Source organism: Diprion similis, chromosome 4, assembly GCF_021155765.1.
Source record: "Diprion similis isolate iyDipSimi1 chromosome 4, iyDipSimi1.1, whole genome shotgun sequence".
Taxonomy (NCBI): domain Eukaryota; kingdom Metazoa; phylum Arthropoda; class Insecta; order Hymenoptera; family Diprionidae; genus Diprion; species Diprion similis.
In genome coordinates, this window is record NC_060108.1 from 22,712,180 (window position 1) to 22,773,127 (window position 60,948).

The 60,948-nt window shown below is 42.9% G+C and overlaps 2 protein-coding genes across 3 annotated transcripts; one reads left to right on the top strand and one right to left on the bottom strand.

The window, feature by feature from the left end:
- Positions 1-39,800: 39,800 nt before the first annotated feature.
- Positions 39,801-41,556, bottom strand: LOC124405938 (transcription factor Sp8-like). Its single transcript, XM_046881208.1, has 4 exons — positions 41,530-41,556; positions 41,380-41,430; positions 40,795-40,806; positions 39,801-40,700 (listed from the first exon to the last, which is right to left on the bottom strand). Exons 1-4 carry the CDS (start codon positions 41,554-41,556, stop codon positions 39,801-39,803), a joined length of 990 nt encoding a protein of 329 aa, XP_046737164.1.
- Positions 41,557-54,322: 12,766 nt separating this feature from the next.
- On the top strand, positions 54,323-59,206 carry LOC124405871 (endoplasmic reticulum resident protein 44). 2 transcript variants are annotated; one of them, XM_046881131.1, is made up of 7 exons: positions 54,323-54,505; positions 55,075-55,147; positions 55,553-55,708; positions 55,967-56,267; positions 56,849-56,896; positions 57,640-57,935; positions 58,023-59,206. In XM_046881131.1, exons 1-7 carry the CDS (start codon positions 54,449-54,451, stop codon positions 58,370-58,372), a joined length of 1,281 nt encoding a protein of 426 aa, XP_046737087.1. In that variant the 5' UTR covers positions 54,323-54,448; the 3' UTR covers positions 58,373-59,206. The 2 variants fall into 2 exon arrangements, with proteins under 2 accessions (XP_046737087.1, XP_046737088.1); XM_046881132.1 differs by lacking the exon at positions 56,849-56,896 and having other exon boundaries at positions 54,346-54,505.
- The last annotated feature ends 1,742 nt before the right edge of the window (positions 59,207-60,948 follow it).

Here is a 60,948-nt window from a genome sequence, read left to right on the forward strand (position 1 = left end):
CTAGAAAAAAAAAAAAAAAAAAAAAAAAAAACAAGCAAAAAGAAAAACCACTTTCCAGTAAAGCAGAACGCGTATTCATTCTACAAAACGATCCGGTGCTTTCAAGGATGGGAATCGGCGGGGGAGGAGAGACGGAGAGCAACACAAATCTCACCTACGACTGGGGCGAGTTGAGTCTATAATTTTGTAGGACGTTCGGCTGTCAAAACGATCGTGGAGCTGGACGCGGTTCGAGACCGAGGGTGTATGGAGCTCACCCGAGCGAAATATACGACGCGGGCACACCCTCGTCACTTGAAAAATCTTTGCCCCGTTGGCGGGGACTAGAAATAGTAAATCTCGCCGGCGAGTATAAATAGGTATACGCGATAATGGCTGACTGGCCCCATAAGACATCAAAGCTAGCAGTGGAATATCCCACTTGAGATTGCAGCCCGGGAGAAAAAGTAAAAGTTTGATCCTTCGTATCTCGATGCGGTTTATTTTGGCACAAAGTTGAAGAGCGCAAAGAAACTTAAGAGACAGAGAGTTAATAGTTAATAGTTTCTCAAAGGTGCACACAAGGTGAACCGATATAAAAGTCCAGCGCCGGATATGGATAAACTGCAGCTGAACTATACTCGACTGCGTGTCTATAGCACACCCAGCCGCGTGTAGTAACAATAAGGAAAAAAGATTACAACAGGGATCATGAAAATGAATGGACTGTGTAACGTTCCCGGGGTCGGTAATTATGACTCCTCTAATTACCGACAATTACAGGAGTAACCGGCCTCCGGCTATCCTCGGCGATCCCGGCTGTCCAGACGCCCGAAGAGGATGCGGAGGCTCTCTGGCAGGATCGAATCAATCACACAACCCAGAGAAACGGATCAACTCTAGGTATAACAATAATTATCAGTAATTAATAACGATTACTACGTAATGGTAGGCCGAAATCAATCATCGTCTTCATGGCCGCGTGCAGTTTAATCGGTCCACCTATAGCCACGGATATCTGCACTTCGTTTATTCGTATCGCATGGCCACATGGTTGTTGCAACTTTAAAATCAAAGCGCGTCGTTCGACTTTGCCGCGTGAAAATTACAATCCTAATTCGTTTTGGTTCCAGGTCATCAAAAATGACGAGGCCTCCAAACTGCAGCCACAAATGCGTGCAGGGTGCGCATTACGCAACCGCATCAGGAACGGTCTACTGCTGAACAACCGTCCACCGACGGACATCCCAACCCGGCAATTAAACCTCTCGAAGACCAATGTGGTATACCATTACATTCGCCTTGTGAGTTATTGTTTCAGGTCAAGGGATCGTCCGTACTTCGGGCAAGTGATGCGCTCCGCCATGGTGTACCCGAAGTATCTGATTCTCGATAATCCATTTCGCCTCATCTGCTTCACTGGTTACCATAGTGATGATGATGTTGCACCGATGGTCGGAAGACAGCTGTGCGTTCCTTTTCCGAACACTTAGTTTGCCGACTTATATATTGGTGAGTTGCCTTTCTTTTCACTTTTTTTTAATCTGGTTTCAGATAATTATGAGATGTGCTGCACATCTACGAACCAACATCATACCGACTCCATTCGAACTCCAGAAGGGACACTGCAATCTTGACCCCGCCAAAGTCCATCGATGATTTATAAGGACTGTAGGAGAACTGCAGGCAGATCGGATGTCGGATTATTTGTAGATTACGTTTCAGGTTGGAGTACTTCTCGAAGTGGATACCGCGAATACCGGACTCCATCGGGCGCCTAGAGCAGGGAATATTACTTCGATGGTCGGACGATAAAGTGACCGTTCACTGGAGGGCGATACATGATTGAGACAACACACGCATGCTACCCGGGACGTGAAAATAGTGAGAAGACAGCTGTTTCGTACGGGAAAAACCTCTTGTCTTGAGATGCTATCGGCACAGCTGCCGTCGTATGTGCGGTACGAGTATGGGATGGATTCCAGGATACCAGTTCAGAGGCTCTGTAGTTCGATGGTTTGGAAATTGTCGAGACGAGAAGAAGCAGCGAGTTGATCGATTCATCGACGGTAACACGGTTGTTGGGTTTGGATTTTTTGCTTCTCTTTTTTTACTCGTGACTGATTATTACGATACTTGCATGGCTGACATCTCACTTCGAGTTTCAAGGCATACTTTTGGATTGGCCTGTTTATCACCAGCTGCTTGGATTTAAAATGCCCGGGGCATTCCTCGCAACCGAGTCTTCTGACGATCGATTACGATTTCCTGAATACCCATAACCCGATAATCGTAGAGACCGGTGATGCTCGTCTTTGAGACCAGAAAAGGCTGTCTCAAACCATCGGGAGACAGAGAGGAGAGCCGGTATGTGGAAGACACGAAATGCCGGCAAAGAAAGGTCCGGAGAAGATCATCAGGGGGGAAGGAACGGAAAATAAATAAGTAAAATGAAAAAGGCGCAAAGAAAGGAGAAGCACATTATCCTCCCACGCTGGGCTGCAGGCCACGGGGCGAACCTAAAAATTCCGCAGATAAAATCGGCTGGACTTGTTGGAACGCCGCGGCTGGACCCCCGAGTGCTGAGCGCAATATATTCATAATGGGTGATCCTTTCTTTTTACACACTTGAATTTTTTTCCCCCTGTAGGTACTTTTCAGTATTTTTATCGCGGGTGTATGAGATGAACTCTGGAGAAACGTCGCAGGCCATTGACGCTGGAGGGAAGGCACACGACTTCGTACCTTCGATTAGAATACCTAATATAATAGCGCAATTTTTGAATAATCAACTTATTTTAAAATGAAAAAATTCACTTTTCTCTGGCTTGAAAATATCGTCGTTTCAGTATAAATTTTTGTATTTTTTGTTTCGGTGATATTTCCGAAATCGTATATATTGTATTAATTTTATATAAGTTACCTGAAAATTTAAATTCTTTCATCACTGATTACAAGAATTGTGAAAAATTTTATTAACTTAAAAGGTTCAAACGAGAGTTGAAAACGATTTTTTTCCCTACAGCAGATGATACGCTAATGTGATAATAATTGGCTGAAAACAAGCATATTCTTTCAATCGTAAAATCTCGTTAGATTCTTTGACGGATTTTAAAATCGCGGAGCGTATCCTGAAAAGAATCAGCAGCACTGTGTTAGCTGTGCTTAATGCGTTCTGGATAGCGGATAATATACAAGGCAAAGTCCAAGGAAGAAAAAGATAGAGAAAGGAACCTTTCGCGCGTGAATTGTGAAAGCGAAAATAGGATCAGATATATAACGCAGGGCGTCGTCATTGAGAATGCAACGATGCATTAATATCAATTAGTCCGTGCGAGTCGATGTATATACCTGTATAATGCATGCACTGCGTATTCCCACATACACAGTTTATGCATACGCATACATGCCTACAAAGTCGTGAAAAAAAGCGAAAGAGAGACGGAGCAAAAAGAAAAAAAGAAACTTGACGTTACCGTGCAATTGCTAATTGCAGTTCTCCGATAAAAGCGTCGGAACGCTTTTCGTTCGATTGCACTCTTCCGCACGTGTATTGCTGCTGCTGCTGCTGCTGCTGCTGCTGCTGCTGCTGCTGCATACGTTACATACCTTATTCGTACGCATTGCACGGATGAAGTATCGCGCCTTGTTTATACGTATATGCATGCGTGTAAAACGCATATGTGTGTTATACATATATAAGCAAAGTGCGGCCGCTGTGCTATGTGGAATTATTATACATACCACCCTGGCAGGTATATACCTAACCGTGATTATATCCAGGTATCAGATATTATCCGTACGCGTATCTCGCCTCGTTCCATCCGCTTGATATTATACCCACCCCACCGACTCGTTCTTCGATTTTTATTTTTTATTCTTCTCCACTATTTACCGCAACCTACTCGTTCTAGCCTCGGCTTCGCGTATACGGTATGATGTAAACCGGTGGTATATTATTCAGAATATCCGACACGAGTACCTACGACTTCCTGGCTGATCCTGTTGCCGCTACTCACCTCAGGGAGACCTGACGCTTCGGCGTTTCTTCGCCCAGGTCGTTTCTTCCTGCCTTTGAACCTCCTGCACGTCTCAAGTCTACCAGGGGTCACGAACAAGCGAACCTGTTCGGAATTAATGAATTGACGAATTTTTCATTCACCGTCTCGTACAGAATTCATGCCGCAAAATATGAGCGCAGGTACGATGATTTGAAACCGGGTTTAAGTTACGGACAGCGAACTAGGATAGCTTTAACGTTAAGTATTGGATGGTAATTTGTCCGGGCAACGCGCAGCGAACTCGAGGAATTATACGGTCCAGATTGTGCTTTTTATTAAAAGTTAATCAAACGAAGCGAGTCGGAGGCATCGCCCAGGCTCGCGTTTAGCATAATCGATGCCAGCGCTTTCAAGGCACCGATTAGATTAGGGTTACGTAGTGGACGCTCAACTCCTCTGGGATCCTTCCTCGCCTCAACGATTAACGATCATCTTAGTCCGATCATTCGGTTACCCACCCGGAACTTTTTTCTCAGCCAATTATACATGTGGCTTTTGAAAAATTGACCCGGCTGCATGTATAGTTACGATGTACGCAGGTGGTAGTGTGTATAGAGACTCGATGTACAGGCACGTTAATTCTACAACCTGAACAACGGGTATTTATAATTATCACCGGTACACAAAAATTCCGTCAGCCTTTTCACGTGTCCTGCAAACGTAGATATATCTGTGTATTATTTATTATCACTCCTATTTTTATTCACCCGGTCTTGTGGCTAGTTTGGAATTAGAAAATAAATTGACTTCCAAAGAAATTGAATGAACATAGCTTTTTACCAGCGAATCATAAGCGTGGACAAGATATGTACGTATTATTATTATACACTTGGTATACCACAAGTGACTGGAAAGCTGACGATAAAATAGTCGACTTAGTTGCGGTATAAATTTGCGGTAAGAAACGCGGTGCAAGGGAAAAAATTAATTACAATTTTCTTTACCTACAGAGTGGATACTTATTATTTTGCACCTCGCTCACTTTGCACGGTATATTTAGTTTTCTTACGTGTATTTACCGGTTACGTATTGAATACCTGGACTTCACTTCCTACACACTGACTGCCGCCATTCGATTCGTTATTTCTATTTTTTCATTTATACACGGCAAAGGAGTTGAAAAAAAAATTTCGGCAAATAATATATGTGATATTCAGTAATTATTTATCCATTACAAAAGCGTTTGGAAAAGAGCAGCTTGTAGACGCAAAAACGGGTGTGAATAATCTGGATGAAATTTTGTAAAGCGCGACAATTTTTATTCAAATATACACCTACATCCGAGCCGGAGGGCTTATTTAGCAGACCGTATCGTAATATCACTCGTCGCAATTGAGTGAATATTCATGAGTGCCGCCGCGCTCGAGGTTTCTGCATAGTTGAACAGCCAGTGCTGTCAGCTACAGCTCTCGACCATATTACTAGCTACGCCCCGTGCAGCAGCGATACAGTGCAATATGTGCAGGTGAGATGTGCAGTCCGTCAATAAAACTCCTCTTTTCCATTTTAAACGTCTTTCCAGACGTAGACTTAACCACCTGCAATATCACCGCACAGAATCCCGTCATTTCGGAGATGAGTACTTACGCAAGCCGTCACCATATCGCCGTTTCATCGCCTACTCGACACGAACCAGTGGAAGCAAAATTGTCAAGTCCCAATATGCCCGTCGACTTACCGGCTGGAAATAAAAAAAAAAAAAAAAAAAAATTGAAAAAAGTTTGATCTTGTCACTGGGTGATTTGTCGATTAAGTATTGCCTTGTATTTGACATTAAAAAGTAAACTCCAGGATCAGGCAGCGCAGAAGGCACGAAACATATCCATTTTCTCACGAGTCCTGGGCACCCTGATATCTGGGTTACATAAGGTGGTTATATCTGCGTAAGACTTTCAAATCATGCTCGAAAATATCCCCAACGCGGAAATCCCGGCACTGAGAGCTTAGAGTTTTCGTTTTTGGAGACCGAGCTTGCGACGCTGAAAATAAAAAAAATATTCGTAATACCTATAACGCAGAGATCTGCTGAGGGGATGAAAAGTTTTTTTTCTTGTTGAAGAAATTCGTCGGCTCGCGGCCAAAATTTTTCCTCGAGAGAGCGAAAGGCACGGACGAGGGAACCGCGACGATTCTAGGCTCCTTCGCGGGAGGAAGACGTGATCGATGCCCGTGGGACGCAGGGCGTTCCTGGTGCGGGAGGCGCTCGAGACAAATGGACGTCGCGCGTCTCTCGACCACGCCTTCGAACCCGGCTAGCTGCTCCCCGAGGATGCCAAGTGCGTGTGCTCCGCGCTCTTACTTCGCGGTCCGCGATAACCGCGCCGAGTCAATAGAGCCCCAGGAGATAAGTGCGGTCTTTGCCGTTCTGGCGTCCAGTCGCCATTTCCGGATCTCTAGAGTACCCACTCAACGGACCCCCGGCTGAGATACTGCGCTTCCCCTTTCACCGTTTCAACACCCTCGAGGTCACGGTCAGGCCCGGTTTCCCTTACGTATACTTTTAGGTATTTCGGTGGGCTAATTAAATTGTACGACGAATTTTACAGGCTGTCGTTTTTTTCCCGAGATCGCAATTCTTTCGTTTAATTGATCGGTTTTTTCATTTAATTTATTCTGTAGTATTGTAATTCTGGATTGTTAAATTCGTCAATTTTCTGACGCCTCGATTCATAGATTGATCTGTATCGACAGATTCTTTGATCAATTGTCTTATTTCATAAGAATTACAAGTTTTTCAAAATGCCATTATTCTTATCTTCAGTTGGATGCGGCTTCGTATCTATGATTCCCCAATTCCTCAGTTAGTATTCTTGTTTTTAATTCACTAATTGTTATGATATAAAATATTTTACACGCCAATCGATTATTCTTCAACTTTTGAATCGGTTAATTTTGAAAATTATCAGTAATTGCTCGATTTTCTTCACCTTATACAGTATTTTCATTGGATAGAAAATCGTGATCAAGTTACCCTTTCTTCCTGCCGTATCGACTTCTTTCACGTGACAAATTCCAGTTTTCATTCACCATGTCAAAGTCCGTTCAACCCAGGAACGGGAACCGAGAATCAATTCTTTCGGCACGTAAAGCCGACCAATTACAACCGATGGGGTAAAAACACGAGGGGGGAAAAAAGAACAAAGAATCAGTAAGTACGAAAAGCCATAAAAACGAAGGTCGACGTCGAGAACTATGCGCTATTACATCCAGCCATGTGCCTTGTAGGCCAACCGGGCTTCAACATCACGTTCATGTATTGTAACTCTATTCACCGCAAGCCCACATACTGGAGCTACTTGGGGAAGTTTAAATGGCCAAACACCATTAATTGCTTTGTTTATGTCCCAAAAGCCACACAGAAACTAAAAGCCTCCGTTAAGCTAAAACAGGAATCGAACTTCGTAAATAGCCTGGGTGAACAGATCGCTGTAAGAAGATCCTGCGTTACAACGGCCCAACTTTCGTGCCGAAGAATTGCGTTATACTTAACGTTCCCTTGTCACGAACAAAGAGTCACCCATAGCTGCAGTGCTGCCTGCATGATCGATCGCTGACACCCGCGAACTACCTTTCAACTTGTCACTTCAATCTAGAACGAAGCAATTAAGTTTATTTTTTGATGCACCCCCTTATACTATGTACTACTTTTGGTCATTTTAGTACCCTACGAACGTGGCCATTGATTGATCCAAAATCTTGAGAACATACTATAATGGTACCAAGCAGTCTCACCACCTTTGATCACTATAAAATTTCATTTCTTAAGCAACTCTAGTGCGGTAAAAAGTTCCGTTAAACGTTCATCTCGATCGTCAAGCGTCTGATTCGTTTATGAGCAAGCTTCATAGAACAATTTTCTGAATACTTATTCACCGGCAAACGAAGCTAGTATCGAGATCGGTATAGTCTATGGATGAGTGCAAGAAACGAAGCAGCACCGACGAGGCGAAAAAGACGCGTATTACAAGAGGGGAGGATGAGTCGCCGCTCGTGCATTATACGTCAAATCACTAGCTGGAGTCGTTAACAATCGCATCTGGCGCTCGGACGTCAGTTAGAAAAGGGAACGAGGCGACGTCCCATAGCGAGACCACCCACCAGGTAGACGCGGCATCACGGCGCCCTGGAGCAGGCATCATTGGACCCTCGAAACTCGGACCGGCAGGTATCACCACGGGGCTAACGATACGATAAGGATGCAGGCATAGGGCTGAGGTGCAGGTGTTTAGCGCGAGCGCCAGTCATCCTTCTGTCATTACTTTTATTACCTATCCTTGTGGATCGCGACCAGGCGTCGCGAGAAGAACGTCACTGAGTCACCTTGTGACTTCGTACACCTATACAGTTTCGCCCCCGCCGACCTTCGCCGCGGGGTGCGACACCCTCGACTTCACCTCGAAGCCTGTAACGTCATTCCGATACTCCATTCACCAATATTATTATACTTTTTCATTCCTCTCAGCGAGATTTGTGTACTTTGGTTCATGGTGAACGGATCTTCTTTTTATTATCGATTACCGTGCGCCAGGGTGATGATCAAAATCAGACCACTGATGAACTCCAATGAAAGTGTTGGAAAAAAGGAAACAGACAATGAATCGCTAGATTTGTTCATTTCTGAACAACTATTCCTAAACAGTTTTTACACGTCGTTAAGTGTTTTCCTTTGCATATGGTTTCGATCGGTTCTTTTTGACATTCGTGTCACAAGTCAACATTTTGACTTCTTTTATGACAATCATTAGTAATGAAACGAAAATTCTGTTTCAAAGCTCGGTGTCGAGGTTCGATTCATGCTTACTTTCAGAGTCGAAATTTTCCATACAAGTCACCGATCTATCGACTATGACTCGAAAGTTTCCATGATCAGTACAACCGATATGTACAAGGATAAATATTTATTAACGAGGAGCCCCATGCCTATATTCACAATACAATAGAAAAGCGAATAGATCACGAAGAAGAAGCAGGATCGATTAAGAATTTGCTGGATCGCGAACACCTGCAATACATTATCAGGCTCAATATGAACGGAGATGCCCAGAGGATCACGCGTATATTGCGTAGTATGTTTGAACCGCGTGACGCGAGGAGACTCGAAGAACCTGAAGAGACCCACGACGAAGACCACGCCTACGTTCGTAAATTTATACGATCCACGAGCGGTACACACTTTATAGATGCATGCATGTACGAGTGCGTGCGTACGTGCGATATATGCAGTATGCGGGGATGTGAGTGTCCGGCTTCGTGGCGATGTGCTCAAACGCAAACCCAGACGACGGTGCTATCTTGATTCGAAAACGCCTACTCGTATGTACCTACACACATCGTGAGTGTGTATACCTGAACATTTGTTTCAGTCACTCGCACATCCTGAGTTCGGTATGCACGAGAAGTAAAATATTGGTCGATAGCTCAGGTAATAAATGTCTTTACCAGGAGTAAATTTGAAACGAGAAAATGAACCTGAACTTGAAATCAAATGGATATGGACAGTGAAAACATCTTCCGGCTGGATGGTTGGGCAGCTATTCTGGTTTTGCTTGCAAGAGACCTGCATCGATGGTTAGCCACTTCCTCGGTTGTTCTGGACGTGCCACGTCTCCAAAAATGTTGTGTTTTGAATAGTGTGAAGTTCGATTTGAATGTGAATCAGATTCACAAGTTTTGGCAAACTCAGAGTGTGTTATCATACGTGACATTAGATTGGAAGTCAAAGAGGTTTGGTAAAGCTCTGCATAAGTTTACGGTTTTAATAGTCTCATTTGAAGTATCTTTTTGAACGCATGTCTCTCAATCATTCCCTGACTCAACTTGACATAATGCACTTCAGGGTGACACCCACATTGTGAGTTCGTTGACTTTGTTGAAACGGAACACCCCCTACGTAGATCCGACAATGAGCGTATGGTGCAGCACGAACACGATAGATTACGCGTTTTTGGTCTATCTGTATCAGTATACACACATTCGTCAATGTGTATCAATGTGGAGCAGGTGAGTTCATACACGTAGTCCAAAGCCGAAGCGATTTATAGAGTTCTGGAGTATTTGTAGTCAGTAATATATGTATACACGAGTGGAGTGCCTGTAGCCACAGGTGTACATGCAGCACCAGACAAATGTGCATATACATGATGTGCAGTACATAGTATGCAGTGGATATGATATTCAGTGAAGGATATAGGTGTTTCATTTTCGCGTTTATGCAGCCTACAATCAGTAGACTAGATCCGAGGATGAAATAATTTACTGCATGTTGGTAAAAAGAATTGCATCCATGTAAAAACAACCACGTGAAGAAATCATAATTCACATCAAACACGTGTTGCTCGATCGGTGAAGACGGTAGTGCAGCAACAGTGGCGTTAATGTGGCGATCATTCGACATGGATACGATCATCCCATGGATGCTTTCGGCTAATGAATATTGCGGTTATCAATATCCCGTATCACGATATTTCATTCAATAAGGGTACGTTGCATAACTCGGACGACGATCTCGTCGGCAATGACGACGCGACGCAACGTGGAGTTGGGCGTTCGTTCAACTTTGTCACGGTGTTTGGAACGCGGAACAAAGTTGGCGCTCTAACGAGCTGCGGTCGTGCTGAACTAGACCCGTGTCATAATTATCTCGCGCAAGTAATTACAAGGATTTCATTGTAGCCATACCAGGCAAAGGCATGCTCGCCTACTCGGCTATTCTTGCACGCTGCAACCCCTACTTTGCAACTGCAGTCTACTCGTTTCCATCCTGCAATCATGCAGAATGTGGCAAATCGTATTTCCGACACAAAACCATCGCGCGAAAATAGATTCAATAGATTTTTCTGCTCTTCTTGCTTCCTGATTCGTTATTCTGTCTTTGATTTCGGTTTCCAATCCATTCTTTTTCACTTATTTTTAATGATACGTCGATACCTGCACACCACTTTCAGTATAATGAATAGCGACTATAAATTAGAAAAAGAAAAAGAAACCGAGTATCAATTTGTTTTTTTTTTTTTGCACGAGCTATCGCGGAACTTCAATTCCTTCCGTTAATCAGCTTCAAAAAACAAAGTTCGCGTGGTAAACAAAAGAGGTGAAGAAACCCTGCAGCTGCAGCTGCAAGTGCAATGCAAGCCTGCGCTCTTTGCCCGAGTCATCGCTCACGAATAACGCCGTCACGTTACCATCGTCAATTTTTCTCCACCTCGTGGTTTCGCTTTCTTCATCTCATTCACTTTCCCTCTTCGTTTTGACGATTATTTTTCACCCGCAATCCGCCTCCTCCTCCTCCTCCTCCTCCTCCTCCGAGGCATATACGAAACAACTCGACTTCAAATACGCTGAGAATTATTAATCGTGTCGCTTGTCGCCGCCCCAGCATCCGTTTCTATTCCACTCGAGGCGTCGCATCGTCACTGCGGACGTGCAACGGAGGCGCACGCGCCGAAAGACCCGCGTCTCGATCCGTTGACGGAGTCCTCGGATAACCCGGGTAGGTATTCGGTCCTCGTCCTCTTCGTCACGCCCATCACGGGGCATCTTCGCTCGTCGCAGCCGCAAGACATGTCGGGTGAGAAATTGGGGGGAAAAAAAAGAAACGATTTGGACGTGCATCTATGACTTGCGACCGACTCGCTACATGCAACCAAAATACACCCGCCAACATCTCAAACGAAAACCACTCAAACCATGCAATTGATGCGAAAACATCTCGATCTTTCATGTATCACGATTACTGGATTTCATCTTCATTCGCATATTATAATTTGTAAAAATTTTGCAACATTTCAATTACCAGCCTGCAGAATTGAAATAACAAAAACTGCTCGAGGATTCTGTGGGTTTATAGAAGTATGAAATGTGAGGACAAAAATGAATCTCAAATAACGATCACAGAGAATTTCCATCACCGATATATATTTATTCTTCATTATTTTCAACACAATATACTCTTTTTTTTTTAAACTGATGGGGGTCAGTTTGGAACTTAAAAAGCTCTGTGCAGATGGTAGATTCTGGTTTCTTCGAGAAGAGGCCGCGACGACTGCCGGTCCAGGTAATTACCGCTGGGCATTCTGGTCCTCTGGCTCTAATTCCGACCGAGTGTTTTGGTTTCTCTGAATCGTCTGCAGCCCTGAATCGGTCAATGCAGGTATTTCGCGCGAGCTTTGATCGTACGACTGTTATTATTCGGTGTACAGTGCGGGCACGAACACCAGGAGGCATGGATGAAGGTCGAAGAAAGAGTCCGCGGATCATGCCTCGCCGCACCAGATATAATTCTCGCAGCATCTTTAGCTGCAGCAGCATCGTCGCTCGGCGCAACGGATCAGAAGCCATTCTGACGCGAAGATTACTGGAATTAACTCTCTGCTCCACTCTCGCCAATCCGCGGGATAAGAACAACCCTTCCGATCGCCTAAACTCTTCGAGATCGTTATATTCGCACTCTGATTACTCTCCATGTGTCTCGAGAAATGCCGTCACGCTTGTTGAATGGTGTTTTTTTTTTTATCATTATTATTATTTTGTTTCTGCCAAATTGTTTCTATCTCTGTAATGAAATATAATGTTCAGTGAAAAAAATGCTGGTCGATTTGAGCGATAGATTTCACTTAAATGAAAAAATAGTGAAAATTTAACTTTTTACTGATTTTCGAAAATACTAAAATTTTTGCTTTATAAGAAATGAAAAGAAAGAATTGACGGATATGCATTGTATAAGTTGTCTTTCGCTTAAATCTTTTATTTTGTTCCAACATTTTTATAAATAATGAAAAAATACCGAACAAGAGGTAGATTTGAAATTATTTTTATGGGGTATCGCGACGTGAAATGGACTTCTCGAGTCCAGAATACGATTTCCGTTAAAAGCATGGATTGTCCGGAGTGTCAGATCAAACTGACAGATCGTTCTAGCCTCGGAACGAGATAATCGCTGCAGCCTCTTGGACGTCTGCCCTGGAGGCTCCGGATGACGCTCGACAATTTAATTGTTTAATTGAGCAGACGATTAGCGAGGTGGAACAGCGTTGTGGCTTGGAAAAACTAAGCCGAGCCGGAGCAATCAATGGCAGTTGATCTCCGTAAACCCGCTAATCACTCGTAAAAGAAATCCGCGCGATGAATTATTATGGACAGGAATTGCAAAGTTCAGCTGCGCTTAATCATCCGGCACAATTTAAGCTTGGCAATAGTCGAGCTGAATATCGTTTACGAGTTGGTAATATTATATATTTCGAGATAAGAAGATCCGCCGAAGGACGAGCAAACGAGAAATACAGAGAGAGAGAGAGGGAAATTTTTTTATCCATTTCGTCCGAGGTGCCGTAATTTGGGGCAATTATATCCAAAAAGATACAAATCCGGTTTCGTCGACTTCTTTCCGCCGAAGAAACGTTAAACTGCAAATGAAAGCCGTGGATCTCCACCCGCGTCAACTCGGATTATACACGAAGGCCGCAAAGCAGCAATTATCCGAACCGTTCCTCTGACTTTCCAATTTTTAAATTCGGTCCAGCTGCGTTCAAGCATAGCAGTTATACGGAGGCATGATGAATCCTTACGAAGGATTTGCGATTCAGCGTTGAAAATAGAACGCGAATATTGAAAATGCCGGGATTCTTTACCATCCCTCAATGACGACGAGCTTACGTCTGACGAAGCGACTTCCCGAGATATATTAGTTATCTAGATTTACTAGTGGCGAATAATTGGGTGCTCCTGCGGGTTCCGGCACCTTCGACAATCGACTAACTAGGCACTGCTGCTCTATTATAGTGATTATATTGGCCCGTTGAGTTATTTCGCGTACAAAAGATTCCGCTCCTCATTATATAGCTTCTTGACAGCAAAACTACCCGGCCCTGATAATTCAGAAAGTGTTTAGTCATCTCTGCCTTTACGAGTACTTAACATAACCGCGAGTCCTGTGCATTGATCTTATTGTTAGATAATAAAACGAATTCCCGATATTATGGTTGAGGTTTGTAAGAATTTCCCTTACATTGATAGTTATTTCTGCTGGTTTGGTGGTTAGAACTGAATAAAACCGAATTTCCTAATTTCCTAGAATCCTAAGTGTCAGTGCTTCTGATGATCCAATCGACGTTCACCGTTTCATTATAATTACTATTTTCTAATTCCCCTCTCTTTCGAAACCGCAACCGCAATCTTAAAAAATTTCGAGCCGTTAATTTATCCTCTTGGAAGATCCTTGTGACGAAAAAGTGTTCATAAGTTTACCTTGAAGGTCTCACGTCGCACAGGAGCCATATGATAAATACGAAACGTGTAATCATGCAGCGTGCTATCTTTAGTAGCCGATGGACAGGGTGGGATATCGCCAGTTGCGTACATTCGTGCGACCCCCTGCAAATCATAGGTTTTGTAATATTCGGTTTGGGGTTATGCCGTAGCCGGGCTGAAGGCAAAGTCAAACTTTTCCACGTACAAAAATGGGCCAGAAAAAAAAAGAGAAGGAAAAAACGAACGAAGACTCGAAGAGTAAAAGGTTACGCGAGGTAACGGGCGAGGCGAGAAACCAAACCGGGAAAAGATAACTAAACGTTAAACGCGTTCGAATTGCCCCTTCGCGGGGGGGATGAAAGCGCAACGAGGCGAATTCCCGGGGGACATTACGCAGCCCTTGGGAATGGCGAACAGCCCTCGAACAGCGGTGAAACCGAGCGAGGATCCCGAAGACCCTTAATCACCGCTGGAGTCAATATCGCCCGCCTCGAAGCCTCGGCGCAAATAGCGAGGCCATAAATAACTGGTGCCCACCATCCTGCAGCCAGCCCCACGTGTTTTGATTATATTACCTACTCGAGAGCTTGCGCTCGCGGAGATCGCGGTGAGAGCTATACACACAGACGCACATACACAGGCGCGTGCACACCAGATTAAATCAGTCCCGGTTAACCTTTGATTAAAGTTGGGATTGAGACCGTCCGTTAAGTTCCACTCTGTTCCGAATAGCGTCCCCCGTTTCGCCCCGCATTGACGACGTCCTGATGTCGGCCCATCCGGCGGCGCCTGATGAGCTTTTGCCGTCATCCTCCGTTTCTTGTTTAAATTTTTATCTCTCATCTCGCTCTTTTCCTCTTTTATACTCACTCTGTCTTCCCTACTGATCGCCGTGATACTGATGCAACTGTAAAAGTTTACAAGAAGGTTGTAAAAATGTGACAGGGCCGAGAGGATGTTCGCCTTTTTCACCCTCCGGGGGGAAGGGGGTGATAATAATAATAAAAAATAAACAGGGAATAGGGAAAAAGAAATGAAAAAAATTAAGGTGTGAGAGTAATGGACGGAGCTTTACGGCAACGAATTAAACTTTTTCCAAACGATTGTAATCCTACCACGACGTCCATTTTCAATCCCTAGGCCACCACGATGATCCCTGATCATCCGTGTTCTTCGTTTTTCGCGTTCATACAACACGCTTAGAAATCAGTTATTCGGTGTATTTTAGGTGCTAATTAAGATTTCAGGTACAGTTTTTTTTTATCGAGCTTCTCTTAAAAAATTAAGCACCAAAATTTTTTCATTAGGCTTTCTAATTACCGCCTAATTAAGGAGCATGCTAGAACTCGTAGCTGGATTTTTTGGAATGGCTTTATGCCAATAAATTATCCATGTCCTTTCACGTATCTTCAACCTTTAAAGGCACCGCATACGAGGGTTGCAAATCAAATCGGTATTACATCCATATAACCGTCTTTCAAAGAGGAAAGAAACGAGTGTAGCAACAAATCACGGAAAACGTCAGCATCCATACATCGCAGGTGGTAACAAACGATTAAAAAAGCTGCTTAAAGTGAAATAGTTTTCATGGTGAAGCTTTTACACACGTAATATAATATGAAGTTACCGATTGAGACGCTTGACTGCAGCGTTTCCGGATCGTGCCTTCGAGACGATCATGATTCTGATTTTCAGAAACGAATCTGGATTTTTGCCAGATTTTCGGAATAAAAACTTCCCCACGTCATTTCAAAAGCTTTCACAAACTCGGCGGTCAGTATCGCAGTAAAATTCATTCAAAGTGATTGTAAAATCTAAATCCTGGTTGAGAAATATTAAAAAATAATTAAATCACCAAAATCTGAATTCCAGATCGGTCCGTTCTGATTTTCCCGGTTTTTATCACCCCTGTGGTTTCTTGAACGGCTCGGAAGTCTTTTAATTGTTTTCCTGATCCTTAAGGTGCGCTGCGTTTGTTACGGTCGGGGAAACCGACGCCACATATTATATCCATACCTAGGTATGTTCCTTTTGTCGGCGCCTACCGCCATTATGATACAATCAGCTCACACTTGTTCCTCCGCTCAATCTCAGGCTCCTCGCAATTACATTTTCTGCCACGCACTCAAACCAAGGAGCTACGATCATTCGCGATAACGCGTACACACGTTCTTATTATTTGTAGGTAATTTATAGCTGTCAAAATGACACTGTTTTAGGTCATGCGTCTTAATTATTTTACTCTTTCTCTTTTTCTCTCTATTGTTAAAGAGAATTAGTCTTCATTTATAAGGCCCGGAAATTTTATACTCTACCACGGTTCGAGAAGTCGTTTTTATCTCTACCTGCTCACCTCAAATTGTTTATGGTGTTTGTAAGTTTTTAACCATGAGTTTAAATATAGAATTAAATACGAGTAGAAAGAGTTATTCTCTGATATAAATCTTCCCGAAAAAGTCTAAATATCGTAATCGTCAAGACTCACAGAAGCTTTGCGAAAATTCCTAAAATCCAACAATTCTACTATCGGTAGCCTTGGACCCCCCCCCCTAAAAGTAACCAAAAAAAAATATTCAAATCTCCATAACAACCCAAAAAACTCGACAAAATATTTCTCAATATAACGAAAGTGCGATACAGCTCGATCAAAACAGAAATAAACGGTAAATAAATAAGGGTGAAATGCAATATTGTTTGCTCCCTAAAACGTGGCGAGTACATAGATTTCTGGTTGCGATGCCTGGTGTCTGGTGCCCCGCATAAAACTGTCCCTTACACCGGTTCCCCAGAAGTGATAAATAATTGATTCAGATCCTCAAATTAACGGGAGCCAACGAGAGATCATCTGTATAAGCCAAGGACCACCCGTCGATAGATAAATACATAGATGGATACTCTGCTACTGCTTTGCGGGAACGCTCTCCCTTAACAGGGCGACACCATTCAAAGGATCCAAGGGATCCAAGGGCGCCCGATTTCCCGCCCTTCACCCCCTCGCCCTCCATCCATACGGTCTGTGTACTTTGCAATACACGCACGTGTGTGTATGTGTGGGTGTTTGTATGTATAAAGTATGTACCCCACTCGACAAAACCCTGCACGACGCCCTCGACACCCTCGACACCCTCGTTTCTCTCGACCGCTAATAAATTATTAAAGGCCAGCTCCTGGGTGTGACACCATTGCTCGTGCATGGCTGTGGGAATGACTGTTTTCCTTGACTAGATCCATCCACTGGTCCCTTGGATCTATTCGTTTTCGCTCTATATGTATGGGGTGATGTGCAGTGATACAAAATCAAGGTTTTAGCGAATGGGGTTAGAGATTGTTGCCGAATTGAATTGCATTTTTATACTAGCTTCAAAACTGGAAAACGTAGCTTTATGTGTAAAAAAAATTTGTTTATAATTGTATTCTGTTGTTAAAATGTTTGAAATAATCTTGTTTCATTCACAATTACTAGAGTGAAAAATTACTAGAAACAATTACATACAATTAGAGATTGTTTTTATTTTAGATTAGAGATTGTTGGCGAATTGAATTGCATTTTTATACTAGCTTGAAAACTGGAAAACGTAGCTTCGTGAGTAAAAAAAATTTGTGTATAATTGTATTCTGTTGTTAAAATGTTTGAAATAATCTTGTTTCATTCACAATTACTAGAGTGAAAAATTACCTGAAACAATTACATACAATAACAATGCAGCACAGAAAGAATGCCTCGGTGTGTCGATGATATTTATCTTAAAAATTTGCTAGTGTACGTATAATTAAGGTTATTTCAAATTCTTTGTCACTCGTTATCTCTTTCGTCTGATTGCATGCGATAAATTCTTGCCAGCTATAATATCTAAGGCCTATTAATAATTTTACACCGCAAGGATGTTGTTTCCTTCTTGTAAATTGCGATTTGGAATAGAGATACAAGGCTGGTGTTGGGGTCGAGATGGAATTCCGTATATTTGTGTACGCAGGTGAGCATCGCCATGTTTCCTCATCGCAACGGTACAACGTGCGTGTGATACGCAAATGTGGAATAATTCTTTTAATCATCACCCGTTCCCTCATAAGCGCCGCGCCGCGCCGCGTTTATTTGCAGGTGAGACCGTGGAACACATTCCATTAGCAATATAAGTCCGCGACGGATAATTTAGTAGCATTTAAAGGACGACGGTTAAAAACAACTACAAACCATCGTGAGTTATATGACGTACTTCGCAGGTTCTGAATACGGGTATCCGCTAAGTCTACGGATTACTGCAAGAGAATAATTACGCTCTGAAAATTTCCTTATGGTACGTACTTCGAGGTCGCATCTACTTGCATGTACGGGTATGACACAGGTGAAATGATTATGCTAGAATGGCGCGTATTTTCTAGCAAACACTGATCAATTTTCTAAACGATGCTAGTTTTATCATTTCTCTCACTCTGCGTTACCGCAATTATTTTCCATTTTGCGAACAAGATGTTATCGATATCGAATTGTATTTACAGATACTTAAACAAAAACTTATTCTGTCTTGACGATGAAGTCAATTTTTATGGAATTCTTTGCCGATGAAGCTACTTTCCTTAAGCAGATGCAATTTTTTTATTTAATGAATTTATGAATTGTCTTAATGAAAGTAAAAAGAATCTTTTCTCCGGAGATCGGAAATTCAGACAATAATTATCAAAAAATTAAAAAATCATTACTATTCAGACTGATTTATATATTTTATACTTGGTTCAAAAAATCGAATTTTTGCGTATATACAGTTGCAAAAATATGAAGCATTCGCGATTCTTTTTCAACATTTTCAACCCTTTGTCGAATTCCTTACACAGTCAACCGAAAAACTTGACCGTTCGTATAAAATCTAAGGAAGGGTGTCTATCACGATTTCGAGAATCGACCAGCGGTCCTTCCCCCTTTTTACCCCAGCTCGGTCTCATGCAATATTGATGACGTGCCGGGGTTTGAAATGTCCCCTGCGATACCCTATGATCCGGATGGTGAACTACGGGAAAGCGAGCCTCGGATACGAGCCCTGATTTTCAATGGGTGGAATCCGAATTTAAACTATGATTACCCCATGCGGCAGTCAGCGTGCCTGGTAAGTATGGGGGGCAGCAGCTACCTCGGTGCAACGAGCCTTTGACAAATTAGAGCCTTGAAATTAGCCCTATTTTTCTCTGGCTTGTAGCCTGTACTTGACGGCTAATGGAACGATTCGTTTTAGAAGGTTACCCGCGCTACCACCAAACTCACTTCGGCCTTAATTACCAACTCGGGAGAAAAAGAAGAAAAAAAAAAAAAAAAAACTAGGAGAACAACTCACGCGCCGCTGATCATACCACAGCATCCCTAAAATCTCACACCAATAACCTTTTCTCAAATTCTTTTCATGCTCGTGTTTTGAGTGATCGTGGAACCACCACCAAAAAAAAAAAAAAAACAACCGTAGGTATCTACAGAGAATTTTCGCAGCGCGATTCTCTTATCTCAAGCTGGCAAAGCTCTTCCAATCAACCCTTGCAGATTTGACGTACAATACTAGGTATAGAATTATGATTCATCTTCAACTTTCTCATCTCTTGTCTTTCGTTACTTGGGTTCGGCTGTGGAGAAATACACTTTACGAGCACGCGCGTGCAGCACCTTGGATTTTAGTTTTGCAAAAGGTTGCGTCATTTTGCCACGTATGGGTAAACTCCTCAAGTTAGCGTCGGCGTCTCATAAATATAAAAAATAAATTGAATTATCTCCGGCGGCACGTAATGATAGGTTAGTTCTTCTTCGCGTGGTCCCTTGCCATGCATACACGTACATTGTACACCCATCCAACCGGTGTCCCCTTTCAATCAACTCGAACCACCGTTCCACCTAATTCCGAAAACGAAAAATTCAACTTTGGCCGAATTCGATTTTGAATGGATACAAATTTTTCTGCATCTTTGTAATGTAATGTCAGCCTGTGGTCGTAGAAGATGTAAAAATTCTCTTGAATACCGAAAGAATGATTGAAGAAATTAAACTAAATCTTAATTCAACTCTTATAGTCCAATTTCTAATGACAAATCAATTTGATTCACCACAAAGACGAAAACGAATCGTAGATTATTTAAATCATCAGGGTACCATGGATTGATTAAAAAATGTAAACCGAGATATTTTTCTTTTCATTTATTATTTTCAATAGATTTTTCTTCTCCTTACATTGAATGCTTTTTGCAATTTTACAATTGACAAACTTCAAGTACATGATTTACTTACTCTTTTGTATTCACACTATTTACACACGAATTGTATTGCAACACGTTTTCTTACTTCCAATTCCCAAGCTTTTTTAGCGAGTGCAAAAATATCGAGACACCCTCTATAAAGTGTGAACTTGGGCGTGTTTCCCTCAGAGTCGGTGGACACGTGTTTTATGTATAGCAAGCGGTGCTGCACGCGTAGAAGCGATATGAGAAAAAGTTGTATTAGGTTCGGGTGAATTTTGTTTTCAGAGATTGAGGCAGGGCGGTTTATTTAAATCGGTAATCGGCCCCGTACTAATTAACGTAGGGTCAGAGGGTACCGCTTCGAAAAGATCCAGACGTTTAGCCCTGTCCCAGGGCAGAGTGGCCGGGGGCTCATGGCGCCTCAGGGAAATTAACTTTTTCGGGAATAATTTGTTTCTGCTCTCCTTTTCTTTCCTTTACCTTTTTCTTGTTTTCTTTTTTCGTCCTTTTTCCTCGCCCTTCGCAAGGTGCGTCATAGCCGCCTGTCCCAGCATTATTCCTCCATACGTATAACACATTATACTGATGTATTCTAATGCATACGCCAACCGTTTAGCGACCCTGTTAACTGTGGGAAAGGATGAGGCCAATGTTGATTCTCTGAAAATCTCCCTCTCATAAGTTTCGAATTTCAATTACAAAAACACGGAAGAACTATAGAGACTCAACTTTCTTTGACGAACGGTCATTAAGAGAAATTGTTTCTCCCGAAAGGATAACACCTATACACAAAAAAAATGCAATCCTGACATTGAGAGCTTGAATTATAACCTAAACGTGGGAACTGCAGCATTGGTATTCATGTGTCAGTGAAAGGCGAATAAACGAAAATTCCAAGTTCGAGTGGACTTGTATTTTTTGCAATTCGCAAACCGGAGGGCCGACTCACCCACTGTACAGTGGCATAGCGAAAACTCTGAAAAGGGATCTTTATGGAGCCGTTTGCCATCTCCGTTCAAGTGGAGCGAGGTATTTTCACGGGGTTTTTCTCCCTCATGGTTTATTGTCAAACTTTTCCCTGCAACCACTGCTGTAGTTCGAACCTAAAAACTGACGATTCTTACTGTTCGTTTATGGAAATACGACGCATTCGAATTCACTCACTCGGTTGTCGATCAACTTCGTCGATTCGAAGGACAACAAATTGCGAACAAAGTCGAGATTCGTTTGAAAATTCGTTGCCGGAATGGTTTCATATTCATTTCACTACAGTTTGCATTTTGATCCAGAATTAATTATTATCATTCAAAAGCAGCTGTAAATTACGACATTATCGTTTTAGCTGATAATTGCCACTTCCAATTAAACTGCTCGAACACTTTCGGCATGTCTTATCAGATGGGATCGGAACAACCCGAGGGATCCGATACGGCAAAAGATGCCTAATGTTTTGTAAAAGAGGGATTAGAAAAACACCAAGTCAGCACCGTCGCGACTTCTTTCCGACTTAAGCATCGATTCCTCGGCGGTCACGTCACGTCGCGCCAACTCTCTCTTTCTCTCTGTTTTTCGGGCTTTCTACTCCCTCGAAATATCCAATACTCCCTTTCTCTCTCTGTCGTTCGTTTCCACCATCTACACCATTCTAGTGCTACTTCAGACGAGTATACCGCTGCCTCGAAACGCCGTCTCGAATTGCCACATCGTCAGCATTCTCGACTGCCGGCTATGCCATCCAACGAGAATACGACTAACTTTTCTTCAAAGTATCGCTTGATTACGTTTCTCTTTCAGATACTACTCAAAATCAGATTATAGAGGAAAATTACTGTGTAGCTTTATCATCTAATTTCATTTCAATTCAAAGCCTTTATTACATGCATCGATATAATTGCAACCAGGATGAATGGAGGAGTAGATTTGATCGTTTATATCAGCTTCGAGTCGTCTTAGCAAAGTCATTACAACATCGAGTCTAGTATAAGTTACTATCAACAGATCGATGAAATTTGGTGTTTATTAAAATCATTCGTTGTCAATCTTGGTACGATCCCAATTCAATCATTGGTTCTAATTTAGATCAACGAGCTATCCAACCTTTCGAGCTTGAAAATAATATGCCCGCAAAGAAAAAAATACGATGTCAGTTTCTTTTCTGGCTGGATAAAACCAGTCATATTGCAATATGCCCACGCGTAAAGACGTCCATCCGGAACGTTCGGAAGGCCTTGCGTAGGAAGTTGCAGATTCACATGTCGCAGCCAGCTCGGGGGCAGACGACTTGCTCCATTTTGCACAATCTCCGCGTCTTATTGCGTGCTGCTTCTTATTTTCCCGACGAGTAGGTAAGATCTATCCTCTCATCTTCTCTCCTCTTCTCTCCTCTCCTCTTCGCGACTCCGTTCATCGCTCTGCTTGATCGCCGCTCCACCGCTTCTGCCTCGGGGTTCATCAGCCTTGTCCTCGAGCCTTTTCTCTCTTCTCTCACTCTCACCACTTGCATCTGTTATGCACCATTCTCTCGTCGCGCCCCTTTGCCTCCGATCTTTCCACTTTGGTGGTCATCTGGCTGGTACGGGGTGGGGAGGAGAAAAGGTTGTGCACCACCACGCACGAGTCCAACATTTGCTCAGCAATTTTTATGCAATTAACTCGTCGTAATGAACCCACGGTCTGCATCGACCTCGTACATCTTTCCGAGAGAGACCTTGGAACAAGGACGAGGATGCAGCAGCTACGGATGGACGTCCATAATGACGATCACTTTCGAAAGTAACAGGCTCATCTTTAGTCCGTTTCGTAACTCGCTTCGATCTGGTATTGAATGGACATTTTTCTTCTCCATGCTTCTTCCATGTGTCGGCCACATGAATCGTGGCTGCTTTACAGACATCTGGAACTCCGGTACTGGACTTGAGTTGGACAGCCGTTGAACTACCCTCACAGTAGGTGATTATCCTATCGAAGGAAACAGTACACCAGTTCCCAAGGAAAATATAAAACTAATCCTGACCTCCATGGTAACGGTGCACCTACGTGTTATGCTGAGACAAGGAATTACGGTACTGCGGAACAAAGTCGGAGGACAGTTACAGTCTTATTAAGTAAAGTCGTTTCCTTAAACTTTACCAACTTCATGTTCTTTGAATAACTAATATAAACGAGATATAACCGATAAATGAAAACGAAATCTGCACGACTTTCATGGTTAGTGAAGGCATGGCCAAAGTAGGTGACTTGGACGTCGCACAATCAAAGCACGGCAGACACGCAAGTTGATTCGTGTGTGAACCGCGTGTACGTCAGTCAAATAGCGAGCCCAAAATTTCTCATGTAGGTGCCTAAAGCAGTCTGTCTTCGGTCTCACGGATTGAGTCTACAGCGGGCACTTGACTTGACATCTTCTTGGCATTTCCTGAATTATTATTTATGGCGTATGACTTAACGTTGCGTGGATGCACGCAGATATGCGAAGCCGAGCATATTTCGGGTGTGTGTATGTACAGTGGAATTCCAAAGTGTCACCGAGGTGACGGAGACGTCCGCACTCTGCTCTCACCTACTGCCTCACTTCGAAATTAACTGGGAGAATGGTAACGCGGGGATATTCCATACCTCATGGGGTTACTAGAATTCTATCCTTCCTTTCCTATTATCCTAGAAGTATATAATCACACTTCCTTAGAGATCGACTTTCTTCTGCAGTCCAGTTTGTTCTTCATCGTCAATTTCCTGTGCAAGAAGAGATTATTATACCGGTAACATTCGCCTTCCGCAACGTCTCGCTGACCAATCAACGAACCAATTAGAAGATGAGCCCCGGCAGGGGTGATTACCTCCCTGTACATTATCCACGGCACATGAGGAGATGAGTATTCCTTGACGACAATCCAGCCATGGAGTTCATTCGCAGTTTGCACCCCTGTGTAGTTAGGTATACTTTTCCACTGTCGTCAGCTAGCCGCCGCAAAACGTCATCCATCGCTCCTGCACTCGCCCATTCGTTGACGTAAAAGTACTATGAGAGTGGCTATGAGAACGGACAGTCGGGTATTACCATCGCGTGTGTAGCTCTTCGTAACCAACACACACGCACATTTTTCCTGGCTTATAACCTGACTGTTCTTATATTTTTTATAGCTGTACGTGCGTGCGGTGTTCGTTACGTACCTACGTGTAGAAAACAATTCTGCATGAGAGTGTATATATCCTCTTCGATTATCGAAGGTGAATTTATCTCAGAAAGTGTTTTTTTTTTTTTTTTTTTTTCTATTACGTTAAATAGATCATTATTTTACATACTTATCTATATTTTTTACATACTAGTTATTATTTACATACTAAAAGTGCAAAAACCTTACTTTCAACGAGTTAACAAGTACTATTGGAACGTGTTTACTCGGATGGAACTGGAGCTGAATTATTATTCGGCGACATTTTGTAAGTGAGCGAAAGCTCAAAGAGAATGAATTAGTCCCAGTAAATGAATATTCTAGTCTGAGCATATTTTTAAAGTAAATCTTCATTTCTGGGTAGAAGTCGCAACCTTTTTTCCATCATGCAGCGTCAATTGTGCACTTAGGCACACAAGCGATCCATAGCACGAATCTTACACATATAATGTCTCTGGTTCGCTGCGTCTACGAGTCGTTGGCTACTTGGCGATGATGATGATGATGATGATGATAATGATGATGATGATGACGATGTTTATTGCGCCGCGAGGTGCGATGCCTCGTTTGGACAACAAGCTGTTAATTAACCCGCGGTATGCCACAACTGGAGTTTCAAAATAATTATTTGCCCAGACTACAATGTACATATGTAAGTACATAAAGCACGATTATGGTTGAAATTACATCGGGGTTTCCTATAGAATCTTTCCTGCAGCTCACGCCCTCATAGAACTTTATATTCTCCCTCGATTCTCAAACAAAGCACGCAGATACGATCCTCGCTGAATTTTCGTTATACATAGGTGTACATTATATGTATATATCTACGGCGTTTAGTGGCCACCATAAGAGTTCTCTGGACCAGTTTACGGCTGTTGGTCATCGGCTGAATACGATGTTCGTGTGTATGCCAGCATGCAAACACCGAAACATGTCCAAACCGTCTGCAAATTGTATCAGACAAATTCATTCTCTGCATGTACACGATCATACAAAGTTGCCACGGACACGCGACGCGATATTAGCCAACCGGCTGGATCGGAACGCGATCTTGTAGACACGCGAATGCCGATTTTTCTCACACAACTTTGTCGGCTGAAGCGAAGCCTCCAGAAATCACTCAACAAAGTGACAATGATTGCTTTGGTTCTAACGTGCGTGCAGCAGGCAACTCAAAGCTTCGGGTCACCCTGCAGCCAACAAAGACTAGCTCGCCAAAAAACACTTTCATAAAGCCGGTTCCCAATTCTCAATTTTCACTCATCGTCAGGTGCACAAAACCGAAACTCCCCTTTCGTCATACGCGTGCTTACAACTGATGAGACAATTCTCGCATGAGGTGCAACCATTTAAGCCTGAAGTTTAAGCCATTGCATTCTTTCCTAAAATATCCTGCAGTTCAAGGGTGCATGATGAAAGTTTTTGGCGGGATCCATGGTATCGGGGGTTTCAAAAATAGTCTAGGTGTTCGATATCCGGTCTCGCTGCACGGCACCCGGGTAATTCCATCTCAGATACCGCTCATGGTGCATGTAGAATACCTGAATACACATCGGCAGCCTCACCCACACGTCGACAAGAGCACGTAGATACGTGCATACGCAGGTATGTGTATAAACGGAATGAGATACACTCACGGAATATTAAGTAGTAGCAATTACCGACCTATAATTATCCCCGTTTGGATACTCTTGTGCCTCTACGATTCCTTGGGACGTGGGAACGAGGCGCGACTGCTCGCGAACAGGCGCGATATACCCACTTCTTCCAGTATATTTACATCGCGCTATTTGGATGGACGTACTATAGATACGATCACGATTCTGCTCTTGGATATATCCTCAGTCGGATGATCGATTGGTCTGCTCCATTGTATTCATTCCCGCATACCTTCAAGATCAATTCATGCATTCGTAGGTACTTGGAATCCATCCGATCCTTGAACCAGGTCAAAATCAGATCATTCACATTGTCAAAATTATACTGTTCGATTCAGTATCAATCGAAATTTTCACCGCATCATTTTCTTTAATGTCTTCTGATTGAGATTTTTCAACTGTTCTTGGTATATCGATAAAAAGACTTGGCAGCATTTAGCCAGACGTATTGGGCACTGGATGGTGCAGTGGGCCACTGGAGCATTACGTAACCCCATTATTGTCATGGATCAGTGCCATTTTTTTTTTATTTTTATTTTTTTTTTTATTTTCATGTCTTTCTTTTTTTCATTATTTGTACTATAGACGTATCCACGCCATACACGAATATCACACACCAAGTGATTTCTCGAGATAATGGGTGCTGCTGTAGTTTTCCACGGACACTACAAACACGCGATCAGACATACCGAGGCTAGAGATAATCACTCCAAACAACTACCGCGTTCAAAGATATTCTAATGAACCGATTTGCAGTATAGTTCTTTGTTATCGCGGTACAACTCGCGATTGTTATACAAAACTGTTCCCTGCCGATTGGATCATTTTTGATGACCTGCAGGTGAAATAAACACTTTACATTTTCTTCTGCTTATAGTCCTGCACGAACGAATGATAAACCGAGGATCTTGGTTCGGATAGCTTCCGTGGATCGAGATTTATGATAGTCTACACATCGAGTCGGAATTCCTAAAGGAACGAAATACCTGCAGCAGGAATCGCTGGGGGTGAATAAGAAAATCAGAGTTCCAGGGCTGATAGCTTTGAGAAATCATTTCCTTCCCCCGTCCTTTTGCACTTCGGTTTTTCGATCCTCGCGGTCAGTGATCCGTTATATGACCTTCGTGTAATTTTGCATTTCTTACTGTGCAATGGGTAATTAAAACGTAGTCAGCGTTATCTTGCAGATGGTCGGACAGTGATTAAAATCCACCCAAGTAATGTGTATAAGTCTACTTCGTCACGCGAACTACTTGTCAGACAAGCTGTGCGCATCTTTTTTTTCATCCCTCCTCCTCGCTCCGCATCAGGCCAAGATAAATGATACGCGGTTGAAAAGTTTTCCTTATTACCGCAGGGCGAATAAACCTCTACCTATGTCTCATGTATATATGTATATATATATACACCGTATACGGTCGTTTTTGCCAAATCCTCTAACCTCATCAACTATACGCCCGACTCGCCAATTATTTACTTACGCCTATTTCGAGTAAAAACGATGGAATGCTCAAGATTCTTTGCACGCCTCGTTTATTACTCATGTTACCAATTTTTACAAGAAATTAAAATTCTTTCATTTTGGTTGATCGGGACCTTGTAAACGATTTCAAATTCATTTACCGACTCTTTAGGGAGTTAGAATACGAACAACTCTGTGTATGGTGTCTATATTTGTTTATTTTTAATTTTTTTTATTTTTGATCGAACGAATTGGTCGCGAAGTTTTTCCGCGATAGTCATAGCGTCGAATCAACGTCTAATCAGGGAAGAAATGCTAGAACATTAATGGTTTGTTTTGAGGTTAACAAGAGCCTCGGTTTGGCAGTGCTGGTGTTGTCGTCGGCGCAGAAGCAGCAGTGACCACTTTGTTAAATGAATTCACAGCATTATCCAATTTGCTCAGAGCGTCAACCTTTGGATTCCAGAAATTCAGCGAACACGGGAAACGCTAAGAAAGGGGGAAGGGGCGGAAGGGAGGTTCCCTTCTCAGAACGCATCGCGTAACAAGACGTCAGGCTAATAATAGGCGCGTTACATGTACCAAGGCGAAAATAAATTGACGGGCATTAATTGTCTCGTGCTTTAATGCCGCGAAGTTAGTCGGCTTGCTTCCTAGCTTGCCTTGGCGAGAGGAAAATAATGCACGTAACTGTACACTTCGCTATACATTATATATTATATATATTATACATATATGTGTATTTATGTATATATTACATGGGAAGAAACACATCAATTTCAACAGTCCACAACTCGCTGCAGCAGTTGCAGGACCTGCAAGAGGCAGGATCGTTGGGCCGCAAGGTGTGGCGGCAGGCAACACCGTCAAATAAAAACTGGTTATCTCTGCCACATTTAGAAAATGGCGGGTCTCACCGGGCCAGACTTGGGCCTCACTGCGTTCGCCCCAGCGTCCACCGATTACCCAGGAATGAGGCGACCCCGGTCTTGTGTATGCCCAATTGCCGCCATCGGTTTCGGTACAGCTGGCCTTATCGTTGGGCCCCGTCTGAGGGGCCCTAGATTCGAGATACCATCAGCTGGGGGAGAGGCTCGAAAAGAAGTTGATTAGAAATTTTTTTACAGAGCTACACTTGATCTGAAATCAAATTCGTTTCTAATTTTATTCGCTTTTGAGTGTGTGGTAAAAGTCTCTTGAAAGGAGTTTGTGAACTGGAAATCAATATTTTTTTAACATTTTTTTTTTTTTTTCTTGCAAGATAGTCGCGAATCAAGGATTTACATCTAATTAATGCACTCGCAAGACGGGATGATTTTACTGAAAATGCAAGAACAAAAACAAAAATTACAAGTAAGACGATAAAGTCGACTTTTTGTTTTCAATCGCTTTGAAATAGTATATATGTCTAGTAGATTCGTTCAATTTTACTCCACGACAGCTTGTTTGGTTAAAAATAGATACTATTCCTTACGAATCACTTAAACGGACTTATCATAATCACGATTAACGGTACAATGTTGAAAAATTGAATATTCTACGATGCCAAGGAGATGAGAAAAAAAATAAAAATTGTCTCCGTAGGATTGTAGAAAATAGAATTTTATTCTGAATGAAATTGCTGATCGCAAAGTAAAATCGATCTTAAATTTTTAGGAAAATTATCTTTGCTTACGACTGAATAAATTTAACGAACACTCGATATGCGAGGGCATATTTTGTGATAGAAATTTAACGGAAAAGTGTTAATTCTTGACTCACCGAAATTTGTGTGAATATATGTGTATAAAATTTTAACCACAAAGAAACAAGTATTTTTTTTTTTTTTTTCCTCCTCTTTTGAGTACCTGTAACTGTGAAAATATAAATCATCAGTTAATTTTTTTCCGGGCTTTCGTGTAAAGTGAATGCAACGATTATCGCCGGCTGTAAGAGCGACGGGTATAACCCATACAGAGAATGACGAGACGCTTGTTAAGAACTGCCCCTTTTGCCTCTCTGAGCTCACAATCAGTATATATATTTTGCGTATTAACTGTACGCGCGAATGTTTACGTGTTATTACGCGGGCCTGTTATGTAATGTGAATTTTATTGCCGTTGATCACCGCGTCATTATAGGCGGAGAGGCACGCTGCTGCGGGCGCTGGCTAAGAAAGGCTGTAACCGCGATATTATATACACCGAAGAACTGTTATCCCACCATCTGTCAGCCCGATCATTAACCGCGAGTAAATATATGAATAATACCGCTTGTTCCTCGCCGGCGATAAGCGGTTGACAAGGGATTTCACAAGGCTTTTCAGTTCTCACTCCTGTGACCAGGATTCAAAAATTGGCGCGCTTTTCTCCCGCTCGGAGCGCGGGAAGTTTGAATTCAACGAAGAGCTCGGGCTCTGCAGGCTCGCCTTTTTTTCCGCCAGTGGGCTCGCGCATCGGTTGTGCGTTGATGTTACGTATTCGCCGATTCTTCAAACGCGGATCTGGGCTACTCGTGGCCGCCTTTATCGTGCGTGTTGCCTTCGGGCTGCGGACGACTTTCCAAACTGCTATCCATTACCACCGGGCCCTCCACTTCGGCGGGTTGTATACGGATCTCACGGACCGGACGGCTCTTGTTCCCTTCTGCTTTCAAGATTCGCGTTAAACATTTTCGGGACATTCGTTTTTCTCCCAACGATCCAATTCCGGGCTCCCCAAACGAGTCGGGCTTTGCTGCTGATGCGATGAAGGGACTCGTTTATTATAATCACGTTTACCGTTGACCAAATTCCCCTTTCTGCGAAGATCGTTTGTTGACCCGACGCTCGCCGGAAGATCAAAAAGAAATTGAGTCGCTCTGGTTCTTTCAAAAATTACAGTTCACAGAATACCACGTATCGGATTGTATACGGTTAGATTCGGTGCGAATTCCGAAAACCTTAAGTCGCATTCCAAACGATGACAAGTTTTTCCAGGAAGAACTTCAACCGCCGGAAAGTCCAATGGATAATATACTGCGATAATTACGCGAGGTTAATTAATTCCGTTCACCGATTACGACGGCCGTGTACTTCGTAGTAACTCAAAAAAATGTTGTCCAAGTCAATAACACAGGCCTACGAAATATAACTTTTAATTTCCCCCTCGAGTAATAATGCTTATTCCAGTTATTTAGGTTTGTTGAGTCAAAAGGTGCACCAGCTTTTTTACAGTGAAGCGAGATTTATTTTTATGCAAGATACCCTTATTTACAGAATGTTTAACAATTCTTTAAACAAGACTTGAGACTTGACTTCTGATATCTTTTTCTAGTTTATACAAAACAAATTGAAAGTTAATTCTGCTAGTAGTACTATAAGAAAGCAGAAAAAAAACTCTTAGAAAATTTACGTGATAGAATTTCTGTAAATATCTTTTCACAAATTCGTATCTAATACCTACTAAATTACTTCTCAATTTTGTTAGGAGAAAACCATCGCAGATCTGTGTAATCGGCAAAAATTATTTCAATGGCGTTTTCGCAAGCTTTTTTCAAACCAGGTTAAGCTTGAACCGGAATCAAATAATCGATAAGCAAGAAATTCGAGCTCCCCTTACTGTAAAAATTAGCGTAAAAAGGAAGAAAATTCTCAGCGACTTACAAGCTGTTACAAGATATTCCCCCTCGTATAATTCCGGGTAAGTTATTAGCGACGTGATCATCGTTCCCCGATATTGCGAAATGACCGGCGTTAAGGCGCGCGCGCCTTCCTCGGGGTTTTTGCACCTGTATAATCTCCACCAGGGTACCAGAGTCGGCGAGCTTGAACGGTTCTCCAAGGTCATGGGGGTCGAGAGGCCGAAGTATGGCTAACTCTTTCCGCTCTTGCGTTCGGGCGTGGCTATCGAGCCTCGCACCTAATTACCTTAATTGAAATTTTGATTTCCTCCACATTATGTACATTATTTCGTGCCACGTACAACCTGCGTCCAGAATTGTTATTGCCTGTCCGTATTACAGGCGTGTGGGTTGTGAGGTTGAGCGCAAAATTGACGCCGGGTTCAGAGCAGCAGATTAAAAGCGGCCGCAACAATCTGTTGCGCTTTTCTGCCGCACTACTCGAGTGAATTAACTCGGTGAAACTGCACGCGGATGCTGCGGCACAGTGTGCAAAACCCGCAAACTCACCTGCCGCCTGCGGATCACCGGCTCACCTACCCACTTGTGGCCGCAGTTTACGATTCATTAACCACCGCATTGAAGCGCTTCACATGCTGCGGTGGCTGTGTCTCTCTATCTACTCGCTCCTTATTAACCGTTCACCTCCTGCGCCTCTTTATCCTTATTCACGGATGTGTAGTACACAAGCCTTTACTGCCTACTTAAGCTTTCTTAACGCCACCGGACGCCGTGAGTACCTATATCTACCTTACATGTGCGTTAAATGACGCGGCAAATTATTGCGATTTGATAGGAAAACAGTTACCTTATTTTATTTCTTCTTCGTCCTAATTAGATGTACGTATGCATGGTAGGGCTCTTGCGGAAGGCGGTTTAATTCCTCGACATATGTGCATCGGGAGAAGTAAAATACTTGATTTAAGATCTCTGAATTGTGTATCCTGTTATTATTCATTGGCCAGAGTTTTTCATTCATGCCATTTATTCCTGATTCAGCTGAGTCTTACTTTGTTTTACAATTCTTTAATCAAATGTTAATTCATCAGCACGTTCGTGAGTAATGGACGTGAGATAATTGGTCCTGGTTCCATTATAACTCTGGTTATTCGTGAGTCCTTGCTAATTACGGCACCTCGCTACCTGCTTCTCATTTCCTGTCTCTTTCTCTCTCACCACTCTCGCTTTAAATATCGAACGCAAACGCGAATTCTAAAAGGGCGAGGCTACCGACGACGATGGCGAGAAATCCTAATCATTCTAATGCGTCATGGCTAGTGTCGACCTCACAGAGTACATTTCGTGCTCCGGGACTGTTCCATCGCAATCAGCTGCGACCCGCGTCCTCGTGCCCCGGTTTTTTTCTCTCCCCTTGTACAGCGATCTGATTACGCTACCACCACAAGCATCGAGTATTTTTCCTCCTAGGTTATACACATAAATTTTTCATTTTTATCATTTTAATTTCTTCATAGCTGATCCCGTAAAAAAAAATTACTTAGATCACGCCAATTGTTACAGGACCTAAAAATCTATATACGTCATCGAGCTAGAATTTTTCAGGAAAAACCATCGGACGAACTCGAGAGGCGAACGCGCCAGCGACTAGAACTAGAATCTGGAAGGGGATTAGGGGGTGAGAAAAAGGATGGGAGGTGGAGGAGAAGAAAGAGCCGTTCGGTTGGCGTAGGGAAGGCTCTTCTTGCCGAGGTGCATCGGGAAAGGAAGTATGGAGAAACTCTGCTGGCCGGCACACACGGAGCAGCGGAGGCTTCGCAGGTAATTGCCGGACCGACGGGTCGATAATGAGCCCCGGCTTCGGGGAAGCGATTACACCCGGCCCAAGCCCGCAGCCGAGGTTACCCTGGCTCTCTTGCGTCCTCTGCCGCGTCCTCCGAGTCCTTCTCAATCGGCTCTATTTTTTTATATAACACTCCGTAGAAGACGCCGCGAACCTGACTCGCCACGATCAACCTGCCAGAAACGGGGAAAACGAAAAATTCCTATAGCTTAAGGTACACGTGTGTTTTTCACTGACATTAACGCAAGTGCAGGTAGATGCTCAAGGCATGCTGGCCATAATTGTACGGATAAAAATTCACGCCACGTGCCGTACTTTTATTACCTCAAAGTGGATTTCGAACTCCTTTTGTATCGATTCGCAGACGGATTCAATGGTCTTTTCTATCCATGGGAAAAACGTCTTTTTTTTATAATCAACTGCCGTGACCCCCATGCGATGGTTGATCACGTGATTGGCTTGTACAGACCTGAGACGACTGTTTCGCAAAAACTTGTGGGGTTTCTACTAACGAGAATCTTATTTTTTGCCACGCTGAGTTAGCTGTAAGGTCACGGAATCCAGTTTTACTAAAAGCTCTCATCGGAATAATGTGTTCCGAAGTGATACGTTCGGTTCGAGTATAATAGCTTTGTGTGAATTTTCTAACCCTTGACGAATAATATCTCGAACTGCAGGCAATGAAACACATCGTTTCGAAACGAAGAACAATTTCTATTGCAACTTTCGGCTGTAAAAATGACTTTCCATCAGATTTTGAAGTTTTGTTTTTTTTTTTCTTCTTTATTTTTATTTCGTGCGAATGTAGGGTGATTTTTTTTTTCGTCGATTGCATCGAACGTTTTACAATTTTTTTCTTCTCAAATTTCAAATTGTTGCAAAACTGCAGAAGTACATCTAGAATGCGGACAGTCTCTTCGGCTTTATAACAGCGCAAGTATATACGATCGCTGAGAAAACTAGAGTTTCACTGTATACTTTGCTTGTATGGATAGCTGATTTCCGATTGCAAATGACAGATTTCTGCATAGGGTTGAATAACGACGCAACGGTAAGTCGGAGTAATTGGTCGTGAGGAAAAATAAACATAATGAAAAACCGGGAAACTCGTATCACTGGTGAAAGATGATGGGTGATTTGCGGTGCGAAGGACATTACACGCGTTACATTTGATCTCAGAGGGAACTGCAGCTGAGAGCATGCAGAGCTAATTATTGAATTCCCGGCGATGAGTCGTCGATGAGTACAAGAAGATGATGACGAGTAGGAAGAAAAAGGAGAAGAACAAGAAAAAGAAAAAGAGTAACGAGAAGAGCGAGAGGAAGAACTTGGTAAAAATAAGCAAAGGGAGAAGAAGGAGTCTTCCTGCATGCGATACGACGTGCCCGAGGCTTGCTACCGGGATAGGATAGGTGATCTAATTTCCCGTGCAGTCGTGCAGAAAATGATCCGGCCGCGATTACGAAACGGCTTCCAGTCTTCGCCGGCACCAAGTATTCGCCTTTTTCTTCGCATATTTCGCATTTTTTCAACGGTCTCGATGCATTTTTCCCCGCTTGTTTCTCGTGCCCGATGCACTTCCTGCAGCTTGAGGAATCTCGCGCTGCAATTTCCCGTTAATCGAATCCATACCTCCGCGTCTCACGTGGCAATATTTTCCACCCTAGAGCTGAAAACCTAATCCGGTACCCGCAAGCGCAGGACTAGCGTCGGAGGGTCACCTTGAAGACAGGATTTCTTCTGCTCAAGACTTCGGGACAAAAACAGCGATGGAATAAATAAGAACTGTGGACCGTATAGGCTGCCTCCTGTCAAGAATCGCGGTTCCCGCGGGCACCGCTCTTTCGCAATTAACATAATGAGGCAGAAAAGGTTGATATTAACGCTAGGCTAGTTAATAGCCGAGGTGCACTTATACCTCCAAGCTGACGAGGTATGCAAATACGCTCCGGGTTCCTTCGGCTTGAACTATCAACACGCAGCTACCGCGTTGCACCGATGATGCACAGGCATTTCAACCCATCACCCGATATTGCATCCTAGCCGCAGCTCGAAATTAGATGCCTCGAATTCACCGTTACGAGACCCACTGCAATTACACAATTTTTCAACACCTTTGACCAGATTCTTTCCGGGACTTCTTATCATTCATCCGCAGTACGTATCTCTCGTTACCACCATATTGCATCGCTGTGGTCTTCGGAGATCGTATACCTGCATTGATGCACCATGCACTTAACCGCTGAGTACATCTATTCAACGCTTATTTACCTTTCCGACGGTTCAGTGGTAGTTTAAACTTTAGAGACCAGTTTGCGCTCTCGTCTGAAGAAATTATGTTATTCATTGCTGGTTATAGAGAGTGAATGTTCTTCAAGGATGAAACCTTGCTGTATTGTACACATCTATGGATCAATGAGACTTCCGAGATGTATTGCACGAATCATGCAAAAGAAGTTGTGCTGGTAAAGAACCAGGTTCAATGCCGAGGAAAATTTGACTACCAACAAATTCATCACCCATTTGAATTCTTCAAGTTTCCATTCCCCTGGATCACAACACCAGGTGAATACCAAATGGTCACGCTTCGTCGGTCGGGCGGGCATCATCACCTGGGTATAAAACTGAGGTCTTCATCACAAGGACGACGTGGTGAGTAATTTCGCAACGGCTGTATAGTCGGATATGGTGGTGCCTCGGTTTTCAGGCGGCGGCAGGTTGATCCGTCCCTCTATTCAGGTTAAGAATTCACTCAAATCGTTACATCGTTGGCTCTTAGCAGACGTGATTCGAAACCGACGACCATTATACATGGTTCGTCCTCGTGTATCCCGAAGGGCGAATGACTTCGGACTGGGGTCAGGCGACACGTTATAGGCATACCTATCAATTTGCAGGTGCAGACTACGCCATGGAAACGGTGGCCTTTGTATATACAAACGAGGAAACCACTAACGATACTCATCCCTTAATTTATCTTCTGTTCGCTGGGTACGATTTCCACCGTTCATTCTGTTCACACTTCACGTTCATTTCTTTCATTCGGTTTCTTCATTTTCATTTAACGCGTCAATCGGATTATCGTTATAAGAAAAACGCAATTCGTGCTCGATCCGACGGCAGGCGTCACGTCGGCTCGATCCAGGACACCGAATATCGCCTGCACTCCTTATCGCATACAGTCTCCAGCATTTCGATACTCTGTTTATTTTGGGTGAAAAAGTCACGGACATGGTTAAAAAATCGTTCAACTGCAATTCGAGGGCGCGGTAGGCACGCAGAGTGAGGGGGAGTCGTAAATCAGCACAGAGCCAAGGCGGAGTCGACACCCATAGGATTAATTTCGTTCCCCTGTAAACGTCAATAGCGAAACAGAGAGGTCGAAGCAGGATGAGCGAAGAGTCGCGGCGGCGACGGCGGCGTCTCTGGGCGCCGGTCGAAAGGCAATCAGGCAAGGAGGACGTCTTTTTGTACAAGGCCGACAGAGGCAGGCCTAGAGGTCTCCCTGGAGGGCAGTGGCGCCTCGCTCAAGCTATAAATTAATTAGATTTGTGCGGGGGTGTGTCGGCGATAACCCGCGCCCCACCCTCACACCGGGTTCAAAAGTTGCTCATCGCCGGATGATCCGTACCTCCGTTCCTCGCAGCTCACCGCCGACCGGTTGACCCTTCGGACGACGCACCTTGGCTCTTCCGCAGCGTGGGTATGCTATATTAACTCGTCCGCGGTTCATTCGCCATAAATTGGCAAGGTTCGAGCCAGGCGCGGCAGAAAGATAGGCCGCATTGGCACCAACGTGTATCTACCTGCGGACGAACCGCAATCGCTGCCTCGACCAGCCGACCCCGCGTCTCCTCCACGAAACTACTCTCTGCAGGTATATAGAGAGACTCACCGTTACATGATGAATGGGGGGCGTAAACACCCGCGGTAACATTGTAACATTTATTATATTGCGGCGGCCCACCCGACAACCGGAGGATCGCGGAGTTTCTTTTTCCTCGCGGAGTGCAGGCGATGGTACCTCAACCTTAGAGCAAGCATGGCTAGATCCTTCGGACAGTCCAATCGTCGGTTAGACTCTGAACTGGGAATGAGATAACCGACTAACCCACCAACGCATCGATGATCTTTCGTTTTCAGACTCTTCGTCAATTGCAAATTACCCGAAAAACGTGACCTTGGAAAACACACCGCTAACAGCTGAGCTCAGCTGCACATCAATGACTTACGTTAATGCTGCCGATGGTAACGGGAGGACTGGACCCTCTGGGGGCCGAACCGCCTCCAGCGCCAACGTTGGCCTCCAGCTCGTTGGTGTCCCTCTGCCGACCTTTTTCACAATATACACAAGAAGAGCACAGACACTGACAATGATATTGACCCGGTGGTCGATCGAGGCGAGGTGTAGAAAGTCGACTGCGATCGGCGAGCGTCGCTGCTGCAGGGGTGCTGGAGAACGTGGAGGCCGATACCAATCAACGATCGGGGCATTTCCGCTCGGTTTAGTGGTTCCGTATTAACGGTGGTGGGAGATCGGCAACTGTCCAGACTAAACGGCCCCATACAATAATTCGCAAAAAATTTTCCGCACCTTCCCGGAGAGCTTTTGCGCTCATTTATCCTGGACAAGGATCTGATCGGTTCCGCGTTCGCCTCTACGCATGCTCGACTCGTCGGTCCACCTTCAGCCGCGCACTGACCGCTCGTTTCTCTCGGTAAACTCTAAGGCTGCCGCTCTCCGCACCGCTGCACTCTTTCGCATCCGCTACTCGCTTCTCCTCTCCTCTCCTCTCCTCTCCTCTCCTCTCCTCTCCTCTCCTCGCCGCGCCTCTCCGCGCCTCTCCTCGCTACAACTCGCTTCGCCGCGATCGCCACTCGCTGCTGACCGTCAGATTCTGGATCGCGTGTAACGGCTTACACCTTTGCCTTTCGTAACATGACGCATACCGCGGTACCGGTACCGAGCAATTGTTGCGTCTCCGCGTGCGTCCTGCGGTCGAGCGCGAGTCTGCAGGGACCTGCGGTCGTGGCGCCACCCCCACCCCCCTCTTTGCGGCCCCTCCCTCCACCCCCACTTCCCCCTTGCCGGCTCTTTTTCCCCCCCCTGTAATTTGCTCGGAGGGCTCGACTTTTCGTTTTATTCGTTCGCGGTCTCTCTTTAGCTACCGATTCTCTTTCTCTCTCTCTCTAGCCTTCGGTTTGTGTTTTTTTAGCTCATGTTTTTTTTTTTTATTCTTGTTTGTTCGTCGTTCTTTTTTTCGTCTTTTTATTGCAACCCCTCTCCGGAGGATCCGCAGTGCCTCTATATACTCGCCAGCCATGAATCTTCCGACAAAACGAACCAAAGGACACGCGCAGCGCGCGCGCGCCGCCCCTTTAATAGCGCACGCTCGTGTCCCCCGGCAGATACGCGTGTCGCCATCTATCGGCTCGAATACCTTCCGATAACTTCGGATACCGGTTCTCAGTTGGCGCTGAGAGCACTCGCACCTTTGCACACCTGCCTTAAGGAGGATCCTGATCCTTACTGTCCGAGGAACTTCGTATTCGGTATTGGTAGGCCAATTTTACCGAGGCAGGAAGGGGGAGAGGGATTCGGGAACACCCTCTGGTATCCAGTGACAGGATGAACGAAATTTCGGGTAGCATGTAATGTGTATTTATTAAAGTTGCGAAGGGAGAACTTGATACGTTTGTGGGAGAGAAGGAGAACCGGGACGAAACTGAATATCGCTATTGTACTTATTTCTGAGATGCGTCTGCGTTATCCTCTTTCGGATCAAATGGAATTCCGCTCAATTGAATCGGGGATACGTGTACATATACGTATATACAGATGTATGGATCTATACCTACGGTTTGAAGGTAAATATCGAAGCAATAGGTATGCATCTTCGACAGAAAGAGAAATTCAGGATTTTGAAATAAGGAAAGAGAATTTTATTTATACGAATTTTGCCATTTCATATTAGAAAAAAAGAAATATAATATTTAATTTACAGGTACTATTTAATATCTTACACAGATTGAATGGAGGTGTGTATAAAAAATATGTGTTATATATACATGCATATAAATTGTGCCGCGTGTATCAATATCGTAAAGTTATTTCTCTACAGCACGTTTATTTACAAAATTAAAACAAAGTAGGAACTTTCATTCACGCGTTTATGTACAGTATACAATCGGATCAATCGCAGCGAAGATATATCTACAGGTTATATGCACCTTATATGCGCCAGGCATTAGAGAATCGATGCGAATACCCGAGGTGTCGAATTCCGAACTTCCTGAACTTGACAACTTCGAAGTAACAATATTGTCGAAAAGAAAATGATCATCGTCGATCTCAACTATACAAGTGCTTCAGAATCGCAACTAATCAATAATTATCACTTATAAAAATTATTTCGAAGAGTTTGCATATTCTGAGAACAAGTTTAATCTTTTACGTTCCCAATTTGTCAGGACCTTCAGAATCCAAACGTCGGATGATCGCGCGTGTAATCGAATCACAATCACTATCTTCTCCTGCTCCTCCTTCTTCTTCCTCTTCTTCTTCGCATTTCAGGGCTCAGGATAGCGTCCAGGGACGTGATATTCCCGGGGTGAAAGGGGGTGGTGTGGCACGGGGGTGGAAATAGCGGCCTCATTCTCCTTGTTGGAATCCTTCCGCGAGGACTTTCTCTTCTGGTTTTCATGGGTCTTAACATGTTTGGTGAGATGGTCGCTACGCATGAACTTCTTGTCGCAGGTGGTGCAGGAGAACCTCTTTTCCCCGGTGTGGGTCCTCAGGTGTCGCTGCAGTTCGTCGCTCCTCGTGAACTTTTTCCCGCAAAATACCCAGTAGCATACGAACGGCCGTTCACCGGTGTGCCACCGGATGTGGGCCTTCAGATGGGACGTCTTTCCGTAGACCTTGCCGCACCCGAGCACGTGGCAAATGTGCTGCCGCTTTCCATCAGCGTTCAGGGGCGCCACGCCGTCCATCAGGCAGTTCGGGCATTGGCACCTGGTGCACTTCCTCGAGGCGGGCTTCGCCTCCTCGCCTGCTATCAGCCGGTGCTCGGCCGGCGGCGTCAAGGACATCGGGGGCCACTGATAAGGGGTCGCGTGGGTCTGAGGGCTCGTCGGAAGGCCGGGGGGCGTCGGGGGCATCGGGTACTGCTGGGGGGGGATCACCTGGGGCAGATGAGTCTGGGTGCTCCAGGAGCTCGGGCTGCACGGCATCGACTGCATCGTGTAGGAAGGGGTCAGCGGCTCGGAGATTTGGTTGTGGCTCGAGGTCGGAGCCGAAAACCAGTAGGAGGACTGGTTCGGGGACTGGAAATGGTGCGGAGCCGGGTTGTAGGAAGGATAGTGAACTCCGCCACCGTAGTCCATCACGTGGCTCTGGTGGTGCATCTGCATCGACAAACTCGACATCGGGGTCATGCCCGCCATTGGTGACATCGACGGCATCCCTGACTGGAAATAACAAAATGGACGAGACGCTGTTAGTCGAGTTCTGCAGGTCTTAACTAGGACGAAAATAATTAATCAAAATTCGACCATGGTTTACCATGGCAATTAACTGGAGTAGAGCGAGGATTGATTCACTGGTTAAGAATATATTTGAGGAAATTGAAAAAATCGTGCAACTTTGTTATCTCCGTGCAGGAATTTATAAAATTCGTTAAAAAGACTTTCCAAAATGAATTTAAACGATTCAATTATATGTGATTACAAATGTAAGTTTTTGTAATTACGCCAAACTTTATTTAGGAAATATTATTTGAACGCAAGCATAAATCTGATATTAAATATAAGTTGAGTGAATTACAGAATATATTTCGCCTCAAAATTTCAAACTCAATATAAGTGAATGAAAAATTTTATACTCGCAACGCTTATTGGCTGTGACACATAGCATATTTTTATTAAATTTTATCAGCAACGATCATTCATTGAAATTGCGCGCGGATTGGATGTGAAACAATTGCAAATTCAACTACGAGTATTGAAAGAAAAAAAAAATTCAATTCTCACCAAGCGGCATGACGCAGAATAAGATAAAAATTGATGCAGAAAAGTAGTGAAATTTTTTAAAATTAATCTCGTCTAGAATTTTCACCAAAAAATCACAAAATTTGTTGATTCTATTTACCACGTATTCAAAACCAAACCACTCTCTTGTAATCATGCACGCATTATAATTCTTCAATTTATTACATCCATGCGTATGAATATCAAAAACTAAAGACAATTACAGTGACTATAATATACCGTAAGACGCAGTTTTAAATATATAACGGACCTGTTGATACTGCATCACTTGAGCCATCGCACATCCACTGATCGAAAAAATTGGCGTTGATTTTTCACGTCCTTCCAGCGATTGTCAAAAACAGAGGCCAATATCACTGCGGCACTACAAGATTAGTAGGGCGTAAATGCACGCGTGCATATCCCGGATTTTTTCAAATACAACGTGGCACTGCACTGCGCTGTTCGACTCTAATAAGCGATTAAACAAAAGTGAATATCGAAAATAATCAAAAAACGAATCTGCGTTCTCTCGAGCTATTTTATTTCTCCCGCGTACAAGTTTTTCACCAAGATAAACGGACGCGCACCGTCGGCCAGCTCGCCTAAGGCCGTTCCTCGGATAATTGCTGGTTCCTAGCGTGTCGCCAGGGTTTTAATAACCTGGTGGACACCGCGAGGAGTAGAGGGAGGCTGCAGCGGTGCCGGGAGTTCGGTGGTGGGGGGAGGCGTTGCATCCTCAGCCACCCGAGGGCCGTAGGACCTTAGGGTCAGGACGGGGCGCATGCGCACTCCCCACCTCGCCATCGACGCGGCCTCCCCCACCCCTGAGGTCCTGCAGGGGTCTCGAGGAGGTAGGACGGATTCATAAATCAACCCTAGCTAGGGATCGGAGTATACTTCGACTTAAGGAGGCCCCGAGGGTTTCTTTGGGACGCTGCAGGAACCACGGAGATTCTTAGGAAATTTTTTCTACCCCCTCCACACTTCACACCCCGCCAATACGATGAAATAATCCCTGCCTTACGGGGTCGTCATTTCGGTGTCGTAAGGAGCCTTAAAGCTTTGTGACCACATGATGTATATGAGCTGGCGTTAAAATTATGCACTGATAATACTGTGTCACGGTTGGAATCAGCGGCTTCGATGCAATCGCGTTAATAAAATATTCTTCATGTTTGATATTAAATTCTATATACACAGAGAGTACTGGTTTAAATTAATCAGTAGCGTATTTGATACCGTATCAGTATCATACTGAAACTTGAAAATGATTCACACCTTGGACATTAATTGCAAACTGTAGATATGGCGTCTGCGAAGGGCTTATCGATTTAAATCAAAAGAATGTCATCTGGACACGGTTTAAATTTTTTGTGAAAGCTTCTAATTCTCGATAACAAACGAACATTTGGTCATTAGGACTTTTATGTATTCTTAATTGGTATAGTTTTCCATTTTTTAAGCATGCGAGGAAATGGAAAGCACCGCACATAACGAAGTGAGAAATAATCCGTGTCGATTGGATTAGCACGGTAATTTCGGGGCATGAAGAAGCGAAAACTGGGGGAAGAATTCTGGCGAAGAGAGTTTTTTGAAATTCTTAAGGCAGATTGAAGCGTGGCGGAACTCGCGAAGAACCGGAACCACGTGATAACCGGCAACATCCCAGCGGCGAGTGCAGGCATTCAGGAGAATGGTGCAGTGGTTGTTGGCCCCATAAATCCATAAAACTCGGATCGTTGCGAAGCAGGAGGTGTAAGGTATGTACTAAAAGGCCAACAATACACCAACCGGCAGGGCTTCCGTCTGGCCACAAGGTCCCAGTTTATGACCGGCTGTAAAATGATTATCGTCGTTGACGTGACGACACTTTCGCGTGCTACCGATCTGTGCCGGTCTCGTGGTCCTTCTTTTTATTGGCACAGAGTTTTACAAACTGCACCAAGCTCCCGGCTACCCGATAACACCCAGCTTCTCAAAATGCTGGCCAACAATGGCAGACAATGGAAAACAATACGAGCCACAGGCCAAGGGAATGCCTCATTTTCGGCTCTAGATTTGTCGGCCATATTCTGTAGAGAAAAGGTTGCCATGGACAAATTAGAAGGTGGATTTTACGAATATTCAATCAATACAAGCACTGCTTGGGTCTCTTTGATTGAACCAAGTGCCAATTGAACGATTGAAATTTGGAAGAATTTTGTCGCTTTTGGGGAATTTCCGACCATCGGTGGTAGTTCTACGTTAGCCTCTTTTTTGCAATTGCAGCTTCTTCTTCATCCATTTTGTTTTCTTTTTTTTCAATAAGGGTGTGTTTACAACTAATTAGTTTAATTATTGAATATGATCAATTCCGGCATGATTGACAGCGAGCTGGTAATCGCCTTCACCCGTTGCTATCTTTGTCCTTTCATGTCTGAAACTTTGCTCTGGTCATTTATCAGACGAAAGACACTCGCAGGTTTTATTTACACAGCTTCAGAACGCCATTAACTCGTTGACCTGGCAACTGAACGCTGCAAGTACGAGATAAAGAGGGAACGCTCTTTATCTTTTCTAATCTTCAAGGATTACAAACACAAACTTGGACAGCGGGTACCGTAAAGCTTACGGAAACTTCCGGTCAAGTGGGACAATGTTTCTAATTTGACTAATTATCACCGAACTTGTCTTTCGCCTAAAAAGGGTTCCCCATAAAAATTCAAAAAGATGTCTTGTGGTCCTCACCCTTGCGCACGATAAACAGGCATCCGTCAAATTTAGTGAGACGAGGTAAAATAACCAATAGATATAGTCTACACTCTTTTACCTCCATGTCATCAATCATTCGTTTATGCCGATGGTACAGGGTCTCGTCCGCATGTCTCGGTCGAAATCAATTCTTCGAACTTATGGTGGAAACGTCTTGATGCATACAGAAGGGTTTTTCCGTCCACAGCAAGTTGAAGTTTTGCAAACATCGACCAGAAGCAATGGTAGAAATGCCGGATATACTTCTGTCCGACACCTGTATCAGTTGTGTCGTAAATCATACGCGCGTCTCTGTCAAAAACACGTCGCAGGGAGGGATCCTCCGCCCAGAACAACCCTTCCTTGGTCAGAGGTGCATTGTTCGCCATAATAAACTCCTGAGCGACTCCGTTAGGGGTGAATTGCTCAAACGGTAAACACTACTCCCACGTGATCTGCAGGACCCCACCCATGGCTCGTGGGATTTGATACGTCCCTTGCCGTAAGAACTTACTTGGAACTAGTGTCAATCACCCAGTAATCGAAATCATTCACCGTTAACACAACGAACTTTCGAGTCAACTTCCACTCGAAAAGCGATCCTTTCTCTCATTAGAAAATATTATTCACGATTCAACGCAAAAGTTTTAGTCTCGTCAAATTTCAACTCTTAAATTTGCTTATTAAGCATGGTTGAACGTACTCACATTCGATGGTTGGAAATACTCGATGACAGCGGTGACTCGAATCCAACAATCTGAACAGCTAACATACTTGGTACCGCATAAGGTCTTGCGGTGAGCAGACTTCGTCACTGTTCGAAAACAAAAGGATCGTACGAAACAAATGACCCTGAGGGTGGTGGTGGAATGTCTTTTCGGCGGACCGAAAGGCACCCCGTGCGCTGAGCAAGGTGTGTCTAATCGTTGAGTGGGGTGAAGAGAAGGTCCTGAAACGAACCGGGAGGGTGCCAAGATTTGAGAGACATTCAGGCGCGATGAAGCGATGCAAATCAGGAGGCAGGTTTGCGCTCGGACCCTGACCCTCACCCCCAATTTTCGCTTCGCCATTTCTTTGGACCACTCTTTGAACAGGAAGCCGTAGAATGCGGAGTAAGAATTTCGGGGAACATTTCCCGCAAATCACTAGACAATCAAAGACGTTATTATGGAACTAATTCAATCCGGTTTTAGACTCGAGGTGGATTTTCGCTCGCGTTTTAAGTGTTTGAAAAAATGTTAACGATATTTATAAAGGTGAATACGGCCATTAGTGGTTATGGTTATCCTCGAGGATGTTTGAGAACTGTCGGGGTAATTACGAGGTCCCTTTCTTACAATAGAAAGGAGATATCCTCTCTCGTCAATCGTAACTCAGAAACGTTTATAGTTTCTCTTTTAAAGAAATCGGCAGACGTTTATATGCTCCCATCGCGATAGATTTCCTTCTTTATGGGATACGAGACTCGGGTTCGCCACCTGCACCTACGAGCAGCCAGAGGAGCATCCCTTACCTCGGCTAGGCAACCTGAGCAAGGATCAGGTGGACGGCACTGCCAGCTCACACGACTATCTCGCAACGCCAACCTTTGAAGAACTTGTACGGACACTAATCTGCTCAATGATGCACCATGACCTGCCACGTTCCCGGTAAAGTCGCTGTCGGGACTCGGTCGATGTTTTATTAGATTTTTTCGACCAATACTTCTGGGAGGATTTTAAAAACCATGCGAACATTTCAGGGTACCGAGATTCTTGAAGGTGCGTGAATTTCGTTGGAAGCCCAGCCGAAAAGTGAACAGCGAGTCCATGTTCGGAGCATTTTGGAAGTCCTAACCGTGTCCTAAGCTGACCCGAATCTGCACAAGAAGACGCTAAGCACCCTGACTACAGAGAAAGCCATACAATCGAACAATGGGACCCTGCACAACCAGCGTTTAGCTCCGAACTGTAAAGGCTAATGGAGCGAATCTGTGCAGTTTCGAGTTTTCACACGCTGCCTTACATGAACGTCAGATTTCCAAAGCTGGCAACACGGTTGAACTCCTCTAGAGGCAGAGGGCGTCAGTCATAAGCTGAGGATTAAACGGATCTGACTTCGGCGGATGAGGATGCTAAAAATGCCTTACGCTCATCTGATATTTGCCTTACTTACGCACCTGTAATCTACTTTTCTGCACCCAAAACTCAGCATGGAATCCGAGACTAGCGTCAGTCACACCCTATGGGTACAGCTAATCGGGTTATACTGGGATTATCACAACGTAAACAGAAGATTATAACTGGTGGATGGGTGTTATTTGGTCAATTTGTCGACGGTGCAGTCTCCTTGATGATGAGAGAGGTGAAGGAAATGTTTCGAAGGATATCACCACAAGTTGATGAGGAAAATGGATGGTGGAAATTGTATATACTGGAGGGGAGGGGATGATTACTGGGCTGCAGATGTTTATAAAACGCCTGAATCCCCGCTCTCGGGCAATTATAAGACAAATGTCTGAAGACTTAGGGATGAGGATGCGTGACACGTTGGCACCAACGCTTCTCGCAGTAGACGTAGGAAGGAGAGGGAGGATATTAATTGAATCCGTAATCAGCGATGCCTAATTACAACTCTTGAGTTAATCGGCGTCGTTTTCTCGCGTCATTTGCGAGCAGGCATTTCAGGATGACTCGGATGGCCCGGGGGACGCCGAGCGGGAACACGGATGGACGGACCAGGTCGACTCTGCGGATGCTTACGCGTCATTAATCATTTTCTGGGGAAGCAGTCGAGCCTAGCATAGGTCTTCGGTGTTGGTTATGTCGGATGCCAAGCCGACGAGCAGCAGCGAGCCTCGGGTCTGCGAACAATGGCGCCCAGTGCTCATTTGTTACCCGGTCTTTATAGACAAAGACCAGCCGCGATTGAACCTGGACACCGGGAACAAAGCATGGCTAAAATTTTGTTTGATTTCGACGTTTCGACCGCTTACACGTTTTCACGCTTCGAGATCCGCGATTACTCGCGTTGGATCAATTTACAAACCGATCCTGCTCCAGGCGAAGTCGAACCGTTACGATCTCAGTTGAAGAGCTTATCGAAATAAAGGATTCTTCGAGTTCATCGTCAGCTGCAAGAGTCTTCGAATGAAAATCGGCCGCTCCACGACGGATGATCGGATCTGGCTTCGACGTGTTTTTTGGTTCCTCTTCTCTCTTTTTTTTATATACTATACATTATACCAATTGTTCAGAAGGTGTCGGAAACATCAGAAACGGAGTGCCGAATTTAGGGGGAGTGAGAAGAGGAACCCTTTTGACGGTGACGTGCCTACGTCACTACCTGTTGCGCGTCTCCTATATTTCTATGCTGAACAAGAGGTTTTGGCAGGATCGAGGTGAGCGGTGCTCTGAAGAGATATAGAAAGCTGGCCTGCAGCTGGGGTGTCTTTTACGTTATGGTAGAAGCCGCAAGCCCTGCGTGAGAATTCGCCGGTCAAAGAGCACCGGCATATTGTGACGTAACACTATTACACAACTAACTTTTGTCACCGATTCCTGCACACCCATTACCAGGGACTACACTTGCATTCCGCCCCCATCTGCAAAAGACTCCAGAGTCATCCATCCAGCGTGCAGACGTGCAACATTGTTACTCAACTTTTCGCGTTCACCAGAAATCTTTGAAAGGAACGAAGATCGTTCAGGTTTCCACGTTTTGCCTTATCATTCCTGCCTCTTGTGGCGATCGAAGCTATACGTCAAGCATGTGTTCGACATCCTGGTTTCCATTAATCCCTCAGTCAGTAACGATGCGATATCCGATGTCATTTTCGAGGATTACAAAATCAACGGCCAACAGCTCAGGCGTATACAAATGAGACAGTACTCGCGGGGGTCCTATTTCTCTGAAAATGAAACTCGAAGTTGGAAAACAAGTTAACCGGATGATGCAGATTATCTATTAAGCTTTTAATCCCAGCGGCTAATCAGTCAGACATAGCGCTATTATGTCCGCTGAATTTTGACCACATGTATTCACCCGTAATTGGATTAACCACAACCAACATTTGGTCACCACCCCGTAGTGGGTATTTTTCTCACCCCGTTTTCCGTATAGGTACCGTTTAAATGCTACGCTTCGGGGTATCCTCCGCGACAACCATTGCAACGTATCCTCTTAAGGCTAGGGTCCAAGGCTTGATTGACCCTTACATGCTTTCCAAGTATACCTACCGTTCCTGGCACTAACCCTTTCGACTCCCTGGAAAGACAGACGGTCAACTTTTGAATATGAAAAGTTCCGAATAAATTCAGCGTTTGAGTTCCCTCGGTACATCATAATTCTCGACTTTTTCCAATTCTCTCTCTCTCTCTGTCTGTCTCAACGCTCTTTCTCTTTCCTCCAAAAAACCGGAAGTCCGGCAATACAACGCACAGAACAGCCCATTTCTCACCGGATTTTTCAAACGTCTGAACACAATCTAGGGAGCAAATTAAGAAACTAATTGTCGAATGCATTAACCATCTCCGCATATTAAGTATAATACAAGTTGTTCGACAAGCAGCGATGAAGCAGCGAGAATTTATACAGGAAGAAAAATTTGCCCGAAGACTGCAGCGGTTAGTCGAACTACCGTTTCACGTACACATGGTTCTATGGCTAAGTCTCCAGGCTAGAAGGACTCTCTGCAAGGATGCAGCGTACTGCAGATGTCAATAATACCTACACTCTTCTCAACTGCAGCTCAAAGTCTGTATCGACACTTTGTACAGGATTAAGAAGTCAGAGTCGCTGCACCGCCTTCGAAGGGATTTCTGTAGCCCGTCAGTTATTATCTATAGCCATCCTTTTGCAGCGTGCGTCTTTACACCGATCAACGCAAACGTGAATAATTTTTCTCCCGGACTGCGGAGACGGTAATCCTTCGGCAAAAGTCGATTCCGAAAGAATAGCTCTACCCGCACCCCCCGCTGCGAGGGAAGTTGACTTTAGCGGCGAGAACTGCAGGCGAATTTCTAAAACAACACGCCCAGCTCCTTCCGAAGCATCAAGCCAAAACGTATAGACTTCTGCCTGCAGATATCGCTACCCGAAATGTTGAAAAATGGCATCTGGTGACGGAAGACATTCCACACGCTGCAGACTACCGTTCAATTCAAATTCTCTGTTTTCCGCCGCTTGAGTAGCGTCTGATATTCACCTAAATAAGCTTCGAAAAAATTACGACGAGGGATGCTGGGAAGGGACGGCGAAAGGACGAGGAACGGCGTTATACCCTCAGGGCTCATCGGCGGGGCAGGTTTAATTACTACCGGACCTCTTTGTTTTAACGGACGGTGCTGCAGTGCAGGCGGTTAACGCTTTTGTTGCGAGGGTGTTTCGGATTTCTCTACGGCGGTGGGTAGGCACAAGGATACGTCTGAGCCTAGGATATGATTTGTGTGTCAGCCTCCAGGAACACGGACTCTGGCTGCAGGGTCCGGGGCCCGCCGCCGATGGGCCTCGGCAACGCGGTGGGACCGCAAGGTCGGACTGATCAAACACGTGTCCGTATCCCATGTCAAGCCTGAACGAAATTAAAATTGATAATTGCTTCTCTCAGAAAATAGCCCACGACGTTCCAGGTAAAACCGTAAAAATATTTGATACCAAACTAAACGGACTATTCAGCTTTTTTCATCGCCGCTGCTTCGCCGTAAGGCCACACTCGATTATATGCTTGCGAATTACTCGTAACAAAATCTTCGAACTGTCAGAATCTCTGTGATCTATATATTCGAATTTCAAATTTCTGTCGGTATAATGTATAGGTATCAATTAATTTCATGACCACGTCAATGTACGCAGACCTGTATTTCTCGGAGTAAAATGCCGTCATTAATCACCCGTTCGAAATTTGTGTAAGTGGTTCAGCCGTGTATGTATGTATATATACATATATTCTCTGCAAAAAACATATACAGACACACGAGCATTATTCGCTCGACTATTTACTTCGGAGTAGAAAAACAAACAAGTTATGAACTGCCGGCTAAGAAATAGAGTGGTGATGATTTAGCAAAAGTTCTTTTTTTCTTTTCTGTTAGTTTCGTCTCTCTCGAGAAAAGGATGTTTGCTATTTGGGTTCAACACGTATCGGCAAGAGGCTGCTGCGTCTTGGCGGAGAATATTCAGTTCGAAAAAAGAGATGAGTTGAAGATTAAGTTGTTTAATCAGGTATTTCGTTCAACGTACATTCAGGACAAAACAAAAAAATAAATAAAAACCGAGTTATTCGGGCCTTAAAATATATCAAAAGTATAAAAATGTATCATGCACCAATTCCAACAAGTTTCCGAATTATTCGACGCGTAACTTAACGCATTTCGAGCATTGAAAGTCTTCATAAAAGACAACTTTGCACGTAGGACATGGGCAAAAGTCAAAGCTTGGAGTCAAGGGGCAGGTTCACGCTGAGTCCCGAATACCGAAAAGGCCCAAGACTCCCAAGTCCCATAGCGCGTTATTCGAAGAAACGAGATTGGCCGCGGCGTTTGTCCTGACTGAGTAAGGAACGAGTCCCGGGGCGCATTGTGTGGTTTTATCTTTCAACAGCTTCGTTTGTCGAATCACCCAGAGACCGGCAGGACTCTTTTGCCTCCGTCCGTTTAGCTGCCCCCGCACATTATGCACACCACCATGCGGGGACCATAGGTGTAAGGTAGTCATGCCATGCCGCGCACCCACTGTGTCCAGTGTCAAAGAATCCGCCGAACCATTCAACGCCCATTGCAGTCGGCTACACGATTACTTTTCGACAAATCCATGTGTGTCCGTTGTGCAATGGGCATGGGTACAATAACACTGCACTGACGATCGACAAGTGCAACTGCGAAATTGATGGCCGATCTTTTTCCTTCTCTCTTTCTTTGCCTTCTCTCAGGGTGAATGGAAATTTATGGGAAGGTCGCAAAACGAAGATGAAAGTCGGGCAATTTTTTCTGTATTTATAGAAATTTGAAATGCGACTTTTTCGAAATTAGCCAAGTACACGGTAGAATGATTTTTAACATGTAAGGTGTAAAAATTTTCTCTGACATAAGAGGATAGTGATCTGAGAAGACAAATTATGGCGTATAATCAGAGTCGGGTGAAGAAGAGATGCGAGGATGAGTGATGTAATTCTGACGGACAATCCGAGGGCTGAGAGTCATCTCGACGCTCTTTACGATTTTATAAATTTTCTCCGGGAAAAGGAATTCCGTATAATCGCGTGATTTAACAACGGATACTCCGCCAGTCTCCGGCGAGTTTTGACCCTCGTCGGCTGCAGCGATGCGCACGGCCAGTTTTTACACCTGAGTCAAATTTTATAGCCGAAACTCGTTGTGATTTACCATTTCATCTGTTCACGAGGAAGGGAATTAACGTCACAACAGAATCGCTGGACCCCCAGGACCCACGGGGGACCCACGGGCCCCGGGATCCTAGGATATATAAATGATATTTATGTCAACATTTTCCGTGTAGCGGGCGGCCTGTCAAAGGCAGAACCAGTGTCGAACAAAGAGGCCCGATGTTTAAATGGCCTACGATCCTGGATGATGGTTAGCTCGATCCCCTCAAGTCACGGGCCACGAATGATCCTCTTGTCGCGCTCTGCGGTCGGAGTCTTCATCCTTGACGATCGTCGTCAGAAAGTGATGACTTCGGGAGAAATTTGAAAATTTCAACCACAATTGTCCACCAAAAAATTATAAACTCGTAGGAAACTTTTTACACTTATTAACAAAATCAATTTTTGTGTTTTTCCCATGGGAGATAATGTTTCGTAGCGACAATCAGAATGAAGTAAATAATTGATCTGCGAGATTGTAAATGATTTAATTATAGAAAATGTGTACACAGGTACATTTATATATGATTGTTTATAAAAAATTATGACATCGATTTGGTAAACTTGATAAAATAAAACTTGTTGCACGATATTATCACAATAATGAAGCGGTAGACGTAGATACATCGTTTTACGGAGTTTTATACTGAATCTATTCAGCGAATAAAGAATAGTCTAATTTGTCGAAATCATGAAAGTCATTGGTTACTGCAATTTATGAATCTGTAGGCTCCTGTCACATATCTGGTGCCTAAAATTAGTTCAAATGAATTATAAGTGGTAATAGACTAGATTTTCAGATTTTTAAAAATTGGTAAATATTATTTTCAAAAATCAATAAACACTGGTCGTAGTTTTTTGTCGAAGTTGAGAGCCCAAAACCTGTGAGTCTCAGAATTGACTAAAAAAAATAATCTAATTTTTTTTTTGGTCCCCTAGAGTGAAATGATCTCTATACTTTCATACAGACGCCTTCTAAGAGGGTATTTTTTGAGATTGGAAAAAAACTGACCGGTCAGTTGGGTGCAGCAGGGCGCGTGGTCCAGAGGCTGGATTGACATCGGCGCGTTCAAAGTTCACCCCCCGGGGTTCGAGGCCCTCTTGAAATTGCCGACTTTTAGGTATACTCGTGGATCGGCCAGCATAACCGGGCTGTGCTAGCTTCAAACGAAAGATTCGTCTGACATTGGGTGATTCGGCTGACAAAGCTGTTCGCAGAAGCTTACAGGGTCACGATTCATATACATATACATATATACGTATATATATATATATATACGCATATGCGTCGCTGCCTGCGTATCCCACACGTTAGCTATAAGTTTTTTTATTTTTATTTTTCCATTTTTACGGGGCAAACACGTGTAGGCACAAATTACAATACATAAAAGTTGTTTTATGTTTCTCGTTTGGTCGAACGATTTTTGCTCCGGTTTTAATGGTAGCTTATCTTTCCACGTTTTTTTTTTTTTATTTTTATTATTTATTTTTCCTTTTTGTGGAAAGTACCTACCTACATATTTTCCGTAAAATTTAATAGATTCGATTCCTGCAAGATTTTCGGTGGTGTTTGTAGTGCGAGACGCGAAGGGGAGATTGTAATCCGTAAAATAAACATCGGGAAATTGGATTTTGTTGTAAATTACGGCTTATCGACGGATTACGAGTGTAAATACCAAGTGCGTAGTCTCTCGCGTCTTTAAAATACTTTCAGTTCTTCTAGTCGTAAATTATTGTTGAACCCTCTGCAGTAAGTGCGGTTCAAAGGAGATTAACTGCAGCGCAATGCAGTAGGTTTCTGAATATCTCCATGAACCGAGCCGCACGGCAGCGGAACTATAACTATAAGCAACGAGCTCTTTGCTGCATTATATGCGCAGCTACTCGCGACGGGAAGCTGCACACCTGATTGTGAGTTGGACCTTTTGTCGCCACACTCTTTCCCCAATAAGCTCTCTTTTATTCGGAGATTAGGGAGCAATGATTCTTTTATTGCATTTTTAATCTACCCTTTAACGGGTTCTTCTGGTCACTTTCAATAAATCGTTTGCTCAAAGCGCCATTTCCTGTCGGTTTATAATAATAAGAGTTAAGGGCGTTCTAATCTGTTTATAGCGGCCGATTCATACCTGAGACACATATTTTTACGCGGGAAAAATTCTTTTCCTATCACTATTATTAGGATTCAAGATTTTGTGAGATACTTTATACAGAGAAATTTTTTTTTTTGAGAACGTTAGACGATCTTAAACTTAATTTCTTCGACGTAGTTCACAATTTTCAATAGTACAGTATGGCGAGTATCGCTTAAGAATATTGAAAAATATGTGGAAAATTTACTGGGTACGATAATCGAACCAAGTACATGTAATGAATAAAAACCACAGTAATCTCAACCGTTGCGCAACCGAGAAGGAAGTTTAACGAGTCACGATTATTAATCCATCCCAAGCACGCGGGTTTTATTACAAACGACAGAATTTTTTAACTCTACACTAGACGACTACCATCGGTATCCTAATTTAAGAATCAATTTTCTTTACATACTGATTTCTATTTTGCTCAATCGTAATCCTAAATAATGCATGAAAGAATAATAAAGATAAAAATTTAATTTGCGCCCGTTAAAACAACGCCTGATTTCGGCTAGAAATTGAGTCGATTATGTATTCTGAAATTTATTTTCATCAAAAATCAAGGAATATCTTCCTCGCCTAATTGAACTTCCATAATTTGCATTCCAAGCCCAGATATCTATCAGTGTTATTTACATTTTCCGAAGTCGCAAAGGAACGTAGGATTTTCAAACAGAATAGAACACGGTCACGTGACGCCCTGGCAGGGCTCCGATTAGCCAACGGATCTCGAATCAGGCGCGGCAACGTGCCATCTATCAGGATCGATACAGTTCGAGGTCTCGCACGTGGGTAAAGCGGCGAAGCGTTGATTCAACATGGAACGAACGGAGTATCGATAGGCGGCGACACAGTGGCTAGTATACATACACATATTGGTGATCTGGTGTAACCGAGCTGCCTGGCGGTCGCCGATGTCTGTAAAATCGGTGTTAGATGTTATTATAGTTTAGGCGAACATCATGTGGGCACTCAGTGATATTACGAGCGCAACGCTCGCGCTTTTCTCCTGCCTTATGGTGAGTTGAAATGGAAAATGTGGGGTCTAGGTTTCTCCGAACTCGCCAAGGGTACGGCAAATGCAACAGCCCTGGAAAGCTGTCACATGAGTTTCTGGTTCCGTGGCGATGATCAGCTTTTAGCAATTCCAGATCACGGGTTTCCCGTCGCAAAAACGAGATAACTCTGTTTTGTTAAGCGAGGTCATCCTTCCCTACCATTTAACGTCATTATTCTGTCATAACCTAAAAATCTGGATGCATTCTAACCTTGAAAACTAGGCTCCGTTAAGCAATTTGCATATACATCTACGCTTAGACCGGTTGCTGGTCACGTGTCTGGCCCTCGTCATCACATCATTTTTTACGTAGGATTCGTGAAAAGTTTTGTCTAGCGTCGAATGTTTTTTTTTACTATGAAAGCCGAACGTACCAAACCTTTTCTATGTCTGTCTGGTCCTGCTCATCCTCCGTCGTTGATTGACAAACACAGTGTTTGCAGTTCTAGTTATTTTCTGTTTCTCTTGAACGACGAGAAACTTCTCGTTACAATGACAGTCGTAATGATTTTATTGTTTTGACTCTTACAGGTACAGCTGTTGTTCAGACCTGTCGATGGCGGTGCAGTTCCACTCACGCAGGGTAACATTGATATGACTTTAGGTAAAATGTTATCTTATTTTCGTATCTTTAGTAATCTCTGCAACTTCATGCTCAACTAGATTACAATACTGCATTATGCGTCACTGTAATGCAAGGCAAACGTTGTCGATTTATCGATTGTTAAAACTTGACTACATGACTCTTTATTAAGCATATTTTTGTCAAGTCTATTTCAATGAAATTTCGCAAAAAATTCTGAAGATTTTGTATGTTTCGATTCATGGATAAGTCTCGAGTATTAATATGAAACTAACAACTGCAGTTAGAAAAGAAAACTCCAAAGTTTTACTTTTTAGATCTGGAGTAGCCAGGAAATTTCTAATGTGAAAATATATAAGAATTCTTATACATATCTTGTGTCTCAACTGTATATTAAACTACTTCATTGTCATTTATTCATTACAGCATCCAATGAATTAGTCTTTATCAACTTTTACGCGGAATGGTGTCGGTTCAGCAGTATGCTGGCTCCGATATTCGATGAAGCAGCTGACAAAGTAGCTGCAGAATTCCCCGAGGCTGGGAGAGTTGTAATGGGAAAAGTGGATTGCGACTCCGAATGTGAGTATAGAGAGAGAAAAAATTCATTAGGATTATGGTCGTGCTAATGTGATTTCTTACACAAATTTTTAACGTTACGTTAAAACTATGTCTGCAGCTTGACGTATCTTTTAAGTTTGGTATCAAAAATACCAAAGAAATTTGAATTACGCAGCATGAACCATATTATTACTCATGTTATGAGTTTTTCAAGATGTTACTCGATTGAACAGATTTTCAATTCTTTTTTAAATTGAATGTACCGTATATCTTCTTCAGCCTCTGTCGCATCAAGGTTTCACATCACAAAGTACCCAACATTGAAGGTGATAAGAAATGGGCAGCCGACTAAGCGAGAATACAGAGGTCAGCGTTCGTCAGAAGCTTTCGTACAATTTGTAAGGAAGCAGCTTGAAGATCCTATCAAAGAATTCTTCGAGCTTAAGGAGTTGAATGAACTCGACGACAAGAAGAGAATGATTATTGGGTACTTTGACAGAAAGGATGTTCCGGAGTACCAGATGTTCAGGAGAGTTGCAACCAACTTGAAGGATGATTGTCAATTCCACGTCGGTTTTGGGTAAGTCGATGCTTGAAAACTCTTGACTAATTTTGTCGATGATTAGATATAGGATGTTTGATAGTAAACTTGATGTGTTCCAAATTTGAAAATGCTGATCTAAGTAATGGGTTGATAGAACTTGACTTACGCAACCACCTTGTAATATAAATATGTTTTCACTTGTCAAACTGACGTTTATCCTGCCGCCGAAGCTTTTCCTACGTTTGTGCAAGCATGATAGTTATGCATTTGTTTTTTGCAATTTGTCACACTGTTTTATACTGAGTATTGCAATTTTGTATACGGTGTAGATTACAGAATATTGTAACTTGTTACAACTTCTAACTGTTGCTTCGATCGTTGTTTGAGATATTGAGGAAGATATGCAAACGAGAAGTTTCTTAGTAGGTATGTTGACAGTAGATATTTGTGTACCAGTATAAACACGTAACATCGTTTTCTCTCTGTATGATGCGTTTGTCTGTCTATTCGTGTGCTGATTGTCATTAGCAAAAAAATTACAATTTATCTAAAGACTTTATTCTCGCCGCTGTTTGTGATGTTTAATTAATAATGATGTTATTGTTTGATCTGACAAGCCCTTGCTACAATCAAAGCTGTGAATTTGGACAGCTTTTTAATTTGGTGTAAGTAATATAATATTTCATAACCATCTGTACGTACGTATTTGCTACTGCTCATTGCTTCTTCTTGTTCTTCTTTATACTTCTGCTTATGTTTTTGTGTCACACCAATTTTATGATATATGTTTCCTGTATGAGCTAATTTTGTTCAAAGATACAGTCTACGATTAATATTATATAATTTTTTTCATCAGTTCTACGCATTTAGCCTGTGGGTTGAATTGTCTTTCAGTTTGTTAACTATAGGTAAAGAATTATGCAAAAATTTTACACCCAATGTGACTGATAATGAACAGTGAAAGCACATGTGATAGGTTTTGGAAGTTAATTTTGATCTGGTTCAACAATATTCTCGATTATGAAAGCTTTTTTTTTTTCGATTTGATCAAGTATTGTATCTCTTGGTTTTTAAATGGTTTTTCCACAAGCTTTTGCTTGCAGTAGTTTGCAAATCGAGATAACACTAATCGTTATCAAGCCCGGCTTCGAGAGAAGTTTGATAAAATATAAATATAAACATTCGTAATTATGAAGTTGTATGCTGTCATGTTTTCCTTGCGTTACACCAACAGAAAATTATTACAGTAATATATAAATTTCATTTAGCAATGATCTTAATGACGTTAAAGTTAAGTCGTATATCATATCATGTAGAAGGATACATTTCGTTAAATTGCATTAAATTTTCTTAGCTAAAAAATATTTTACAGTACAAAAAGTACGAACCTTTTAATCATTACCTTTAGGAGCGCCAGTGCAGCGATGCATCCGCCAGGTCAACCCATAATTGTGTTCCGATCTGACAAAGCACTGTCAAACGACGACGATGAGACATACAAAGGCAGTATGACCACTTTCGACGAATTGAACATCTGGGCGCAAGAAAAATGCGTCCCGCTAGTGAGAGAAATCACATTTGAAAATGCAGAGGAATTAACAGAGGAGGGTTTGCCGTTCCTGATACTTTTCCACAAACCTGACGACACGGAAAGTGTCAAGGCTTATAAAGACATTATTTCCGGATCGCTGATTGATGAAAAACGTAATTAAATTTGTAGAAAATTTTCTCTGCTGGAAATTTCATCCGCGCTTTACGTATCGAACTTTTGTTTTTTCTCTCTCTTTTCAGAAAGCATCAATTTCTTGACGGCTGACGGTCTAAAGTTTGCGCACCCTCTTCATCATCTGGGAAAGAGTACATCAGATCTGCCACTGATAGCAATAGACAGTTTTAGACACATGTATTTGTTCCCAAATTTCCAGGACATATTTCAGCCTGGAAAATTGAAGAGCTTCTTGCAGGACTTGTACTCTGGAAAATTGCATCGCGAGTTTCATTATGGTCCAGATCAATCTGAGCAGGAGGATTCTAATCAAATAAGTGGTCAAGTCAAAGTACCGACCTCACCCCCGGAATCAACCTTCAAAAAATTAGCACCCAGCAAAAACAGGTACACTCTACTAAGAGATGAATTATAAGTATGTCTATGATTTCTTTTTAATCATTATTTAAAAGAAGCTTAAATCTGTAAATGAGATTTCAACGGTTGTACGATTTACTGCTCGTCGATATAGGGATCACCGAATTGTTCATAATTCATATATCAGGTGGAAAAACGGTTGGTAATTATCGTTTTTCTACAATGTGTATGGCATGAAAATGGAATACAAGTAAAATGAAAACAGAATAACACCAAAGTTCACCCGTTTTTTATGAATCTTAAACCCATGCAATGTAAATAGATAGATGAATATGTCTACGTCCGAGCCGTTGTTTTGTCAAAACATCATATCGCAATATGCGAACATAATTACCCTGGAACGTTTATTTTATTTCAATCTTTCAATCGTTTTAATTAGATTTTTGCACAAAGGTTCGACATTTGAAGATATCTACAATTTTAATTTGTACAAATACACGGTACAATAGGCTTATGTATACAGAAATTATTATCTGTCACTGTAAAAGTAAGCTTCTTAGGCCTGATGATTATGGTGACAGGTAAAATGAGCTTTGTTGTGATTGTTACTTAAATAATTCGCGAATTAAGATAAAGATGAAGAAAAGGAAGAAGAAAAAAAAGTCGAGAAATTGGATCATTTTTTATCTTGATATCACAAGTACAATAACTTGGTGGTGAAACATCACTGTCTACACCCTGTGTTAAACGAAGAATAAAGAACTTGTAGAAAATGTAAGAAAACAGTATTATAGGCTCTGACAACCTATAATATGTCAAATAATTGTAAAATATATTAAGAAATTGAAAGCGAGACAAACGAAAATTGAATAAAAAATTTTATCAAAATAAATTTAACGAAAAATAGAAAAATTCAAACATTTTTACGGACATAAAATACATAATGTAAATGAGCACTAGTAATCCGATGATTGTAGATGATTGTAATACAATTTACTCTAACAGTTTGATACCACGAATAACTAATCGTAGTTCCGTAAATGAAATAAGTCAACTTTGATATTTAGTAGTGTTTATACTATACGTGATCTTGAAACGCTTCCGAAGTCTTTTTAAACTATGCAACGGGAAAATGACGAAGCACAGTATGTGATTAATTTGAAATTGTTATTTCCCTGGTCTTCTCGTGAGGCTTCATTCTTCCCGGGATGTTTGAGCAAACATTCCATTGGTAGAGAGGTAGATCGATGTTCGATTAAAGTTTTTTTTGTTTTTGTTTTTGTTAACCTTGATATAATGATATTTCTGTGACTCGAATTTGTATGGATGATGGTAATAACTTGAATGTTAATAATATTGATACCAATTATAATAATAAATGATTCGTCTAAGTCAAAGTGTTTATGTATAATTTTCGTTCACACGATAACAATATATCGAGAGTGGAAAAACAACTTGGAAAAATCAAACTAAGGAAATGTGCGGGATTTTCAAGACAGAGACAGCGACAGAGAAAAACGATATTCGGGTGAGTCCATTATAAAATGGCTGTATTATAGAGATAATTCCATACATGTACATATGCAATATCGCACGTTCACCATTTTCTTTTTTCTCCTTTTTTTTCAGGTTTTTTTTTTTTTTGCAATGTTATTTTCTCTTACATATGCCATGCTCTAATCTTACATTATCGAATAACACGTAACATGTTTTACATACACGGAACACCACACATACGGCTTCACTCTCGCCTGAACTTCCAATGTTTCCATCAAATTTTAACCACCCTTCTCACGACGAAACGTGTCATTTATTTACTACGATGCGTTTACAGCCAAATTTTCACGTGTAAAAAATTATGTTTCACTCATGTTTTGATTGCGCGATTTCATTTGGTTTTTTTTTTTTTTTTTTTTTTGCCTTTTCTGAATCCCACTTTTGATAAATGAATATTCATTCAGACCTCAATAACACAGAAAAAATAAATTCTACACCGTATCGTAGATCGATTTTATGCTGAGAAAATGAATTGAGGAAAATCGATGGAAATAGCTGAGTAACGGCGATGTACATACATGAATCTAGGTTAACATTGAACAATAAACATTGCCTAATGCGTGTCATGGCCGCCGTGTTTTTCCACTTCGCAAGTTTGGACCTCGCGTTCTCTGCGGTGATATCGAATTTTTCGATGAAGTAAAGCTTCGCTGATTCCTCGTTTACTGCAGAGTTGGAAAATGTAAACTTTATGATAATCCAAAGATGTGATTGACATTTCGTCGCTAATGAAATCACGACACCCTGTTTGCCCCGTATTGTGTAATTATGACCACGTTTCGTCGTAGATTATACATGCATATGTTTTGACATATAATAATTATTTAAATGTTTACTTTAGAAAATATAACGTTATAAACGTACATGTTACAAACGTTATTACAACCTTTCAGAAGTAAAAATATAAATAGATATTTCTATGCGTAACGTACCGTTTTGTATATTGTATATATATATATTATATCATATATATATATATTTTTTTTTTTTTTGCAACCCACATGGCAATATTACGCGTGCTTTGTCTTTTTTTTTATGCACTTCATTTTCGTTTCAATAATTACGAATAACAATTAT

What these genes read in the sequence shown, in the direction of transcription:
- LOC124405938 (XM_046881208.1), bottom strand. Translation starts at nt 41,556, where the DNA reads ATGGCTCAAGTGATGCAGTATCAACAG. An exon ending in AAGTGATGCAGTATCAACAG is followed by an intron (nt 41,431 to 41,529) that starts GTCCGTTATATA and finishes AATAAATTGAAG; the next exon opens with AATTATAATGCGTGCATGAT.
- LOC124405871 (XM_046881131.1), top strand. Translation starts at nt 54,449, where the DNA reads ATGTGGGCACTCAGTGATATTACGAGCGCAACGCTCGCGCTTTTCTCC. An exon ending in AGTGGATTGCGACTCCGAAT is followed by an intron (nt 55,709 to 55,966) that starts GTGAGTATAGAG and finishes TATCTTCTTCAG; the next exon opens with CCTCTGTCGCATCAAGGTTT. An exon ending in ATCGCTGATTGATGAAAAAC is followed by an intron (nt 57,936 to 58,022) that starts GTAATTAAATTT and finishes CTCTCTTTTCAG; the next exon opens with AAAGCATCAATTTCTTGACG.